General features: G+C 45.8%; 3 protein-coding genes across 10 annotated transcripts; 2 read left to right on the forward strand and 1 right to left on the reverse strand.

Moving 5' to 3' along the window:
- Nucleotides 1-30,221: 30,221 nt before the first annotated feature.
- Nucleotides 30,222-44,208, forward strand: LOC100280711 (complex 1 protein containing protein). Of its 7 annotated transcripts, none has more exons than XR_004857390.1 (7): nt 30,222-30,438; nt 31,211-31,245; nt 31,704-31,999; nt 37,339-37,498; nt 42,028-43,333; nt 43,428-43,546; nt 43,652-44,208. XR_004857390.1 is itself a non-coding variant. In XM_035966450.1 (4 exons), the coding sequence occupies exon 3, from the start codon at nt 31,732-31,734 to the stop codon at nt 31,996-31,998; it is 267 nt and encodes an 88-aa protein (XP_035822343.1). In that variant the 5' UTR covers nt 30,222-30,438; nt 31,211-31,245; nt 31,704-31,731; the 3' UTR covers nt 31,999; nt 36,635-36,971. The 7 variants fall into 7 exon arrangements, 4 of the variants coding, with proteins under 4 accessions (XP_035822343.1, XP_035822344.1, NP_001147102.2 ...); XR_004857391.1 differs by having other exon boundaries at nt 43,195-43,333; XR_004857389.1 differs by having other exon boundaries at nt 37,339-43,333.
- On the reverse strand, nt 39,434-51,203 carry LOC118476021 (uncharacterized). 2 transcript variants are annotated; one of them, XM_035964038.1, is made up of 9 exons: nt 49,735-51,203; nt 44,521-44,881; nt 41,160-41,376; nt 40,872-41,068; nt 40,609-40,782; nt 40,145-40,534; nt 40,033-40,065; nt 39,785-39,952; nt 39,434-39,639 (listed from the first exon to the last, which is right to left on the reverse strand). In XM_035964038.1, exons 4-9 carry the CDS (start codon nt 40,986-40,988, stop codon nt 39,571-39,573), a joined length of 951 nt encoding a protein of 316 aa, XP_035819931.1. In that variant the 5' UTR covers nt 40,989-41,068; nt 41,160-41,376; nt 44,521-44,881; nt 49,735-51,203; the 3' UTR covers nt 39,434-39,570. The 2 variants fall into 2 exon arrangements, with proteins under 2 accessions (XP_035819931.1, XP_035819932.1); XM_035964039.1 differs by having other exon boundaries at nt 39,445-39,639; nt 41,164-41,376.
- Nucleotides 51,204-51,881: 678 nt separating this feature from the next.
- LOC541850 (glutathione S-transferase42) lies at nt 51,882-53,020 on the forward strand. Its single transcript, NM_001319764.2, has 2 exons — nt 51,882-52,287; nt 52,407-53,020. Exons 1-2 carry the CDS (start codon nt 51,964-51,966, stop codon nt 52,797-52,799), a joined length of 717 nt encoding a protein of 238 aa, NP_001306693.1. The 5' UTR covers nt 51,882-51,963; the 3' UTR covers nt 52,800-53,020.
- The last annotated feature ends 18,586 nt before the right edge of the window (nt 53,021-71,606 follow it).

Genomic DNA, 71,606 nt, shown 5'->3' on the forward strand with positions numbered 1-71,606 from the left:
GCTATAGGGATTAAGCCTTGGTCAAATGAAAAAATTGGAGTAAAATGAGCTCAAAGTTGGGCTGTCAGACTTCCCTAAGTCTGAATTCAGACTAACAATGAGATTGGATGAACTTAGGGCTCAATTTTAAGTAAGATTTTGTGACTTTTTGTGGGTGCACAATGTAGCAAAGTTAGAGTTGGTCTATTAGGCTACAACTTTGCTGCAGAGCATTGGTCTAGTTGCCATATAAAATCGGGAGGAAATTCGCCCCAAACATGGTCTGTCAGACTGACTGAAGAAGAATCTGATGGTACAGTGACCAGAAGAATCTATTGGTTCAGTGAACCGGCCGCCGGCGACCCCACGCGTGGATTCACACCGGTGAGGTGATTCGTGCTCACCGGCGCCCGGATAACGTTCCGCGGTGAAAAGATCTTCTCCCCCCCGGATGAGCTTAAGCCACTGTTTGTCCGGCCGCCGTGTCCGCTCTACCCCGATCGCCTTGAATCGACCCTCGCCGGAGTTAGACACCTCACGGTATTGTGCCACGTGCCTCAGCACTTTAACCACACCGTCGTGACTCGTACTGACCTATCCAGAGATCGCTGGTGAGGTTGCCACGGTTGCAGCCACTAATCTCGTGCGCCAGTGACTCCTTTCTTCTCCAACCGCCACCACGCCAAACCAAATTCACTGGCCACCGCTTAGCGCCGCTATAAATTGACAGCACGGTCTGCTGCGTTAGGTCATCACCAAGCCTGAGCACCCGCTCCTGCCTCCGATTAGCCACCACAACTCTCCAATTTCCCATTTCCTCCAATTCTGTTTTCCGCCACCGTGGTAGAGCCCTCGCCGTGGTCAGCATACTCCAGGTCTGTTCATGCTCCCTGTTCTCTTGTTTCAGCATCCTTAGGTTCTCCTGATGCTCCTCGGCCAATTCGATTGAGTTAAGCTGCCTTAGATCGTCGGGAACATGTTGTGCTATCCGTTGTGCCCGTTGTCACCGTGGACAGAGTGAGTTAGAGCTTCGCTAGTAAAATTAGTTGAGGGGAAACTCTCGTAAAGGCTTGAATTTGGTCTCTACCGAAGTAGAATACCGGTCATCGAGTGATCCGGTCGGTATAAGCTCGTCGGAGTTCGGTTCCCCGTTGTTCGCCATCGTGGACTATGGAATGTAAAGAGATGAAAGCGCATGGGTATTTTTGCAAGTGTCAGCGAGACAGAGGAATAGTGGGAAGGACTCTTTATATAAATTTTAAACCATCGGGGTTCCCTGTGCAAAATGAATAGCGCGCGCGGGCGCGCTTTCGCCAGTGAATGGGCCGACTCGGGCCAGATTCAGCCCAATCCTGTAGCAACTTTTCCTTTTTCTTTTTCTTCTGGACTTAGAGAATTCCTAGAAAATTATAGAAAAATGCTAAAAATACCAGACCAATTTTGCTAGGCTCCTAATTTTCTATAGTATTTAATAAAAATAGTTTCATAATTTTTTGTTACAATAGGGAATTTTGGGATATTTAAAATAGCCAAAACCCATGATTCTGGAATTTTAGAAAGTAATTAATAATCCCAAAATTCACCAAACTTTTTAGATAAGCTTTGCATATTATTTAGAAGCCTTGGGTATAATTTGGTATGATTTGAGCCATGTTTGGTACTTAGAACCCAAAACCCTAACCCCTGCCCTATGAACTTCACTATAGACTCCAAAAACCCTAGTTTTCCGGAGACTCGTGAAGGAAAGTTATATTCAAGACATTAGATAATAAACTTTTATTATCTTTGCATTTTCATGAGCATTACATGAGCATTCATGATTATATATGGCTATATCTAGAGAACGAGGAGGAAATAGAAGTTGAAGAAGCGAGGACTACACCACCACCTGAAGAACCTCAGGCAGGAAACTACTTTTACTTTGATATCTGTGGAGCAGAGCCTGATTCACCTATCACACAAGGCAAGCCCCGGTGCATTTGCCACCTCCTTGCTATTTTAAAATCTTTCTCACTTGCTTGATGCATTAGGTGATAGGAGTTGTGTGCTAAACCAGTTGCTGCATTTCCTTCCTTGGATTTGATTACTTCTCATTAAATACCTGTTTTACAAAAAAAAGGTTTTTATTATGCTTAGCTTTGCTCTAGAAAAACAAAATGTTTTGTTTTGACAAAAGATGATGCTTCAAAGTGGGTGGGATGTTTTCAAAAACAAAACTTGATGGTGGATCCATCATGGCCATGATGGGTCCAACATCGGAAAAGATGTACCTCTGCCAGGTACCAAACTTTGGGTTTGAAATGATAAAGTTGAGACCGGGCAGGTGACTTGCACGAGAAGAGAGTCTCGGTGTAGTGTCTCCGTCTGAGTCGATTAAGGACCTTCTCGATGTAGGCTTGCTGATCGAGGACCCTTTAACTGGTCACATGCCTCATCATGGGTAAGCTTTGCCTCGGGCAGACTAATACCAGAATAAGATAACACGCAATGGGAGTGGAGAGATGGCGAGAGTAGCGTGTAGCCTCCGTGGCAAGAGGCTGGACGGTGGTGTATCTATGCTCTCAGTTGGCGTGAATCTGATCTGGTCTTAAGAACCCCGGTGGCGAGTTGACATATGCAAGGGTTAAGTGCTACATATGTCGTGTGATTTGAGATCCTCAGCTGAGTATAATCGATTCGGATCGCCGTAACTTTGCGGACATGAAGACTTGGTCACTGCCCTACACGTAGCATTCCAGTGAATAAGAAGGGTTGATAAGAAATTGGCTAGTATAGGTCATGTGCTTGAACTAGGGTAGAAAGAACTCTAGAACTCAGGTAATGACTTAACTGGTTAATAAAACTGGACTTTTAAGGATCCACTATTAGTAAGCATTTCTGCAAACAGAGTCTTTGATTATTGATAAGCCATACCTTGATTCCTAAAGGCCAGCATATCCTTGAGAGTCTTTTATTTTGACGGGTAAGACTTGCGAAAGTACACTTCGTACTCAGGGCTTTGTCCCATGTTGTTTTAGGTGAAGAAGCAGCAAATTTTTGTTGCTTCTGTTCTAAGGTGGTGCCCAAAGAAGAAAATCAAGACTGAAGCCGCGGGAAGAAGTGTCCTCCTTTAAGAAAAACTTTTTACTGTTTGTCGGGAGGGGTTTTTGCCTCCCAGGTTATGTAATAATACTCAACACTCTTATATTTCGCTCTGGTCTGTAATAATACAACTCTTTCTTATATTAATATAAAGTAAGTTATTGTAATAGCTTCCACATTTTCGTACCTCTGATGTATTGTAATGTCTGCGTGACGGGTGAAACGCTCTTGGGCAAGGTAAGGAATTCAGATACCGAACTTGTCAAGTGATCAGGTGCACCTGCAGCTGCAGGTTGTCTGAGGTCCGATGGACAAGGACAACTGTAGGTGGGCCTAATGACTTGGGAGGTTCTGTCACAGCTAGTATCGGAGCGAAGCCCATCTCTGCAGATGTTATGAGACATTTTCAAAAAGAATTTTCAAAGACTTATCTAGAAAATTTCTTTCGTTCTTATCTAACTACCCTCTGGAATACTTGTAGTAAGACCAGATAGTAGAGTGCAATGTATAGAAGGTTGTGAATCAACTAAGGTTGATTCTGTAATTATGCATGCATCATATTAAAAACTATACTAATAAGGTTTTCCCCCTTATGGAGATATGCCGCCGCGCACAAGGAAAACCGCGCACAAGTCTACCAGACCAATTGGCGTGCCTCACCATCAACTAGCTCCAAGGCATGAGGACAGTAGTAGTGGTAGCAATGATCCTATCGGAGACCTAGAAGCTCAGGTAGAACAACTTCGAATGGAGCTCCGTCACAGGAACACTATGTGGGTCAAGGATGGTCAGCGAATAAACGAGTTAAGAACTGACATCCGACACCTGCAACACCAACTTGCTGAACGAGATTTAGCGCTCGATTGGGCTGTTAACTCACGTTCACTTGCTTGGGCCAAGGAAGCCAAAGCTCGAGCCCATGTGGAGGAGCTTAGCATAGCTGTGGACAACTTGCAGGTGTACTGTAATACACTACATGAGGAAGTTCATGTATTGTATTCACGACTGCACCCTGACGTACCTGTAGATCCTGTCGGAATGGGAGTTGGACCTTCTAGAGCAGCGGGTGAACCCCTTGGTGGGGAACTGGACCTTTTCAGGCCCCCTCCTTCAATGAACCTGGCTGATGAATGGACTCCTACACCCGATAGTGAAGCTACCAAAAGCGATAAAAAACTAGAATAGTATAGTTTAGATATGGTGATGTATAATAGGTAATGTAGTCCTGTTGTAAATTCGAGTATGTATCATTACCTTTTAAGTAATGTAAAATGGATGGTTTGCTTTGGCATATTATATTTTCCAAATGTTCCTTGCCTCAGATGTCGTCCAGGACTCGTGGACGGGATGGTGCGGGAACCTCCCGTGGGAGGGAGACTACTCCTAACCCGCCACTAGTACCCCCAACCTTGGCTGAGGCTATTGCTGCCTTAGTCAATGCAACGGCCGATAACACCCGCTTTCTTCGGGAAATGGCGGGACAGCAAATGCAACAGCAAGGCGAGAGAGCGTATCCGCAAGGACCCCGCGAAACTTCATATTTGGATTTCTCAGAAATGTGTCCCCCGCTATTTGTCAAGGCTGAAGATCCTCTTGAAGCGAATAAATGGATTCGGGTTATCGAGCAAAAGTTTGGGCTTATCCGATGCACGGAGACTCAGAAGCCCTTATTTGCGGCGTAGCAGTTGCGAGGCCCTGCCAGCACCTGGTGGGGAAATTATGTGGCTATCCAGCCTGCTGGTCATCAAATTACCTGGGACGAGTTTAAACTGGCGTTTCGGGAGCACTATATTCCAGAGGGGGTGCTCCACATGAAACAAAAAGAACTTATGAAGCTCAAACAAGGTGGAGATACTGTCACACAGTATCTCAACAAGTTCAACCACTTGTCCCAGTATGCCATCGGTCAGGTCAACACTGATCTGAAGAAGAGAAATTGTTTTATGAGAGGCCTCAATGACCGACTGCAGCGGAAAATGGCCACCTGCCTCGACCTCTCCTATAGCAGGGCTGTCAGCACGGCTCTGGCAGTTGAAGCCAAATATGCAGGCCTAGGAAAATCAAAGGGCTATGGAGGTGACAGGCCCAACTAGGGGCCTGAGAAGAGACAAAGGTTGATGATCCGACCTTTTAATCAGAATTGTTCTTCACCACGTCCACCCTCCTACCCCTTTAAACAACTTGTCTTTATCCGTCCTGCCACTGCCCCCACCTCAACAAATCAGTCGAGTGCCCCTGGTACTTGTTTCCCTGCACTCCTAAGTTCATCTTCTGGTTGCTTTAATTGTGGGAAGTCTGGACATTTTATCAAGGACTGCCCATATCCCAAGCAGAACAGACCAAATAATTAGCAGAGTTCAGGGAGTTCCGCCCAAGGCAGGGGAAATGCGGCAAACAATGCAATGGGAAAAAATATGAAGAAAACTGGGCGAATTTATTATACGCAAGTGGCCACGACACCGGAAGGAGAGCTGGTCATGATGGGTACGTTTCTCGTGGCTAATCACCCTGCAGTTATTCTTTTTGATTCTAGTGCTTCACATACATTCATAAGCAAGAAGTTTGTGGAGCAACATTGCATTCCATACAATGAATCAAGGGAAGGGTTTATAATTCATTCGCCTGGGGGACAAATATTCACTAAAGAATTGGCTTTCCATGTGCCCGTAACATTGGCTGAACGGGACTTTCCCACAAACATGATTGTTCTAAAAGGCCAAGATATAGATGTAATTCTGGGCATGAATTGGTTAGCCCAACACAAAGCAATCCTCAACACTGATCTGAGAACCATCAGGTTGAGCTATGGCCAAGAAGAGGTTCTCTTGTCCATTCCCGTAGCTACTACAGCTAAACCATATGGCAAAGTATATGAAGCCATCATACCGGAGATCCAAGATATTCCGGTAGTATGTGAATTATCGGACGTCTTTCCGGAAGATCTGCCTGGATTGCCTCCAGAAAGAGATGTAGAATTTGTGATTGAGTTGAAGCCCGGTACAGCTCCTGTTTCTAGAAGGTCGTACCGAATGCCTCCGAATGAATTGGCAGAGCTCAAAACCCAATTACAAGATCTACTAGAAAAGGGATTCATCCGACCAAGCTCATCACCTTGGGGTTGTCCAGCCATCTTTGTCAAGAAGAAGGACCAAACACTTCGTATGTGCGTGGATTATAGACCCCTTAATGAGGTCACAATCAAGAATAAGTACCCTCTTCCCCAGATTGACATCCTATTTGATCAGCTTACCGGAGCTCTGGTATTTTCCAAGATTGACCTCAGGTCGGGTTACCATCAGATCTGTATCCGACCCGAAGATATACCCAAGACCGCATTCACTACGCGGTATGGATTATTTGAATATATGGTTATGTCTTTCGGACTAACAAATGCTCCTGCCCACTTCACATATCTTATGAGCTCGGTATTCATGCCTGAGTTGGATAAATTCGTGGTGGTGTTCATTGATGATATCTTGATATATTCCAAGAATGAAGAGGAGCATGCTTGGCATTTGCGGATCGTGTTAACACGCTTAAGGGAGCATCAACTATATGCTAAATTCAGTAAATGCACATTCTGGCTGGAGATCCAATTTCTGGGACATGTATTATCTGCCAAGGGGATTGCGGTGGATCCCAGCGAAGTCAAGGATATTTTGGAGTGGAAACCCCCAACCACTGTACATCAAGTCCAAAGTTTCCTTGGACTGGCTGGTTATTACCGCCGATTTATTCCAGATTTTTCCAAGCTTGTGAAACCAATCACAAGTTTATTGAAGAATGATACCAAATTTAATTGGTCTTCAAGATGTAGTGAAGCCTTTGAGCAGCTGAAAGTATTATTGACCACTGCTCCGGTATTAGCTCAACCGGACATTGAAAAGCCCTTTGATGTGTATTGTGACGCATCAGGCAGTGGTCTAGGCTGTGTTCTAATGCAAGAGGGCCAAGTGATAGCTTATGCTTCAAGGCAGTTGCGCCGGCATGAGGAGCATTATCCGACTCATGACCTGGAATTAGCTGTTGTGGTTCATGCCCTAAAAATATGGCGTCATTATCTGCTGGGGAATATCTGTCATATTTATACAGATCATAAAAGCTTGAAGTACATCTTTACCCAATCAGAATTGAATATGAGGCAGAGGAGATGGCTTGAGCTGATTAAAGATTATGAATTGGAGATTCATTATCACCCAGGCAAGGCCAATGTAGTGGCAGATGTGTTAAGTCGCAAGGCTTTCTGTCATTGTCTTACAATGAAGACTTCTGACATTACGTTATGCCAAGAAATGGAGAGGTTGAACCTGGGAATGATTCAACAAGGAACTTCAAATCACTTGAAGCTTGAGTCAGTCCTCCTATAAAGGATAATTGATGCACAAAGAGAGGATGAGGGTATGAAACACATTCATGAAAAAATAAAGGTCGGTAAAGCCAACTGTTTCAGAAGAGATAATCAAGGCGTTGTATGGTTTAAAAACCGCATAGTTGTGCCCAAGAATGATGAGGTCCGCCAGCAAATTTTAGATGAAGCACATCTTAGTCGCTATTCTATTCATCCTGGAAGCACTAAGATGTATCATGATCTAAAACAACATTATTGGTGGATAAAGATGAAGATTGAAATTGCACGCTATGTGGCGAGATGTGACGCTTACAGACATGTCAAAGCCATACATATGAAAATTGCTGGTCCATTACAATCGTTACCTATACCAACTTGGAAATGGGAGGATATAAGCATGGACTTTATTGTGGGGTTACCCAGGACAACAAAAGGGTATGATTCAATCTGGGTTATCATTGATCGACTCACAAAGATCGCCCACTTCCCTCCAGTCAGGGTAAAGTATACAGTGGCCACATATGCAGAGTTATATATTGCCTGTATTCTCAGTTTACATGGTGTTCCGAAGACCATAGTGTCGGATCGTGGACCGCAATTTGTGTCCAAATTTTGGGAAGAACTTCACAAATCCTTGGATACTAAATTGCTCCACAGTTCGGCCTATCATCCACAAACTAGTGGGCAGACTGAGAGGGTAAATCAGATACTGGAAGACATGTTGCGAGCATGTGTTCTAGAGTTTCCATAGAAATGGGATGACTGTTTACCATTAGCGGAGTTCTCATACATTAATAGCTATCAAGAGAGCATCAAAATGGCACCCTTTGAAGCTTTGTATGGGCGATGGTGTTGTACTCCATTAAACTGGTCTGAACCAGGTGAAAGATGTTTCTTCAGGCCTGATATGGTAAAGGAAATAGAAGAAAAGGTTCAACGAATAATTCATAATTTGAAAGAAGCCCAAGCTCGACAGAAGAGTTATGCAGACAAGCGATGTCAACCCTTGCACTTTCAAGTTGAAGATTATGTCTACCTGAAAGTTTCACCAATGAAGGGTGTATCACGTTTCGGGGTAAAGGGGAAGCTCACACCCCGATACATTGGTCCTTTTCCTATCCTTGAAAGATATGGACCAGTGGCATAATGACTTTAGTTACCCGAAACCTTGTCTGCAGTGCATAATGTGTTCCACGTGTCTCAGTTGAAGAAGTGTCTTCGGGTTCCAGATCGAACCGTTGAGGTGACGGATGTTGCCTTAGAACCAGACCTGACATATTCTGAACATCCTATTCGAGTCTTAGATCAAAAGGATAGGATTACCCGAAGGAACACTCTCAAGTTTTACAAGATACAGTGGAACCAACACACGGAAGATGAAGCTACTTGGGAAACTCAAGACTTTTTAGATAAGAATTTCCCAGGCTTTTTAGCTTCGTGTAAGTTGTAAGATGTGTACATTTGCTGTAATAGAGGAATGAACCCCATACCACCCCTGCCTTGTACCAGGAATAAGGAAATAAAAATATGACATGTTTTCTTTTCCATTACTTGCTCTAGGACTTTTAATCTCAGGACGAGATTCTTTTATGGGGGATCTAAAACTTGAGCATAACATCATAAGCAGTGGCATATCATGTGTTTGTTACACTTAGAATGCATTCACTAGGCAAAAAGTTCAAATAAGTTGTATTGATGTGACATTTCATGGGTGAAACCCTAGGATACAGTACTTAACCCTAGACTGGCCTTAAAAGAGTAACCAAAGTCTAACTAAGAGAAAACTTCAAAACTTAGTTGTAATAATCATAAAATGTCACCATGGGTGGACTTAAGTAGCATCCAAACCCTAGAAGTGCCAAAAACCCTAAATAGACCCCTGGAAAACCCTAGACTGAAACCCTAGGGGGTTATCTGTAAAAGTGTGCACATTTTGGACCTAAGTGCAAAAATCGTGGAAATAGGGTACCTTAAGTCATATGGTTCACATATTTGGAGATTTGCAAATGAAACCATAAGTTTTGGGCTTATTTGCAAAAAGGCCACATTTGTGCTCCGATGGCTAAGTCTGAATTTCATTGAATGGGATCAACTTTGAAGCCCTGTAATTTCAAAACTATGAGGAATTTGCCTAGGGTCAACAAAAGTTTGTAAAGCTACTAAAGGAGAACAACTTTGTTGTAGGGATTAAGCCTTGGTCACATGAAAAATTTGGAGTAAAATGAGCTCAAAGTTGGGCTGTCAGACTGCCCTAAGTCTGAATTCAGACTAACAGTGAGATTGGATGAACTTAGGGCTCAATTTTAAGTAAGATTTTGTGACTTTTTGTGGGTGCACAATGTAGCAAAGTTAGAGTTGGTCTATTAGGCTACAACTTTGCTGCAGAGCATTGGTCTAGTTGCCATATAAAATCGAGAGGAAATTCGCCCCAAACATGGTTTGTCAGACTGACTGAAGAAGAATCTAATGGTACAGTGACCAGAAGAATCTATTGGTTTAGTGAACCGGCCGCCGGCGACCCCGCGCGTGGATTCACGCCGGTGAGGTGATTCGTTCTCACCGGCGCCCGGATAACGTTCTGCGGTGAAAAGATCTTCTCCCCCCGGATGAGCTTAAGGCACTGTTTGTCCGGCCGCCGTGTCCGCTCTACCCCGATCGCCTTGAATCGACCCTCACCGGAGTTAGACACCTCATGGTCTTGTGCCACATGCCTTAGCACTTTAACCACGTCGCCTTGACTCGTACTGACCTATCCAGAGATCGCCGGTGAGGTTGCCACGGTTGCGGTCACTAATCTCGTGCGCCAGTGACTCCTTTCTTCTCCAACCAGCACCACGCCAAACCAAATTCACTAGCCACAACTTAGCACCACTATAAATTGATGGCACGGTCTGCTGCGTTAGGTCATCACCAAGCCTGAGAACCCGCTCCTGTCTCCGATTAGCCACCACAACTCTCCAATTTCCCATTTCCTCCTATTCTGTTTTCCGCCACCGTGGTAGAGCCCTCGCCGTGGTCAGCATACTCCAGGTCTGTTCATGCTCCCTGTTCTCTTGTTTCAGCATCCTTAGGTTCTCCTGATGCTCCTCGGCCAATTCAATTGAGTTAAGCTGCCTTAGATCGCAGGGAACACATTGTGCTATCCGTTGTGCCCACTGTCACCGTGGACAGAGCGAGTTAGAGCTCCGCTAGTAAAATTAGTTGAGGGGAAACTCTCGTTAGGGCTTGAATTTGGTCTCTGCCGAAGTAGAACACCGGTCATCGAGTGATCCGGCCCGTATAAGCTCGTCGGAGTTCGGTTCCCCTCTGTTCGCCGTCGTGGACTGCGGAATGTAAAGAGATGAAAGTGCGGGGGTATTTCTGCAAGTGTCAGCGAGACAGAGGAATAGTGGCAAGGACTCTTTATAGAAATTTTAAACCGTCAGGGTTCCCTGCGCAAAATGGACAGCGTGGGCGCGCTTTCGCCAGTGAATGGGCCGACTCGGGCCAGATTCAGCCCAATCATGTAGCATCTTTTCCTTTTTCTTTTTCTTCTGGATTTAGAGAATTCCTAGAAAATTATACAAAAATGCTAAAAATACCAGACCAATTTTGCTAGGCTCCTAATTTTCTATAGTATTTAATAAAAATAGTTTCATAATTTTTAGTTCCAATAGGAAATTTTGGGATATTTAAAATAGACAAAACCCATGATTCTGGAATTTTAGAGAGTAATTAATAAACCCAAAATTCACCAAACCTTTTAGATAAGCTTTACATATTATTTATAAGCCTTGGGTAAAATTTGGTATGATTTGAGCCATGTTTGGTACTTATAACCCAAAACCCTAACCTGTGCCCTATAAACTTCACTATAGACTCCAAAAACCCTAGTTTTCCGGAGACTCGTGAAGGAAAGTTATATTCAAGACATTAGATAATAAACTTTTATTACTTTGCATTTTCATGAGCATTACATGAGCATTCATGATTATATATGGCTATATCTAGAGAACGAGGAGGAAATAGAAGTTGAAGAAGCGAGGACTACACCACCACCTAAAGAACCTCAGGCAGGAAACTGCTTTTACTTTGATATCTGTGGAGCAGAGCCTGATTCACCTATCACACAAGGCAAGCCCCGGTGCATTTGCCACCTCCTTGCTATTTTAAAATCTTTCTCACTTGCTTGATGCGTTAGGTGATGACTTGGGAGGTTCTGTCACAAACATGTCAATAAGTAAAAACTTTTGGTGCCCCTAGCCCAAACCAGCAAATGGATTGGGCCAGTAATGCAAATTCATCGTCGTACCACCCCACACTTGAGTAGGACAACACATCGACGATGAATAGACTGGAAAGAACCATGACATCTCTAGAGGAGGATGACTAGGCGATCTTGGCTGCTCTACCCTTTGGGCTGGTTTAGTAGGTCTTCGCTTTCTCATAGGTCACCTTTTATTAGTTGGTTGTGTGGAACGACCTTCTTCTTCATATATTTAGCAACCAGCTGATCAAAAGTGGCCCGACTTTGCTAAGTCGGCCTGATGTCATAGAAGTGTTTTTCTTCCTAGTACCTGTTTTAGGATGTTGTGGTCTGATGGTCTGAGGTCGCTGCTGCTTCTGGTTGTTCACATACAGTTCGAACTTCATAACCGTACTGACCGCACCTGTCCCAGATAGCTAGATTATTCGACCTTTGTGCCTGGACCATCTGGCGTACGTAGGACAGGTGATCATGGTCGGATGTCCGATTGTGCTTGCCCCCCGGCACCTTCGGTCTTTCTTTTGTCCGAAGCTGTGATATCCTGGCCCCTAGGATGGTGATGTCCTGGTCCAAGGCTTAATAGAATTAATAGAGTATCTATACCAATAAGGTGTATCTTCTTTTTCGGAAGCCTATCTCAAAAGAACCTCCAAGTTAAGTGTGCTTGGCTTGGAGCAATTTGGGATGGGTGACCAACCGGGAAGTTTTCTCGGGTGTGCATGAGTGAGGACAAAGTGCGCATAAAAGACTCGTGTTGGTCAGTGGGGACGATATATGATCTTAGAGAGCTGTTAGGAGTAAGTACCGCTGGTCCAGGGATTGGACGAGATGTTACAAGTGGTATCAGAGCCGACCCTCGAGGTTTCACGGGCGTGTATGGGCTAGGGGGTTCAGGTATATGGCGCATGGCGTATGTGGGCCCGAAGTGGTCACATGGCATGGCATATGATGACACTAGACACACAGACATGGCTAAGATGGGAGGTTCCTGGATTGGGGTTGACCGACGAGGACATCAGCCTTCTAAAGGGGTGGATTGTGATATCCTGGCCCCTGGGATGGTGATGTCTTGGCCCAAGGCTTAATAGAATTAATAGAGTATCCATACAAACAAGGTGCATCATCATTTTTGGAAACGTATCTCAAAAGAACCTCCAAGTTAAGCGTGCTTGGCTTGGAGCAATTTGGGATGGGTGACCGACCGAGAAGTTTTCTCGGGTGCGCATGAGTGAGGACAAAGTGTGCACAAAAGACTCGTGTTGATCTGTGGGGACGATATATGACCTTAGAGAGCTATCAGAAGTAAGTACATCTGGTCCATGGATTGGACGAGGTGTTACAGAAGCCTTCCGAGTAACCACTCTACGTGATATATTTATCGTGCGAGGGTCATCAATGATAATAATTTTTCCTTTCCCTTTATCAGTTGGACATGGCCAAACCAAGACTTTTCTGCTCGTCAGCTCTAATGTGCTGACATGGACAGATGGTCTATCAATCTTTATTTCTTGAAATCTCAACCGGCCTTCATTTATAGTCGATTGTATTTGTCGATGGAAGACATTACAATCATTGGCGTTATGAAGAAAGGAGCCATGCCATTTACAATACACACACCTTTTCAATTCTTCTATCGGGGAATTGTATGTAATAATTTAATATTACCAATCTTAAGCAACTCATCAGATATTTTATCACACTGAGCAAGATTAAATGTGAATTTAATTTTCCCTTTGTGCTGAGTGCATGTGGGAGCGAGTAGAAGATTTGGCCTCACCAGGCCAAACAAGCTCAGTGACATGTAACTTTATTGGCTCATTCCCTGAGCTACTAATGTCATGATAATCATTATGGGGCTCAGGTGGTCGGTTATATTTATGTTGTCCTTCTGCACTAGGACGGTCATAGGTGACTTCCGGTATTCTAAACGATCCAGCCTATGCAGTTGGACGATCTGCAAAGGGATCGGATGGTCTAGTACTACACCCAGACTGTCCAGTCATGACGGGCATCGCCTATGAGCCTTTTGGTGGGATCTGTGTGACTCTGGCTATCTGGCGTAAGGGAATGGATGATCCAATGGAGGGCTGGACAGTCCAAGATCGTGTGCGGTCCATCTGGCCGTGCTTAGAGTAGATCCACCGCATAGTGAAGATGATGACAGTGGTTACCCCAGATACGAGTTTATTGGCATACCATAATATGGATGGGACTGAGAAAACCCATTTGTTGACGATGTATTTGGCGCAGTTGTTTCATTTTCCAATCCATGTGACAAAAAGTTAGGCATATGAGATTTTTCTAATGCACGCACTATTTTCCTTATATCCTCTGTCATACTTTTATTCCGATTATCAAAAGAAATTTTGATAGATTGAAGATCGTCGAATGATGCGGCGTTACTTACAGTGGGGAGCTGGTCCAGCAAGACTGACAGGTAATCGAAGTTTATTTCCCTCTCCCGAATGACCTTCTGGTGATGATCTATCCTAAAGTGCGAGAGGTACCACTTCTCCATCAACTCGTACTTCTAGGCTTGTTTTTTATGGAATTCCCCGTTCCACTTCTTCATGTAGTCTTTTAATTCCCCACGCTCAGTGGCTGATAAATTAGTCAGCCTTGTGTCGCTGTCTAGAGAAACATCGTTCCATTTTAGAATCGACCATAAAAGCCGATTTTTGTAGATATGCAACCTTCATCCCCAGCGCAGTCACCAAAAAGTACATTAGCGCCGATCCGACACAAAACACTAGGGGTATACCGCGAGGCAGTGTCCTTTACTGCGACGTTGATGGTCTGTGACCTCACTCTAGGAGCGGCTCCTTCTCTGTGTCGCTCTGGATAGTCCGCGCTTTGGGCTAGAAGGTCCACAATGGCGCAGGGTCCTCTTCCTCCTTGCGGGAACCTAGATCTCGCCCCCTAGGAGAGAGATCTTAGGTTGCTCCGGGTCGGCAGACCACCTCAGGCGTCACTAGACGCTATAGAGTCGCCTAGGAATTAAAAAATCAAGTTGAGGACGAGATCTTGAGTGGATAAAGCGGATCTTGCCCCTGGAGGGTAAGATCCTAGGGTCATCTTGGGTTCCAAGATGGATCTAGACGACGTAGAGTTGAATAGGAGTGAAGGTGGATATGTGGGAAGCTACAACTAGAACTACTCCACATCTACTCTAGGACATGATGATAAAGGGAGATAAATGAAGTAGGTTGGTTCGATCGAAATATGTTCGGTGATTCTCAATCGGTCATACCTTTATATTTATACGGGCGGAGCTCTAGACATACTCCTAGGCGAGATCCAACAGATCCCCATGAATATGTTATGATAACAACACATGTGATAAGTAATCTCGCTCGTGTTAATCTTGTCATGAGGGCGCAGATCATAAGGGCCATTGGGCCTGACCAATCGGCCGTGCCCAGATGCCAAATATAATGTTCAACAACGGGTAACATGGACTAGGACAGTTCCTAACCGGTCTTCGCGAACCTGACAAGAACAAATTTTTTCCGTTGCTTTTATTTTGGAGATCAAATTATCTCTATCTTGTTCGGTTAAAAGTGCATTAAAAGAGAATAAATTCTTATCAAATCAAAATTGAATATAAGAGAATTTAATCTCCTCAATCCTTCAATCCACGCGCAAGCTAAACTAACATATATGTTGGCGCCGATCCGGGCACCAATCATTGCGTTGAGAACCTACGGCGGTGCTCTCTGCACCGGCGCGGACGGTCCGCGGCCTGGTGCAGGGCTCGGGTTCCCTACCTGACAGGCCGGACAGTCCACACGTGTGTAGGGGCGGCGGAGTTCACCGGTGGCACCTGAATCTTTCTCCCGGGAGAGACCCCGTCGAGGAGGAGAGATCCTAGGCTTCGTCTAGGGTCGGCAGGCCACCCTAGACACCTCTAATCGATGTAGAGCCGAAGAGAAGCGAATAATTTGGGGTAGGGAAAGGCTAACCTAGAGCTAAACTAGAACTACTCCTAATGCATAAGTAAAACGAGAAATAGACTTGATTTAATCGATTATTGGGGTTTTAATCGGTCGTAGCCCTTCATCTATATAAAGGGGGAGGTCTAGATCCGCTACAAGTTGTTTCCCGAGCTAATCCCGCGGTTTTAGGTAACAAATCCTGTGATAAACTCGAAACCCTAACTGACTATGCGCACGCGCAGACCATCCGCGCTACCACCACGGACCGTCCGGACCGCGGACCGTCCGGCCTCATGGTCGGACCGTCCGCGAGGCCACTTCTGGAGCTCAACATATGCCCCTGCCTTTTGGTGGAGTTTGACGAACCAAAAGCATATGAACTAAGCCTGATGCAAGCCACCAGCTTTTTCAATCCAATATGGTGATCATTCAATAGAGCCCCAATGCATAAAGGACGTTTAGGATTGCATCTTTCTCGGCCGTGACCATTTGATCAGTGGATCAAAAGGAATATAATGGAGGTGCCCCCTAGCCTGAATAGACAAAGGGAGTACGCATGTACCATGGGTTCATTGTCGTACCATTCCATATTTGAATAGTACAATACATCGACGATGAGTAGGTGGGTGGGAAGCATCCTGACATGATAGGATGAACAGGCGATGCTTGTTGCGTCGTCTTTCAGACCGTTTTACTCGGCCATTTTGTTTAAGTGGGTGACCGGGGTTTCTTTGTTGGCCGATTGCATAGAACGGCCTTCTTGCCAGCATATTTGGCTAGCAATTGATCGAAAGTAGGGCCGACTTTTACCAGCTGACCATGTGTGTCATGTTGGCTTTGCCCTTGCGTCTCTTTTCTTGCTTTGTGTGGACACTGATGCCTTTGGCCATAGGCGGACTGTCTGGCTTAGTCAGCTGGACCGTCTGTCTGAATACTAGACCGTCCGCACGTAGGTGTCAGACCGTCCGCGATGCTCGGGTCAGGTTGTCGTGCTTGGTTCCTCAATTGAGTCCCCCCCCAGCGCCTCCGGACTTGCTAGTCTTCTTGTCCGGAGCCTTCCGAGCAATCTCTTCTTGTGATATATTTGACGTGCGAGGATCGCTAATGACAATGTTTTGGCCTTTGCCTTTATCGGCCACTTCGGGCTGAACCAAGACCTATTTGCATGTGGGTTCTATGGCATTGACAGGAAATGGTTGCGTGTCCACTTGCATCTTCCGAAAAGCCAACTGACCCTCATTTATGGTCGATTGTATCTATCGACGAAAAACATTACAATCATTGATGGCATCGAAAAAAAGAATTATGCCACTTACAATAAGCACGTCTCTTTAATTCTTCCATAGGAGGAATAGTATAAGTTAATTTAATGTTGCCATTTTAAGTAGTTCGTCAAATATCCTATCTCATTTGGCAACATTAAATGTAAATTTAATCTCTTCTTGTCGATTCTTTTGAACCGACTGTAAGGAAGAACCTGCAGAAGATTTAGCCTTTGTTGGCCAAACAAACTCAGCGGCATATACATCTGTGGATTCATCATTGGAATTATCACACTCTACTAGATGTATAGTACGAGCGACCGATTTTGATGTCTCTTTAAATTGGCTTTCACAAGCTAAAGCCCGCTGATGTAGCTGAGCTATTGAAAAGAACTGGGTCCCATCTAATTTGTCTCTTAAGTAGGATAGTGAAAGTCTCCTAGAGGGGGGTGAATAGGCAAATCTGAAATTTATAAACTTTAAGCACAACTACGAGCCAGGGTTAGCGTTAGAAATAAAACCGAGTCCGAAAGAGAGGGCGAAAACAAATCAACCAAAGAAAAAGAGCGGTTGACATGGTGACTTCTTTTACCGAGGTTCGGTTCTTGCAAACCTACTCCCCGTTGAGGTGGTCACAAAGACCGAGTCTCTTTCAACCCTTTCTCTCTCTCAAACGGTCACCTAGACCGAGTGAGCTTTTCTCCTCAATCAAATGGGTCACTTAGACCCTGCAAGGACCACCACACAATTGGTGTCTCTTGCTTTGATTACAAATGTCTTGAGAACAAGAATGGGGAAGAAGAAAAGCGATCCAAGCGACAAGAACTCAAATGAACACGAAAATCTCTCTCTCACTAGTCACTAAGTGTTTGGAGTGATTTTGGACTTGGGAGAGGATTTGATCTCTTGTTTGTGTCTTGGAGTGAAGTCTAGAGCTCTTGTATTGAATGTACTATGCTAAAAACTTTGATGCCTTGAATAGAGGTGGTTGGGGGTATTTATAGCCCCAACCACCAAAACAGCCGTTGGGGAGGGCTGCTGTCGATGGGCGCACCGGACAGTCCGGTGCGCTAGCCACGTCACCCAACCGTTAGGGTTCTGATGGTTTCGACCGTTGGAGCTCTGACAGCCTGGGCCACCGGACAGTCTGGTGTCGCACCGGACATTCACTGTTCACTGTCCGGTGCGCCTTCTGGCGCTGCTCTGACTCTGCACGAACTGTCCACGCACTGTTCAGTTGTCAGTCGATCGTTGGAGTCGACCGTTGCGCTGGAGAGCTGTTGCTCCGCTGGCACACCGGACAGTCCGGTGACCCACCGGACAGTCCGGTGAATTATAGCGGAGCGCGGACTCAGAAACCCGAAGGTGAAGAGTTTGAAGTCGATCCACCCTGGTGCACCGGATAGTCCGGTGCGCCAGACCAGGGTTCACTTCGGTTTCTTTTGCTTCTTTCTTTTGAACCCTAACTTTAATCCTTTTAATTGGTTTGTGCTGAACCTTTGGAACCTGTAGAACATATAATCTAGAGCAAACTAGTTAGTCCACTATTTGTGTTGGGCAATTCAACCACCAAAATCATTTAGGAAAAGGTTTGACCCTATTTCCCATTCAATCTCCCCCTTTTTGGTGATTGATGCCAACACAAACCAAAGAAAATATATAAGTGCAGAATTGAACTAGTTTGCCTAAGGTAAGTGCAAAGGTTGCTTGGAATTAAACCAATTTATACTTTTATTAAATATGCATGGATTGCTTTCTTTCTTTTTAATATTTTGGACCACGCTTGCACCACTTGTTTTGTTTTGCAAATTCTTTTGGAAAATCTTTTCAAAGTCCTTTTGCAAATAGTCAAAGGTATATGAGTAAGATTTCAAGAAGCATTTTCAAGATTTAAAATTTTCTCCCCCTGTTTCAAATGCTTTTCCTTTGACTTAAACAAAACTCCCCCTGAATGAAATTCTCCTCTTAGTGCTCAAGAGGGTTTTACCAATTGAAAGAAGATTAACTATTTTAGATATCAATTTGAAATATACTAACCAATTGAAAAATCCTCCTTTAAATATTTCATCATAAGATACCAATTGAAAACTTCATTTTAAACTTTTTGAAATTGGTGGTGGTGCGGTCCTTTTGCTTTGGGCTATATTTCTCTCCCCTTTGGCATTAATCGCCAAAAATGGAGTCTTTAGAGCCCTTTTTACTTTCTCCCCAATGGTACAATTGAATATGAGTGAAGATTATACCAAAGTGGAGAACGGTGCGGAGTGACGGCGAAGGGTAAATAATACCGATAGAGTGGAGTGGAAGCCTTGTCTTCGCCGAAGACTCCATTTCCCTTTCAATCTACGACTTATCATAAGAATACACTTGAAAACATATTAGTCATAGACATAAAAGAGATATGATCAGAGGTACATAAATGAGCTATGTGTGCAAAGTATCAATCAGAGTTCCGAGAATCAAGAATGTTTAGCTCATTCCTAAGTTTGGTACATGTTTTCTCATCTAGTGGTTTGGTAAAGATATCGACTAATTGTTCCTTGGTGCTAACATAAGCAATCTCGATATCCCCCCTTTGTTGGTGATCCCTCAAAAGGTGATACCGAATGGCTATGTGCTTAGTGCAGCTGTGTTCAACGGGATTATCCGCCATGCGGATTGCACTCTCATTATCACATAGGAGAAGAACTTTGCTAAATTTGTAGCCATAGTCCCTGAGGGTTTGCCTCATCCAAAGCAATTGCGCGCAACAATGACCTGCGGCAATATACTCGGCTTTGGCGGTAGAAAGAGCTACTGAATTTTGTTTCTTTGAAGCCCAAGACACCAGGTATCTTCCCAAAAACTGACAAGTCCCTGATGTGCTCTTCCTATCAATTTTACACCCTGCCCAATCAGCATCTGAATAACCTATTAAATCAAAGGTGGATCCCTTGGGGTACCAAAGACCAAACTTAGGTGTATGAACTAAATATCTCAAGATTCTTTTCACGGCCCTAAGATGAACTTCCTTAGGATCGGCTTGGAATCTTGCACACATGCATACAGAAAGCATAATATTCGGTCGAGATGCACATAAATAGAGTAAAGATCCTATCATCGATCGATATACCTTTTGATCTATGGATTTACCTCCCGCGTCGAAGTCGAGATGCCCATTGGTTCCCATGGGTGTCTTGATGGTCTTGGCATCCTTCATTCCAAACTTGGTAAGTATGTCTTGTATATACTTGGTTTGGCTGATGAAGGTGCCCTCTTGGAGTTGCTTGACTTGAAGTCCTAGAAAATACTTCAACTCCCCCATCATAGTCATCTCGAATTTTTAAATCATAATCCTACTAAACTCTTCACAAGTAGATTTGTTAGTAGACCCAAATATGATATCATCAACATAAATTTGGCATACAAACAAATCATTTGCAATAGTTTTAGTAAAGAGAGTAGGATCGACTTTGCCGACTTTGAAGTCATTAGTGATAAGAAAATCTCTTAGGCATTCATACCATGCTCTTGGGGCTTGCTTGAGCCCATAAAGCGCCTTAGAGAGTTTATACACATGGTTAGGGTACTCACTATCTTCAAAGCTGGGAGGTTGCTCAACATAGACCTCTTCCTTGATTGGCCCATTGAGGAAGGCACTTTTCACGTCCATTTGATAAAGCTTAAAGCCATGGTAAGTAGCATAGGCAAGTAATATGTGAATTGACTCAAGCCTAGCTACGGGTGCATAGGTTTCACCGAAATCCAAACCTTCGACTTGTGAATATCCCTTGGCCACAAGTCGGGCTTTGTTCCTTGTCACCACACCATGCTCATCTTGCTTGTTGCGGAATACCCACTTGGTTCCTACAACATTTTGGTTAGGACGTGGAACAAGATGCCATACCTCATTCCTCGTGAAGTTGTTGAGCTCCTCTTGCATTGCCAACACCCAATCCGAATCTCTTAATGCATCTTCCACCCTATATGGCTCAATAGAAGACATAAAAGAGTAATGTTCACAAAAATGTGCGACTCGAGATCGAGTTGTTACCCCCTTATGAATATCGCCGAGGTTGGAGTTCACGGGGTGATCTCGTTGTATCGCTTGGTGGACTCTTGGGTGTGGTGGTCTTTGACCCTATCTTTCTTGATCATCTTCCTTGTCTTGATTATTGTCATCTCCCCCTTGATCATTGTCCTCCTCTTGAGGTGGCTCATCCTCTTGATCTTCATTTTCATCACCTTGAGCTTGATCCTCATCTTGGGTTGGTGGAGATGCTTGGTTGGAAGATGACGGTTGATCTTGTGCTTGTGTGGGTTCTTCGGATTCCTTAGGACACACATCCCCAATGGACATGTTCCTTAGTGTGATGCACGAAGCCTCTTCATCATCTAATTCATCAAGATCAACTTGCTCTACTTGAGAGCCATTAGTCTCATCAAACACAATGTCACAAGAAACCTCAACTAATCCAGTGGATTTGTTGAAGACTCTATATGCCCTTGTGTTTGAGTCATATCCTAATAAAAAGCCTTCTACAGCCTTAGGAGCAAATTTAGATTTTCTTCCTCTTTTAACAAGAATAAAACATTTGCTACCAAAGACTCTAAAATATGAAACATTGGGCTTTTTACCGGTTAGGAGTTCATATGATGTCTTCTTGAGGATTCGGTGAAGATAGAGCCGGTTGATGGAGTAGCAAGTAGTGTTGATTGCTTCTGCCCAAAACCGGTCCGAAGTCTTGTACTCATCAAGCATGGTCCTCGCCATGTCAAGTAGAGTTCTATTCTTCCTCTCCACTACACCATTTTGTTGAGGTGTGTAGGGAGAAGAGAACTCATGCTTGATGCCTTCCTACTCAAGAAAGCCTTCAACTTGAGAGTTCTTGAACTCCGTCCCGTTGTCACTTCTTATCTTCTTAATCCTTAATCCGAACTCATTTTGAGCCCGTCTCAAGAATCCCTTTAAGGTTTCTTGGGTTTGAGATTTTTCCTGCAAAAAGAATACCCAAGTGAAGCGAGAATAATCATCCACAATAACTAGACAGTACTTACTCCCGTCGATGCTTATGTAAGCTATCGGACCGAATAGATCCATGTGGAGTAGCTCAAGCGGCCTATCGGTCATCATGATGTTCTTATGTGGATGATGGGTACTGACTTGCTTCCCTGCTTGACATGCGCTACAAACTCTGTCTTTCTCAAGATGAACATTTGTTAGTCCCAAAATGTGTTCTCCCTTTAGAAGCTTGTGAAGATTCTTCATCCCAACATGGGCTAGTCGGCGATGCTAGAGCCAACCCATATTAGTCTTAGCAATTAAGCAAGCATCGAGTTCAGCTCTATTGAAATCAACTAATTATAGCTGACCCTCTAATACTCCCTTAAATGCTACTGAATCATCACTTCTTCTAAAGACAGTAACACCTATATCCGTAAAAAGACAGTTGTAACCCATTTTGCATAATTGAGAAACTGAAAGCAAGTTATAATATAAAGAATCTACAAGAAAAATATTGGAAATGGAATGGTCAGGTGATATAGCAATTTTACCAAGTCCTTTGACCAAACCTTGATTTCCATCCCCGAATGTGATAGGTCTTTGGGGATCTTCGTTTTTCTCATAGGAGGAGAACATCCTTTTCTCCCCTGTCATGTGGTTTGTGCATCCGCTATCAATTATTCAACTTGAGCCTCCGGATGCATAAACCTACAAAACAAGTTTAGGCCTTGTTCTTAGGTACCCAAACGGTCTTGGGTCCTTTCATATTAGAAACAAGCACCTTGGGTACCCAAACACAAGTCTTGGTGCCCTTGTGTTTGCCCCCAACATATTTGGCAACTACTTTGCTGGATTTGTTAGTCAAAACATAAGATGCATCAAAAGTTTTAAATGAAACATTAGGTTCATTTGATGCAACATGAGATTTCTTTTTAGGCATTTTAACATGGGTAGAGTGCCTAGAACTAGATGTCTCATTCTTATACATAAAAGCGTGATGAGAACCAGAATGAGACTTCCTAGAATGAATTCTCCTAATTTTGTGCTCAGGATAACCAGCAGGATATAAAATGTAACTCTCGTTATCCTGTGCCATGGGAGCCTTGCCCTTAACAAAATTAGACAATTTCTTGGGGGCATTAAGCTTGACATTGTCTCCCTGTTGGAAACCAATGCCATCCTTAATGCAAGGGCGTCTCCCATTATAAAGCATGCTACGAGCAAATTTAAATTTTTCATTTTCTAGTTCTTGCTCGGCAATTTTAGCATCTAGTTTGGCTATATGATCATTTTGTTGTTTAATCATAGCAATGTGATCATGGATAGCATCAACATTAATATCTCTACATCTCATGCAAATAGAAACATGATCAATAGTGGATGTAGAGGGTTTGCAAGATTTTAATTCATCTATCTTAGATTTTAGCATGACATTTTCATCTCTAAGACAGGAAATAGAAACATTGCAAACATTTAAATCCTTAGCCTTAGAAATTAATTTATCATTCTCAATCTTAAGGCTAGAAATTGATTCATTCAATTTGTCAATCTTAGCAATTAAACTAGCATTATCATTTTTAAGATTGACAATTGAATCATCACAAACATTTCTCTTTTCAACCTTAGCAACTAATTTGGCATTCTCAGTTCTAAGGTTAGAGACAGTGTCGTGGCAAATGCTAAGCTCTTTAGACAAGTTTTCATTTTTCTCTACTTCCTGCGCATGAGCATTTTTAACTTTAACATGCTTTTTGTTTTCCTTAATAAGGAATTCCTCTTGGCTATCCAAGAGTTCATCCTTCTCATGAATGGCACCTATCAATTCATTCAATTTTTCTTTTTGTTGCATTTTAAGTTGGCAAAAGAGCAAGCAAATTATCTTTATCATCACTAGAGCTACCCTCATCACTAGATGGCGTATACTTAGTGGAGGCTCTAGATTTTACCTTCTTCTTTTTGCCGTCCTTTGCCATGAGGCACTTGTGGCCGACGTTGGGGAAGAGAAGGCCTTTGGTGACGACGATGTTGGCGACGTCCTCGTCGGAGGAGTCGGTGGAGCTCATGTCAGAGTCCCATTCCTGACACACATGGGCATCCCGCCCTTCTTCTTGTAGTACTTATTCTTTTCCTTCCTCCTTCCCTTCTTGTCGTCACCCCTATCACTAGAAATAGGACATTTTGCTATAAAGTGACCGGGCTTACCATACTTGTAGCATACTTTCTTGGAGTGGGGTTTGTAATCCTTCCCCCTCCTTTGCTTGAGGATTTGGCGGAAGCTCTTGATGATGAGCGCCATTTCCTCGTTGTCAAGCTTGGAGGCGTCGATGGGGAGCCTACTTGATGTAGACTCTTCTTTCTTCTCCTCCGTCGCTTTGAATGTGACGGGTTGCACCTCGGGTGTGGAGGTGTCGCCTTGCTCGACGATTTGTTTGGAGCCTTTGATCATCAATTCAAAGCTCACAAACTTTCCTATCACTTCCTCGGGAGACATTAGCTTATATCTAGGATCACCACAAATTAATTGAACTTGCGTAGGATTACGAAAAACGAGTGATCTTAGAATAACCTTGACCATTTCATGGTCATCCCATTTTGTGCTCCCGAGGTTGCGCACTTGATTCACCAAGGTCTTGAGCCAGTTGTACATGGCGTGTGGCTCCTCTCCTTGGTTGAGGATGAATCGATCGAGCTCCCCCTCGATCGTCTCCTGCTTGGTGATCTTGGTCACCTCATCTCCCTTGTGCGTGATCTTGAGCACGTCCCAAATCTCTTTGGCACTTTTCAACCCTTGCACCTTATTATACTCCTCTCGACATAGAGAGGCGAGGAGTATAGTGGTGGCTTGGGAGTCAAAATGCCGGATTTGGGAAACCTCGTCCGAGTCATATGATCCATCCCCTATGGATGGTACCTGCGCTCCAAACTCAACAATGTCCCAAATGCTAGCGTGGAGTGAGGTTAGATGATGCCTCATTTTATCACTCCACATGCAATAATCTTCACTATCGAAAACCGGTGGTTTGCCTAATGGGACGGAAAGTAAAGGAGTGCATTTGGAAATGCGGGGATAACACAAGGGGATCTTACTAAACTTCTTGCGCTCATGGCGCTTAGAAGTGACGGACGATGCGTCGGAGCCGGAGGTGGATGGCGATGAAGAATCGGTCTCGTAGTAGATCACTTTCTTCATCTTCTTCTTCTTGTCGCCACTCCGGTGTGACTTGATGCGGGGAGGTGATTCCTCCCTTCCTTTGGCGCCGGACTCCTTTGATGGAGCCTTCCCGTGGCTTGTGTCCGTTTCCATCTCCCTCTTGGTGGATCCTCTCGACATCACTTCGAGTTGTTAGACTCTAATGAAGTACCAGGCTCTGATACCAATTGAAAGTCGCCTAGAGGGGGGGTGAAAAGGCATATCTGAAATTTATAAACTTTAAGCACAACTACAAGCCGGGGTTAGCGTTAGAAATAAAACCAAGTCCGAAAGAGAGGGTGAAAACAAATCAACCAAAGAAATAGTGTGGTTGACACGGTGATTTGTTTTACCGAGGTTCAGTTCATGCAAACCTACTCCCCGTTGAGGTGGTCACAAAGACTGGGTCTCTTTCAACCCTTTTCCTCTCTCAAACGGTCACCTAGACCGAGTGAGCTTTTCTCCTCAATCAAATGGGTCACTTAGACCCCGCAAGGACCAACACACAATTGGTGTCTCTTGCTTTGATTACAAATGTCTTGAGAACAAGAATGGAGAAGAAGAAAAGCGATCCAAGCGACGAGAACTCAAATGAACACGAAAATCTCTCTCTCACTAGTCACTAAGTGTTTGGAGTGATTTTGGACTTAGGAGAGGATTTGATCTCTTGTTTGTGTTTTGGAGTGAAGTCTAGAGCTCTTGTATTGAATGCACTATGCTGAAAACTTGGATGCCTTGAATAGAGGTGGTTGGGGGTATTTATAGCCCCAACCACCAAAACAGTCATTGGGGAGGGCTGCTGTCGATGGGCGCACCAGTCACTCCGGTGCGCCACCGGACACTATTCGGTGCGCCAGCCACGTCACCCAACCGTTAGGGTTCTGACGGTTTCGACCGTTGTAGCTCTGATAGCCTGGGCCACCGGACAGTCCGGTGTCGCACCGGACTGTCACTGTTCACTGTCCGGTGCGCCTTCTAGCGCTGCTCTGACTCTGCGCGAACTGTCCGCGCACTATTCAGTTGTCAGTCGACCGTTGGAGTCGACCGTTGCGCTAGCGAGCTGTTGCTCTGCTGCCACACCGGATAGTCCTGTGAATTATAGCGGAGCGGACTCAGAAACCCGAAGGTGAAGAGTTTGAAGTCGATCCACCCTGGCACACTGGACAGTCCGGTGCGCCAGACCAGGGTTCACTTCGGTTTCTTTTGCTCCTTTCTTTTGAACCCTAACTTTAATCCTTTTAATTGGTTTGTGCTGAACCTTTGGAACCTATAGAACATATAATCTAGAGCAAACTAGTTAGTCCAATATTTGTGTTGGGCAATTCAACCACCAAAATCATTTAGGAAAAGGTTTGACCCTATTTCCCTTTCAGATAGCAACCCATTAAAAGCCAGCACTGCTAGCTCTTTGTCTGCGACATGGATCCGAAAGCATCGATTTCTAGTGTCCCGAAACCTCCGGATATAATCGTTAACTGATTCTTCGTGTCCATGTCGGACTAAAACTAAATCAGCTAGACCCAATTCATATTCCCCGAAAAAGAAATGTTCATGCAATTTACTCTCTAAACCATTCCAGAAATTAATGGAATTAGGAGGTAGGGCTGCGTACCATGCAAAAGCGGTACCAATAAGGGATAAAGAAAATAAACGAACACGAAATGCTTCCCCGTCGGCCAATTCGCCTAGATGTGCTAGGAATTGGCCTATATGTTCGTGTGTGCTTCTCCCATTTTCACCAGAAAACTTAGAAAACTCTGGTATACTTGCCCCTCGTGGATATGGGACAGTGTCAAACCGGTGATCATGTGGCTTCTGATATGATTACCCCACTCTAGCTACACTAACGCTGAGCCTATTTCGGAATAGCTCAGCCATTTCTTCCCTAATTTTTTCCATTGCTCCCGGTGGTAGACCACCGGACCCTAGGCTGTGGGTTTCATTCGGTCGGGCATTGTTATGTCGACCTTCTTGTCGTGACCGATCGATAATGTTGATCGGCCTGTGATCGTATGGCGTGTTGTGGTTTAAATATGTAGGGGACGAAACGTACTGCTGTGGTGTGTAATTAGGCCTGCAAACGGGGTGGGTGTAAGCTGGTATTTTAGGTGGGTTTAAAAAATAGGATTATTTTGGTGGGTTGTGATGGGTTTTAATTGTGAATGGGTTGGGTTGGGTGGGTTTATTTTGTATTGTGGGTCAAAATGGTTGATACCCATAGGTGTAGATGGGTTTATATAGGCGCAGGCTTCCATGGGTCTTCACCCATCCATAGACCATTTGACTGTATTCGAGTCGACTCCCAACTTAGTCCCAAATCCCAACATACCCAACTCAACCCTAACTCCCCAAGTCTTCACCCGTGCACCAACGGTCGCATCCTGCTCCCTGCCCCGGTGACCGGAGTCTCCCCTCTCCCCAAGTCTTCGCCTCGACGGACGGAGCTCCCCTGGCTCCTTCTGACGCCCGACGCTAATTAGACATTTTCACACTTAGACACCGACACCCCTGTCCCCTGGCGCTATAGATGGCCAATTGACACTAACACGATGGACCAGTCTAGGCACGACATGAAAAAGCGCGGCCCAGGCACGACCCGGCCCTGCCAGTATAGTGTCATGCGGCCTGGGCCTCCATCTCGACCCATAGTGCTGGCACAGGCACGACACAATTACATTTTCTATTTTAAAGATAATAGTTTACATATATTAAGTATAATAATTCAACATATAACACAATAAAATTGCAACCACATTGGCTAGGTTGGTGTGTTTAAATCTGTCATATACGTGGGTGTGTGTTCAAGCCCCCATAGCTACACATTTTTTGTTAAATTATACAATATACTTAGATGGGCCAGCGTGCTACCGGGCCGACCCGACATGGCTAGCAGGCCAACGGGCCGTGCCTGTATGAAGCGAACACACTGTCGCCCCGAGTCCGTTCACATATGGTTCTTTTCAGTTCCAGGTAGATTTATATGTCGTTCGGTGGGCTTCTGATGCTACCTAGATGTGCCCTTCCACTGTTGCTAGCTTCGAGCTTGATCAGAGACTCTTTTCGCTGCTGCTAGTTTATATTTCTTGCCAAAAAGATAATTATTCATTAAAGATCTTTAACAGATGTTTTTTGTTATTTTCTCGAGACCTAAATGTTCATCGACCAAACTTGTTTTTTTATTAGTGTATAATATTATTGTCACTGTTTTTTATGTCGTGGACTATGTTTTTTGTACGTCATTGAAACTACTTATAAAATTGTCACTGTGTATCAATGTATGTGTATGCAGTTAGTTTACAGTGAGACAATAAATTGAACCCACGGGATTTCCATAGGTTTCCACCCAATTACAGGTTGATTTGGGGTTAATAATATTATTGAATGGGTTGGGTTTAATTTTTTTCTTATATTTTGGGGTGGGTGTGGGATGGATATCAAAGTTATTATATTTGGGTATGGGTGGGAGTGGGTTAGATTTTTTGCCATTAGCAGGCCTATGTGTAATAATTTGGTGCGTAGTGTGCGACAGTAGGTTTTGCATATGCGTATCCGGTCTATCCGGTGGTACATCCGAACTGGTCGGTTGTGTTCGCTTTTATAGGGTGCCACGCAGTAGCCCTGGTGCGGTCCCGGACTGTCCGGCAGGGAAAGCCGGACGGTCTGCGTAAGGGCCGGACTGTCCGGGCAAAAGCTCGGACGGTCCGACCGTGTCTAGGGGCGCCGATCTGCCAAGCACGGACGACGGTGGTGGTATTTGCCTTGGATATGAGTTTTATCGGCATACCATATAATGGCTAGGTTTGTGAATCCCCATTTGTCGCCGATGTATTGGACATAGATATCATGTTACTAGTTTCGTATGATAGAAAACTAGGAGCAACAAACTTCTCCAACGTACACGTTAATTTTCTAATTGATTCTTCTAACCCTCCAATCTGTTGTTTCATTTGATTCTGCTGATGATCTACATACTGTTTAATAGATTGGATGTCGTCGGGTTTACTTACGTTGGTGACTTGAAGCGAAGATAGAAGAGATGTGACGTCGGTCTCTCCATGTTTGACAACTTTCTGGTGGCGATCCACCGTGTATTGTGATATGAATTTCTCCTTCGCTTGACGCATGTAGTCCTCGTATTTTTGTTGCTCATCGACCATTAGACTTTCAACAGCCGGCTTCAGGATATTGTCCGGGGAGATATCGGTGTGATCTTTAGAACCGGCCATTTGAGGGCCTGATTTTTAGTAGACCTAGACACCTGTCCCTAGCGGAGTCGCCAAAAAGTGTATTGGCGCTGATCCGGGCACCAACCACTGCGTTGAGAACCTGCGACGGTGCTCTCTGCACCGGTGCAGAAGGTCCGCGGCCAGGAGCCGGATGGTCCGCGACCTGGCGCAGGTCTCGGGTTCCCTGCCTGGCGGGCCGGACGGTCCGCGCATAGAGCCCGGAAGGTCCGCGCGTGCGAGGGGCGGTGGAGTTCGCCGGCGGCGCCTAAATCTCGCTCCCGGGAGGGACCCCGTCGGGGATGAGAGATCCTAGGTTTCGTCTAGGGTCGACAGGCCACCCTAGACACTTCTAATCAACATAGAGCCGAATAGAAGCGAAGAATTTGGGGTAGAGAAAGACTAACCTAGAGCTAAACTAGAACTACTCCTAATGCATAAGTAAAACGAGAAATATACTTGATTTGATCGATTGTTGGGGTTTTAATCGGCCGTAGCTCTTCATCTATATAAGGGGAGGTCTGGATCCACTATAAGTTGTTTCCCGAGCTAATCCCGCGAGAAACTCGGAACCCTAACTGACTCTGCGCACGCGCGGACCGTCCGCGCTACCACTGCGAACCATCCGGCCTCAGGGCCGGAGCGTCCGCGAGGCCACTTCTGGAGCTCGACAATATCCTAAGAGCTTGTTTGGGAGTAAGTATACTTAGGTCTTGTTCGTTTGTGCCGGATTGGTGGGTCGGAACGATTCCTAACCAGATTATTTCTCTAATTTATATAAATTTTGATTAGCTGGAACGATTCCGAATGTAATCTGACATAAATGAACAAGGCCTTAAGGGGATTGGAGAAGCTAAAATCTACGCCTTAATAGGATTGTAGAAGCTAAAAAAATTAATAAGAAGTAGATTTTTTTACTGTTTAATAAATATCAAGAGGAATAGAGGATTATGATTATCCTTGCTAACAAGCCTTTAAGGAATTCACACTTCCTCTTGTGGCGCCCCATTCTCTCACCAGAGTACGAACTACGAAGACCCGACAGGCCGACACCCGCTCGTCTCCCCTCGCACGTAGGCGGCGCAACCGGACCCCCTCCCCCTCCAGATCGGTGCTCCGCTGGGAGATCTCCTCGTGCAGGCGCCGAATCTCTTCGTCGTCTCTTCCAAGCACGGTTGGCAGCACAATAGGTTAGTTACCTCTCTAATGATGTCCTTGTTCGAGCAGATCTTCGCAGCGGCCGCCGGTGCAAATCCTCGCACTGCCGGCTTCCCATAGGGCCGCCGCGCTGCCGGCTTCGCCTAGGATCGCCGCCGCCCAGCATGCGCCGTACGCTGAAGCAGACGCCTTCTCCTGTCTTCGTCCTCCGCCACCACGGCGGCCGCGGCCGCGCAATCGTGCCTGCAACTGTAGTGATAATTATTGCGCTGCCGCTTTGATCCTTCCATCTCCATTGCTTAACCGCTTAAGCATCTACGATAGGAGTTCTAAACGGAATTATATCTTGAAATATAGTACTATAACACCAAAACCAAAAACCTTGTAGTATTGGGCCTCTCAGGTGTTAGCACTATCCTCGTTTTGTACACTACTTCTAACCTTTTATTTTTTAAATAACATGATCTATTTTATAATAACAATGATGTAGGACTTAATTGTTGAAGCTGCAAATATTTTAGTGGTCCTAAACACTTTAAAATCAAACTCTATTTTAATTTTTAGGACTGACCTCTTGTTGGAGATGCTCTAACTCGTGACATTTGTGTTTTCCAATCCCCCGTGTAAATTCAGTTTTGCGCTTCATTGATCTTGAAAAACTAGTGATGTACTTCCAGTGCAGGAATGTACTGCTAAGTGCTAACACTAATACGTAAACATGCTTCATCCAGTCAATCCTATTCTCCTGAACCTTTTATCTTTTGGTTCTCAAAGGCTCACAATCTTTTATCTTTTGGTTCTCAGATCTGTTTGCAAGCATTCTTTGGTACTACTTCAAGGTACGTGACGTTATGCAAATTCATTTTATGTCAAGTTTACATTGTAATTAGTTTCTAATCTGTCTAGATGGGTGTGAAGATGTATATTGAATATTACAATAATTGCAACCCGTACCGGTGCTTATTTGCATTATCATTGTAATTAAGTCATTCTTCTCCATCGTCCCAAGATCGAAATTAGTCCTTGGTACCCAATTCAGGTGGGACTGTAGGTAGTTTTCCTTTTCTTAAAAAACAAATCAATGACCTATTAGGCTATTACTATTAGGCCGTACATCTCTCTTTGTCTAGTACATCTACTGCTGCCATGGTATTTTTGATGAGCCAAGCTGGTTTTCTAGGAGAGTATGACCATTGCTTCATGCTTGATACATTAAAAATTACGATGGTATCTCCTCCATCACAAAAACGTGTCTACTGTCTGAAAACAGCTCATTTGGTAGTTACATTTGTATCAGGCTTTGATGATTGCTTTACAGCGCCGATATGGCCTCCCGCCCAAAGCTGTCTGGTATTCAGAAGCAGGTTTTGGCGCTGTACAGGGGATTCCTTCGAACAGCACGTCTTAAGGCCCCTGAAGAGCGCCACAGGATCGAGTCCGTTGTCTTGGCAGAGTTCCGTGACAAGGCAAAGAGTGTTGACCGTAGGAACTTTATACATATCGAGTACTTGTTGAGGAGTGGGAAGAAGCAGCTTGAGCAGCTCAAGAATCCTGATATTACTGGACTTGCTACCCTTGTAGTAAAGAAATGAGGTACATAGTTTTCAAAAACACTTACACATTTGACTTCGCATGGTCTTCGATGCATATCTTTGACCACTAGTTTGTTCTAGCATACATTTATTAAAAACTTCCAAATTTAAGACATTGGTTTTTCTTATATCTACACATATAACTACTTGTTCCCAAACTGTTAGCTACTGATGTTTGTAGTTAAGTTTGACCAAATCTTGTCAAAAATAACATTTTTTTGGTAAACAACGGGAGTAAATTTTCCAAGTGTTGTACGTGCTTAAGAATTCTTTAAATATGAGAAGTACCCATGGTTATTAAAGCGGTAAAACGTTATGAACCAACTTTTTAACATTTTAACGTTTAAACGAACGTTGAAACATCTTTTCAGACTTGACATATAATTTCAAATATAGAATAAGTTCATACATAAGTTGAGTTCACAAACCAAATAGCATAAAAAGAAACAGATCAAGTTCAACAACACAAGGTCAACCACACAAGTTACAACTTTTATGCATGATCAATAACCATCATCGAACTCATCAATATTAAGACCATGAGCATCCACGCCTTGATCATCACCATCTTTTCCACTTTTGCTTCCTTCAATTTCATCTTCCACATCAAGATCATCAAGAATATATTCCTCATCCTCGTCATCTTCATTTGCTAGATTAGTCTCCTCTTCCTCAAGGTCTTCATTCCTTCTCACCCAGCCACCAACAGCTCTCCTAGGAAAATTACGACTTCTGAGATGTGCAGATGCACCAATAGCTTCATCAACTTGGTCCCATGATAAATTGAAATCATCTCCAAGAGCATTGCTAACATGAGAAGAATTAGCTAATGGATCAACCCATTCATTGTCCCAATCAAAGTCTTCTAAAATCAAAGGATCAAAGTTTTCCCTTCCTCACATATTTTTTGAAACCTATCAGCCATCTTTCTGTCGTATGAAACATATACCAAGTCATTCAATCTTTTGTGCTCTAACCTATTCCTCTTTTTTGGTATGCATCTACAAGTGCAAATAAAAGTAACCAATGAAGAACTGAGGATAAAAAAGTAGTGGCGAATAGAAATTGAATAATTTGACTAGCTCACTTACAAATTCAAATGTACTCCAATTCTGCTCACAACCGGATGATGAAACACAAAGACTAATAATCCGTCTTGCAAACTTATATAATTCAATAGTACGACCACCATATGCAAGCCACCAATCAACTAAAATGGCAAGAACAAGAAGATTATATGTTACATGCTAAAAATGGAGGGTAGACTATCAATTTTAGAATACTTACATGGATTCCTTGTTTGTGCATTTTTTATAGCCATTGGATTTGCAAATGCCTCTCTTTGGTTCTCATAAAGAACAGCTTGGGCATCAATCCTCTCTCTAAGATCTTCATCTACCACCATTTTGACAAACACATCATTAAAGCAACCCCTTAGCTCTCCAACATAGCCTTCATCATCACCTGCTTTGATGTTGTAGAATTTTCCAGGGTTCAAATATTGTGCTGCTCCATATAATGGGGTATCCATTTGGTTCGCCCAACGTCGATCCACAATGTTCATGATACGTTTCAGACATGCTTTCTTGTTTTGAGAATGGTATGCCACACTCATAGAAAAACTTGGCTATCTCCAAACAAACAAAATTTATTTCTTCCTTAGGCTTCATGGTAGCACTTATGGTAGTTTGAGCAGGTCTCTTTGCATGTCTCTCTGCTACAACCTCTTGAGGAGTTCGTCGAATCATAGATGCAATGGACTTCTTTGGAGCTGCAATTGGATGGGGCTTCAATTGGAAAATTGCTTTGTTTCTTTGGCAGCTGTTCTAGAACTTGGCACAGTACATGAGGAAGCCTTGGATGATGCTGACATTGACCTGCTTCCCATAACTTGGACATCATCATCTTGTCCTGCTTCATCTTCCATTACATCGTCATCTAGGTACAACGGCCTAGCCCGCTTCCCATTATTCAAAGCTTCATTCATCTCTTTAGCAATCTCTCTAGTAGTGTTAGGACACTTGACAATGTCTCCATAGCCACCAGCTAGATGTTGTTTCAACCTCTTGATACCTCCTTTTATTTGTTTGGGGCACAAAGCACATTGAATCAGCTCTCGCTTTCCCGCCTCAACATAGTATGTATATTTCCATCTTGGATCATTTGACTTTGGTCTTCGTGACTGATCTTTGAGTGGGTCATAGGAGTCATTACTTTGACCGACAGACAATGCCTCGCTATTTGTTGCCATTGAAATTCACTGTGAGCAAATAGAGATTGATTCACTGTGAGCAAAATCAACAAATCTGGCTGCTGGTCTTGCGGAGTGGCCGTAGAGGTGAGGCGCAGCGCAGAGGCCGACGGTCTATGACGCAGTGGGAAGTGGCTGGGACCCCTCACTCCTAGCCGTAGAGGTCATTCACTGTGAGGGGCACAAGGGCAGTGGATGGATCTGGGCCGTCGAGGGTAGCAGCAGCAAGTGGATGCAGCGGCGATTGGTTGGACGGGCAGCGCAATGGGCACTGGAGCTTGGGCGGGCAGCGCGGCGCAGTGGGCACTGGGCAGTGGCCTGTGGCACGGCGGTGCACTAGCCTGTGGGCGGACTGGCGGAGGGAAGAGGGAGGAGGGGGGCCGGCGGTGTACCTCAGGGCAGGAGGGCGGTCACAGGCGCGGCTGGGCGGTCGGGAGATCTCCAGCGCTGGCTAAGGATGCGCGGTCTGCGGTCGCAGGCGCCGCTGGGCGGCATCCAGCGCTAGCTGAGGACGCGCTGGCTGGAAGCGAGTACCTAAAGCCCAGGAAGGCCCACTAATGACTAGAACGTCCTCAGAACGTTTAAAACGACTTAAAACATGTTTCAGACGTTTAAACGCCGATTAAATGTCCAAAACGGACGTTCTACGCTAATTTGTTAGAACGTTCGGACGTTTTAGTTCCTAATCACGTTTTATCGCTTAAATGAACAGTGGAAGTACTATCTAGTTCTTTCATAACAATGCTGATAGCTATTATTTTCCACTTATGAATGTTGAAACAGAAAACAACATTTTAGACAACAATTAATCTGAGATCATGGTTCGTTTAGAAAATGTTGGTCTTGTTCGACAGCTATGGAATTTTCTTGGGCTTGTTTTTTCCACATATGGATTGGGTGAATCCAAGTCTTTCATCCAATCCCTTGTAGGATTAAATCACTAAACACAATCAACTAATATTTGTTCGTTTATTCCATATGTATTATATCCCTAAACTCAAACAACTATGTTTGTTCGTTTATTTCATGTGGATTAAATCCCAAACTTAAATACAACAAAAGCCAATAAAATCAACAAAATTTAAGCATAGAATATGTCATCTTCAAAAAACTTAAGTATAGAACATGTCATCTCTCTAGAAATGTAAGCATAGAACATGTTATCTCTCTAGAATTTTGAGCATGTCATACAATTCTTGATACATTTATTTTTTATTTAAATTAAACACATTTTAAAGATTGTCAACTGTTAGAACTTGACTTGACTTGACTTTCGCCTTCTCTAGCGATGCTGATAATATCTTTATCATTGGACCCTGAAACACACGAGACAAATAATATATGAGAGAATTTAAATTTCTATTAATTCCTTATTACTGCTCCTACACTTTTCTGGTCTAATTACTACTAATTCATGCATGGACCATGTATCTGTTTATCCAATCCAATCATGTTGCTCTCTGAATTAGATCAGAAATGTAGCAGCAGCATGGAATTAATAAAATTTAAATTGTCTCTCATATAAATGATTATTCAGCTTGTGTGTTTCAGGGTCCAATTAATAACATCGCTAGAGAAAGCGAAAGTCAAGTCCTCCCAGTTGACACATCTTTAAAACATGTTCAATTTGAACAATAAATAAATAAATGTGTCGAGAATTGTATGACATGCTTAAATTTATGGAGAGATGACATTTTCTATGCTTAAATTTCTATAGAGATGAAATGTTCTATGCTTAAATTTTGTTGATTTTATTGGCTTTTGTTAGTATTTAAGTTTGGGATTTAATCAACATGGAATAAAAACAAAAATAGTTGTTTGGGTTTTGGGATATTAATCCATATGGAATAAACGAACAAACATTAATTGATTGAGTTTTGGGATTTAATCTCACAAGGGATTGGTTGAAAGACTTGGATTCACCCAATCCATAAGTGGAAAAAACTAGCCCAGAAAAATTTCATAGCTGCCGAACAAGGCCTTAGCATTTTCTGAACGAACCATGATCCCAGATTCATTTTTAATTGTTGTCTAGAGGGCTGTTTTCTGTTTTAACATTCATAAGTGAAAAATAATAGCTATTAGCAATGTTATGAAAAGAACTAGATAGTACTTCTCATCTTTTTTAATAATTTCATAGCTGCCAAACAAGGCCTTATTTATTTATTTATTTATTTATTTATTTATTTATTCTGATTAAGACTAGACCATGCGTTTGTAACAGCTATGTCTAGTGCTTTTCTCTTGGTGCATGGTTAAGTGCTTGATTGTGCATTCTACCATCGTGCAAACATCAAAAGTACCTTAATATGGTAGCTGTGTTACTGTGTATTCTGATTATTATCTCAGCAGTTGTTTCTTCTTCCTGGACTTTTTTTTTTACAGAAACAGTTGTTGAAATTTACAGGTCCATTCATTGCCAGAACAAAGCATCATCATGGTACCGGTGTTTCTAGTATGAACATTTGGGACCTGCCACTGATGGTGTCCAAATAAAACAAATATGACCATACATTACAGATTTTGATATCCAGGGACTTTCTGGGGTTTTCTAATTAGCCTATTGGAATCTTAAGATAAATCTTGTAGCCCCTGTCCAGTGACTCAGAGTAATATTGTTTTACTGTCTTTTGGTGTAAGCAGAGGTTAGCATTAACAAAACAATGTGATTGGTCTGAACTTGTGCGATATGAAGCAATGGATTCAGCTCAACTTGACTTCACCGACTTTACCAAGTTCTTAGGAAGAAATGCATTAACATCTATAGATCTAAATAAATGCATTATCAAGACATGTTCTTAATGAAGAATTTTATAAAAAAGCAATATGATATTGTAGACGTTGATTTGTTTTCCTAGAAATTTAGTTTAAACTAGAGAAGTTTAACTTGGGATAAATTGACTGAGGCCCCATTTGGATCTCAAGTGATTCTAAAAAATGTGACTAAAGAAACCAGATTATCATAATTGCAGACAATGGCAGCGTCAAGAAGGTAGGATTAATTTTTGTATATGGAGGTTAACAAACGAAGATTGTTTTTGTTATACCGCAAACAGTCTAATTGATAGGGACTCGGTTGATTCGACTAGGTCTTGGTGGAGTGCACCAAGATGAATGAAGCACTCCAAGATGAATGAAGCAGCAGATTGGATTGAGAAGAACGCCCGGACTCCGGTGAGATCGTTGACGGATCTGATCAACGGAACTGAACCGGGGATTTACCACGGTGACCAAGCAGCTGCATCGCAGGTACAACTTCTTGGATGAATTCCTTAGTACTAACTACGACCTCTTTTATAGCACAGGTGGGCCTTATCTAACAAACTCAGGGGATAAGCCCAATAACTGATACTCCCTTCGTTTCTTTTTAGTTATCGCTGGATAGTTCAATTTTGCACTATCCAGCGACAACTAAAACGAAACGGAGGGAGTATTTAACAAACTCAGGAAATAAGCACCATTAGACCTTGTCTTGTTCGGTTGAATGGGGATCCATGGATTAAATCTCTTTTGAGTAGCAATGGATTTAATCCACTTTAGGCCTTGTTCGTTTCTGTCGGATTGGTGGGTCGGAACGATTCCTAACCAGATTGCTTCTCTAATTTATATAAACTTTGATTAGCTGGAACGATTCCGGATGCAATCCGACGGAAACGAACAAGGCCTCAGTCTACTTTGAACCGAACAAATCTTGACTGATTACTAACAACTTAGAGCAAGTTTAATAATATAATCTATAGTAGGTTTTATGGTGTTGCCATATTATATATAACCAACTAAAAGTTTTTTCATATAATATGTCTTTCATAATACAAGCTGTACATTTAATACTTGGTCTATCTCTTTCTCTTACAAAGAGTCATGAAATCTATGAGCAACCCACTTTCAGCATCATCAGACCTTGTTTGGCTTGTTCATTGCGGTTTGCTGTGACTTTAATCCGACTGTGGTTGCGACTTCTACAATATTTTATCTCTATAAATTGTAACTGCAGCAGTCCGAACAACATTACTAGAGGTGGTAGCCCATAAATGAATCCACAACATTAGTCTAGGATGTTCTTTATTGCCCGCAGTTGTCCGTTCCGGGTGTTGAAGAGCCGCCTCGTCTATTCCAACCCGAATTCTGTGTCGTTTGATGACCCAGGTATGTATGTGTAATCTGCTGTCACGTACGAACGATTGGCGTAGGTCCTGGTGAACAATGTGCCCGTCTTGTCCGACGCCTCTTTTTTTCTCAATCCTCGAGCCATAAGTTTTCGCTGGTACGACTATGTTATCAGTGATTGTATTTGATTTTAGCTTAAGAGCTGATTTGATGATAAAAAAAATTAGAGAGATCTATAGAGGAAGAGGAAATTCCTTGCTATTCAAATTTGAATAGTAGGAGATTTCCTCCCCTATAGAATCCCTCCAATTCTCTTCGCCAAACCAGTCCTAAGGGTTTGTATCCAAACTATTTTAAATACCTTATTTTTCCACTCTCATATTATATAGCTTCATAATTAGTTGAAAATTGGGTGTACATGATAGCCGAGATAACCTGAAACTATCAGAGGGGCAAAAATACTCGGAAATTCTATTTTGGAAATTCTGTATGTTTCAAGTATTCAACTTCTTGCTCCTCGCGTGAGAGAAGAGAAGAAAACTAGAGAACAAGCACTACAGGACTCGTCTTCTTTGCCAAGTGCCACAGACACTAGGCAAAGCCTCTTTTGCACTCGGCAAACGCTTTGCCTAGTGTTGCACTCGGCAAAGAGAAGTCGATAACGAAGGAATCGGCAAAGTGTCTTTGCCGAGTGTCATTTCTCGGGCACTCGGCAAACACTTTGCCTAGTGCCACACGTCACTCGGTGAAGAAAAGTTTTCATGACGGCGGAAGGCACGGTAACGGAAGCTTTGCCTAGTGCAGCACTAGGCAGAGGCGACCCCTTTGCCGAGTGCAGCACTAGGCAGAGGAGGCTCCTATGCCGAGTGTAACACTAGGCAAAGTGTGTTTCCAGGCTACCCTCGCTTCTTACCTTGCCGAGTACTATGGTTGTTGCACTCGGCAAAGACCCTCTTTGCCGAGTGCAACACTAGGCAAAATGACCAGAGCCACCCTTTTTATTTATTTGTATATATTCCATCAAAACAGACAGAAAATACATATCAAACACCACATACATATCATCAACATCACATGTAAAGCAGCAACAACACAAATAAGTTCACATGTCTCATAAATAAGTCCACATGTCTTACAAATAAGTCCACATGTCTCACAAATAAGTTCACAAAGATCACAATATATCACCGACAATACATATCTCACAAATAAGTTCACAAACGACGCACGCAATTAGGCTCAGTTGGTGAAACATGAGGATCATTCGATGCCGCCGATTGATTCTGCAAAAATGAGAAGGCATTACATGTGTGAGACAAGATAAATATATATTATATTTAATGAAAACTTTCATACTCTACTAGGTTTCAATTAGTGCAGTGGTTTGACCCTAAGCATGAACATACAAACTAAAACAGTCATACTCACAGGAGTGGAAAACTGAGATGGAGGTGGATTTGGAGTGAATAGCGAAGGTGGTGGAGCTACACCCGTTGCAGACTGTATGTAATGAAGAATGTCCTCCGTCCTCTGCTGCTCGGACCTCATCCTCGCATCCAACTCCAAACGTTGCCTCCTCTCTTCTTCAAGTTGGGCCTGCAATATTTCACCCACATGTTACAATAATGCATAGAAAAGATATATTATCAATGAACGACGAATATAGCATGAACAACCTGGAGTTCCCTCCTCTCTTCTACCAGTTGGTTCTGCAATATTTCACTCAAATGTTAAAATAATGCATAGAAAAGAAATATTTCAATGAACGATGAATATAGCATGAACAACCTGGAGTGCTTGTATCCGATGCTGTGAAGTGTCCTGCCGAGGTTGTATGGCTGGGCTCGCGCTCGTGCTACTTGCTCGAATCTGAGATAGAGAGGGAGTAGCGGCTGAGTCGATTGCACCGTCGCAAATCCAGTAGCGTCCATGCTTCTTGCCTCCTCCAACCCTCATGACAACTTCTGCGTCAAGCTCCTCGGTGCTCGGATCGTATTCAGACCCATGGACCTCCCTTGCCATCGATGTGTACTCACTGAGGCGACTGTGGATGGTTCCATTGTTGTACACCTCCGGCCCATCCTCTGGGTTATAGTTGACGTCGGACGTCGCCTTGGCCTTGTGGGACATAGCAAATGCCTTGAAGATGGAACAAGTCTGTCCACCATGTGACACCGACTACGAGAAAACCAGCGAGATGATTAGAAATTATGCATAATTGAGTGTTTCAATAAATAAATGAATTCACATACCCATGCTTGTGCGTATCCGTTGAGGCTGCGACTGCCTTGATGGTGTGGTACACCTGGCATCATCAAACGTCGATCCCGACAAGTGTTGTGCACCTCCTCCCACTCGTCTGAGCACCATTGGTCCACCATTCGTTCCCAACACCCGGGATGCGTGGCACACCAATAAGGAATCATCTATAGAAAATCAAGTACATGATATATGAGAAGATGAAATTAAGGCTACCTAATCTCAAAAGTAATCGGTATTAATGTTTTGTATTTACCTCCAAGTACTGGTCCCGAGTCAACTTCATGGTTCTTGCGTCCTTTTTGGAGACCTTCTCTCTAAGGATGGTCCCATGGTATTTTATGATGGCCTGGATGCGCGCCTCGTAGTGCATATCTACGATGAGTTTTTACAACATCTGGTAGCCAACGCATCTGCCCTGCCCTCATATCCCTCCTGACATCTGTAGAAATCCTATATATACAAACACGATGCATCCATTCATTATTTCAAAAATGTCCAACAAATGCAATGTATTGAGCAATATGGGATAAGAAAGATTTACCCACAACTCTTGCTTCACCCGCTCTGCCTTGTTGTTGAATACCCTACTGACTCGATCTTCAGCATCGGGGGCAATGGCGTAGTGGTCGAACGAGTAGGCTGGCACCATCACTCCGTCGTACTCAACCATTCCAGGGAAGTGTTCCTTGCACAGAAGACCGAGTATGCCATTGACTCGGCGTGTGTGAGCACCTCCACTCACCACAGTCGACCAGTTCCTGCCCAAGTGATTAAGAAAATTATTAGTTTCTATTTTGAATTTGAACATATAATATCAAGATTATATGAAGCAAGGTTTAAAATAGCGGGCTATAGCGGCGCTATAGCCTGGCTATAGCGTTTTGGGAGACCAAAAGCTACGATATACCATTTTCACGCGCTATATCCGCTACGGGCGCTATAGCTGAAAATAGCGCCGCTAAATACAATAGCGCTAGCGCCAAATAGCTGACGCTATTTCTATTTTCTAGAGTGGGCCAAAAATAGAGCAATACATTGAATTCTAGAGTGGGCCAAATAGCTTCCTAGCTTCTAGCTGATAACTAGCTGCTTGCCTGCTTGCGTACGTACTAGTACTACTGCTACTTGTTGTGCGGCTGTGGGTTGTTAATTGTCATCTGTCAAAATCGAGCAAGGAAGGATCAAGGAGGAAACAGGCAATAGCAAGTTAGCGACACAAGAAGTCAAGAATTGAAATGAATATGCCCCAATCCCAATAGCAAGGCAAGTTCGATAGTTCTTATTCCTAATTCACGTTCTTAGTTTTTTATCCACTACTAAGTAGTGTCGTAGTGAATAATGTACTAATTACTAGGAATTTTTGGGGCTACAAAAAGTGCGAATAAAAAATAATATACATTTTTGGACAGACAACAGAGAAGCAATGTTGTTGCATGTGAAAAGGTTCCAACTGATGTGAAGGAGGAGATGTATGAATTGCTCACAAGGAAAATTGGAAAAAAGGAAAAGAAAGAAAAGGATAGACAAATGGCTAGAGCTAAAGTTAACTTAAATCACTCACAGGGTGAAGCATCAAGTGAAGATCTCAATTCTATTGTTATTATGAACCCAAGCAGCTCTAAAGGTGGTCCTATAGAGAGGTTCTGTAAGAGGACTCCAGAGGAAGGTATTATTGCAAATAAGGAATCCAACCTTGGCAAGAAGGTACAAACTAAGTTGTCAACTCAAAAAAGGGAAGAGAGGAGAGAAAGAGCTTGTGAGTATATCTGTCAATTTTTTATGAAGCTAGCATTCCACACAATGTAGTAACACTTCCAAGCTTTGCACTCATGCTTGAAGCAGTTGGAGACTTAGGTAGAAATTTGAAAGGACCTAGTGCATATGAGATGAGTGGTCCTTTCTTACAGACTTTGGTAGTAACACTTCCAAGGCTGCTCACTTATGACTGATGCATGGACAGATAAGAAAGGAAGAGGAGTAATGAATCTTGTAGTTCATAATGCATATGGGGTCTGTTTCTTGAATTCGGTAGATTGTTCATCTGTTAAGAAAGATGGTCAGTACATATTTGATCTTGTTGACAAATGCATTGAAGAGATTGGGGAGAAAAATGTTGTTCAAGTGGTCACTGATAATGCTAGCCCTAATTGGGCAGCAGCAGCCCTATTAAAGGCAAAAAGACCTTCAATTTTCTGGACTGGTTGTGCTGCCCACACTATTGATCTAATGCTTGAGGACATAGGAAAGATTAAGAAAGTAGATGAAACAATTGTGAAGGCAAGATCTTTGACTACATTCCTTTGCTACAGCCTATTTGAATTTGAAAAGCATGTTAGACAACAAGAAAGAGTTAGGAAAGTTGTTTAGATCAGATGAACTCAATGAAATGGGTTACTTGAAAAAGGATAAGGGAAAGAACACTAGCAAAATAGTGAGGTCTGATACATTTTGGAAAAATGTTGATTGTGCTGTCAATTTTCTTATATGGATGTTTGTTGGATGCAAAGAATGATATTGCCAAAAGATTTGACAATGTTGAACTTCGTTTCAAAACTGTTTGGGAAATTATTGATAAGAGGTGGGATAATAAGCTGGTTCAAGAGGTTGAAATCCAAGACAAGATAATGGATGAGCTCAACATGTACCAGGATGGGATGGGATCTTTTGGAAAAGAGATTGCCACAAGGTAGAGGAGGAATGAAAATTTTAATCCAGGTGATTGAAAATCTGACTTCTCTTTTTCATTAGCCTAATTTCACATGTATTCATTAAGCCAATCTAAATACTGATACTCTACTTTTTTATGCAGCTAAATGGTGGTTGAACCATGGAAATAGTTCTCCAAATCTTAGAAAGCTAGCAATAAAAATTTTAGGCTTAACATGTAGCTCATCAGCATGTGAAAGGAATTGGAGTGATTTTGAAAAGGTAAGAACAGATTGTGCAATTTTCATAATTGTTTGTTACTAGAGCAGTAGACCTGTCTCTTATGTACTTATCTAAAATGTTTATGGTTTCTATAAAACTTTATAGGTTGACTCAAAGATAAGGAGCAGACTTCTCCATGATAGGATGAGGGACCTTGTGTTTGTCAAATTTAACTCCAAGCTGAAGCAAAAAAAGAGAACAAATCAAGAGACCCAATTGAGAAGCAGGTTCCTGATATCCTAGAAGATAGTGGCAATGAGTGGATCACTAGAGTTGCATCAATTGAAGCCACAAATGCACAAGGTCAGTCATCAAGGACAGCAATAGAAACGGGAAAAAGGAAGAGAGAAGTTCAACCTAAAAGAAAGAAAAGGACAAGGAAGCTCATTGATATTAATGAATGCAATGATGATGAACCTGATATTAAAGAAAAGTTCAACAGTCCCCAAGTTTTCATTCTTCTGATTCGGATAACTATGTGTTTGATGAATAGAATGCACTAGTAGTAGTTCACTTACACTATTGCACTAATAATCATTTTGTTATGTACTGGATGTCTGGATCATGGTATTATGTAGCTAACTTGCTACAATGCTACCTTGGTGAACTAATGAACTACTTGTTTGCTGTTGTAGTAAGTAGTATTTTAGAAGTTGGAACTATTGAACTGTTTGCTGCTAAACTCTTTTGGCCTCTGTGTTGTTTGTTTAAGGCTTTACCACTTTATTAACTTGCTTTCCAGTCTATTGTTGCTCGCTGTTTGGTGTTTGCTAAGGTGTCACAGTGTCAGCTATTGATTGAATGCTGCATTGCTGCATATGCTACTATTGTTGGATGGTTGTACAACTCCAACTTTGATTGTGTTATTGTCAGTCAGTAGCCTCGTAGCCTAAAAAATGTTGCCGCTATTTTGCATAGCCCGCTATTTTAAACCTTGATATGAAGTAGTAGTGATAACATCTAAAGTTACTCACCTTTCCCCCTCGGGTTGAATCACCGGACGTCTCTCAAGAGGTATCAGTCGCTTAGGGAGGCTTGCGGGACCTCGCAAGTAGACGCTCGATGAACCAGAGGCAGTAGAATCTCCTACTGTCGCCCCCTCGACGTCTTGTTGTGTCTCCTCAGCGTCGCCCTGTGCCTCCTCGGCATCGTTCTGCGCCTCCTCAGCCTCCAAGGGCAGTTGCTCTTCCTCACATGACGGGGCGGGAGGCGCTTGCTCTGCGTCCGCCCTGCGAGTGCTCCTCCTCCTCCTCTCTGATGGTAAAACAAACCTCGGCCTTTGGTAAAGCGACACTACTCTCCTCATCCCACCGCCCACCATCTTTATTCAATTATCTGCAATTAAGAACACTAAACTAATAAGCACATATAAACAAGGCGTAATTATAAATAGATGCAAAATAAATAAAAGATAATTACAAAATAACATAATATTACATTGATTAGAAATAATCTTCATGATCAGGATTAGTTGGATCATAAGTATCATCATCACTATCAACCATGTCATAATCAACACTATCTGAAGAATCAATGTTGTCATTGTCATTGTCTAAATGTAATTGCTCAAGAATTTGTAAGTCCTTCACATTTTGCACCTCATCTCCCTCCTCATCCACAACCATTTCAATGTCTACTTCAATTTCGATCGCTCCAGTTAAGTCTATCTCAAACCTCCCTTCTAGCCTCTCTTCTTGAAAGAACTCTCCGTCATATGTGTTTGGGTCTAAGTTATAATCTTCATCATTTGGGACAGGTAGTTTACCATGAGGCAATACCTTGTGCACAACATACCAATCCTTAAGATGCTCTTTGGTTTGGCATGCATATGAGAGATAATAAATTTGTGTTGCCTGTTGGGCCACAATATAGACATCGTCTCCTGGTAATACAGAATCCTGTAGAATTTCGACTAGACCCAGATTAGAATATGTCCATCTCGTTACTTCAGGATCAAACCAATGGCATTTGAATATGACAGGATTAAGAGGTTTGGAACCATAAAACTTGAGTTCGTATATTTCTTCAATTATTCCATAATACTCGACCCCATCAAGGCCAGGCGTAAAAACTCCAGAACTTGTAGTTTTTCTATTAGGTCGACTCTGCTCGTAGCTTGTTGTGCGGAAATGATATCCATTTATGTCATAACCAGAAAATGACCTGACCCTATAGGCAAAACCATCGGCAACCTGTCTCAACTCGGGACTCATAGACACATCTCTTTGGCCCTGTGAGCTCAAGCAAAATATATCGTTATATTATTCGCACATTTCAGAAATGAAATCAATAACTAGATTGGACGGTACCTTCTGTTTAAACCAAGAAATAAAATCGGGCAAACCATTTCCTGCACCCTTTCTAAGAAGGATATTAGATTCCTGCGGTGTAGGATCCCTTGATCCACGCCATAATTTAGAAAGAAATTCTCTGCATCATGCATAATTGAGAACTTACTACATCATGTACTGGTTGAGGCGTACTTAAAAAGGTTCGTTGAAAACTTACTGCAGGTACGGTGTCACTTCGTCAAGGTACCATTCTTGATGATTCAAGGTCTTAGTGGTCGAACCACTTGCGCTTCCGAGTTGCCCACAGAAAAGGCTAAGGTTCGATTCATTTTCGTTAACATTGTAACGAGGGGGTGGATTATGCACACTAGGGAGGTTGTCACCATAGTATGTTGTTGTGAAGTTCGACACCTCCTCTAGAATGTATGCCTCTGCAATGGAAGCCTCAATTTTGCATTTATTTCTATATTTCTTTCGAAGAACCTTTAAACATCTCATATGGGAGGTGCAAAATCAAATGTTGCATCAAATTGAAGAAGTCAGGTGGAAATATCTTCTCTAACTTACACAACAACACCGATGACATCCTTTCCAAGTCTGCAATCACGATCCAAGATAACTCCTTGGCACAAAGCTGGCGGAAGAAATAGCTCAACTCTGCAAGCACTAGCCAGACATGCTCAGGGACATAGCCTCGAACCATCGTCGGAAGAAGCCGCTCAATCCATATGTGGTAGTCATGACTCTTCATCCCTAAGACTCGCATAGTAGATAAGTTCACCCCCAACTCAGGTTAGCCGCATACCCATCAGGGAACATTAATGTCTTGATCCATACTAGTACTTCCCTCCTTTGTGCCTTGCTCAGGACGAAATCGGCCTTAGTCCTTCTCCATGTCTTTCCACTACTATACGGCTTCATCTCTTAGTTTGGTCTATCACATAACACTGCCAGATCCACTCTTGCCTTTACATTATCCTTTGACTTATCAGGAATGTCCATGATTGTTGCCCAAAGTGCCTCGGCGACATTCTTTTCAGTGTGCATCATGTCAATATTGTGTGGAAGGAGAAGGTCATCATAATAGGGGAGCCGAGTCAAGCCCGACTTGTGGGTCCACATATGTTGCTCACCATATCTCATAAAACCACCTTCTGGATTGACCACGAGACCATCTATCTGTTGACGAACTTCAACATCAGTCATCATTGTAGGTGGGTGGTCTGTCACTATGACATCTTTCGTAAAGTTCTTGATGTCTAGTCTGAATGCATGGTTAAGAGGAAGGAACTGTCGATGTTTGTCGAATGATGAATACTTGCCACCCTTCTGTAACCAAAGGAACCTCAAACCTTCCTTGCATATTGGGCATGGGAACTTCCCATGAACACACCAGGCAGAGAATAGCCCATACGCTGGGAAGTCATGCATGGAGTACTGGTACCAAACATGCATTTTGAAGTTTTTCTTTGTAGCTCGATCGTATGTCCACACCCCTTCCTCCCAAGCACGTACCAATTCATCAATCACAGGCTCCATATACACACCCATTTTATTCCCCGGGTGTCCAGGAATTATCAACGACAAGAACATGTTTTGTCGTTGAAAGCATACGCCGGGGGGGGGGAGATTGAGGGGGATAACGAACACAGGCCAACATGTGTATGGGACAACCATTAGTCCATAAGGATTGAACCCATCTGTGGCAAGCGCAACACGTACATTACGAGCCTCTTCGGCTTTCACATGGTGAACGGAATCAAAGTGGGTCCATGCTTCACCATCGGATGCATGTATCATCTTGTCGGGATTGTATCGTTTGCCATTTTTGTGCCATGTCATCTGTTTCGCGGATTCCTCGGTCATGTATAGCCGCTGGATCCTAGGTATGAACGGAAGGTGCCGTAGGATTTTCATGGGGATGTCAAGCTGCCTCTTCTGGCCATCAGTAGAGTCTACCTCCATGAACCTAGAGGATTTACACTTTGGACAGTACTTTGCTTCCTAGTATTCTTTTCTAAATAGGATGCACCCCTTCGAACAAGCATGTATCTGCTCATATGGCATCTTGATTGCACGAAGAAGTTTTTGTGCCTCGTACATGCTCTTTGGTAGAACATGACCCTCTGGAAGCAAGCTACCGATAACTGTCAACATACCATCGAAGCTGTCTCAACTCAGGCTATACTGCAACTTTAACGCCATTATGCGTCCAATGGCATCCAATTGAGAAACATTTGTCTTGTCATGAAGGGGTTTTTATGCCGCAGCAAACATGTCGTAGAACGCCTTTGTGGTTGCCTCTGGCTCCTCCTCCATGCATCCTTCAGCGAACTGTGCCTCGTGATAGTCATTTAACATATCCGCTACCCCAGCGTCATCATCATAATCCTCAACGCGTGGTCTCACCACCTCCTCTCTGATTCGACCGGCTTCACCATGATAGATCCAACGGGAATAGTCTGCTGTAAATCCATTCAACCAAAGATGTTCCCCCATGACCTTCTTTGTTTGTCTTTTCCTGTTTGCACATTTACTGCAGGGACAACAAATTCTACTCGCTCCTTTAGCAGCCTCACCAAATGCTTGTTCCAAGAAAGCATCAGTCTTGTTGATCCATTCATTGGTGACCTGACCCTGACCTGAGCGACCCATGTACATCCACTCACGGTCCTTCATCGCCTAACATATATAGTAGAGAGTAACATAAACAACAATTGCATCTACACAACGTTCCTACTCTCTAAATGCTTGTAAGAGAATATGTAGGGACCAACTAGTAAAAACAATATAAAACAATACTAGTAATATACTCTAGCTCCACTCCAGTAAAAAGAACCAAGTAAAAGAGGCCCCCTCATCTCTCGTGTCTAGAAAAGAGGCCCCTCATCTCTGTTGTGTGGTTACCAGCTGTAGTGGAAGGGTCGGAGGGAGAAGAAAGCTTTAATCCTGCTGGCGACATGAAATCCGGCGACCATGCAACACCGCAACATCATGTTGTTGCTCCTTCCAAGGTATTCGTTTCAGACCACTTAAGTAGTTTAGATGCTTTGTTAAACTTTAAACACTTAGAGGTTGCAGATCCTAATCCTATTTCAACCCTGAGTGCTTTGCAACTAGTAGGTGCAGCAAAGGTGGCAGCACCCCAAACTTATTACATCAGCTGCTGGATGTAGAAACACAAGTGCTCCAAAATTTAGACTTTAATAGTTCCTCTGTCGTCCCATATAGTAACAAAAAATCAGGCATATTACCTCCCCCTCCGTCATGTGACATCCCTGACTCCACAAGCACTAGGACGATTGTTCTGTGAATTGTTCTGTTATTCTCAAATGCATTAAATTGGCTTAAATAACTCTGCATCAAAGCACTTTCAAAAGCTCAAATGCATTAAATTCTAATAACCCTGTGAATTGTTCTGTTATTTTGAATTTTGTAGGATGATTTGATGCTCTCTCTCTGAATTTACATGATCTTTTTATTAGCTGAATGATAACAGTGTCCAGAAAAGAGGCCACCATGAAATTGGCTGCCAGCGTAATATGTTACGGCGGAACAATTATTTGGCTTTGTTTGTTTACCGGCCACAGCGAGGTCCGTAAACTGATAACGACAGCGGAACAATTATTTTGAAGGGAAGAAAATCAACCTACCAAACAACTCCTTCGTCAGTTTACCGTCACTAGCTAGTTTACTATAATCGTTCCTTACCAGCTACCGTCACTAGCTACCAGCACAAGCAACTACCAGATACCGTCACTAGCTAGTTGCCACCTCCGCATGGCTCAGTCTAGCGACCGGCCGGGCAACTCGCATAGGAGCACGTCGGTCGGCCGGAGGAGGAGGAGAAGCCGGGAGAGCAGGAACGACGGGGGAGACTGGAGTGCAGGGACTCACTCGAGTACTATATGGAGGAGAACCGGAGCCACCACCAGAAGCTCGCCGTCGGCCAGCGCCAAGGCCGGATCCGAAGCCGCCGCCGCCGCCGCCACCGCCATGCTAGGGTTGGACCGGTCGCTCACCCAAGTCCAGGCTTCGTGAGTCGTGACCCCACTTGTCACTGATGTGAACTGGAGCTGGTGTGCTTGGCCGACTAGTCTGTGCACATACCCATTTTTACTTTGCCTAGTGTCAGTTCAGGAACTAGGCAAACAGACACTTTGCCTAGTGTCAGTTCAGGACACTAGGCAAAGAGGCATTTTGCCTAGTGTCTTTTTTTGACACTCGGTAAAATATTTTTTTATTTTCTTTTTTGCTTCCAAACTTTTTATGATATGTTTCTATAGCACCTAGAATTACATGTAAAGTTTTGATAATTTTTAAAAATGTTTAGCTATATTTAGTAAATTTATTTCATTTAATTGAATTTCGTCTGATAATTTAAATTTGAACTGCAAGTCATTCGCATAATGGAAAAATAGATGGAAAAATGATATTCATGTTATTTAGTATAATTTGAGGCCTTATCCGGTAACATACCAGAGATTTCGAACATCATGTTCACAAAACTTGACCACAAACGTGTGGTCTAGTTGTTTTTAAATTGCATAAAAAGCAAATGAAGTCGGAAAATCATAAAACTTGTCGAGATGTCATGATACCATATGTGGAGGCTATGATAAAAATTTGACAATATTCCATAAAAGTTTTTATGTACAATGCTTACAAACCAAAGAATTGAGAGAGAAGTTTAATGATTTAATGTAGAGGCCGACTAGGTGGTAACTATCATTCGTGTCAAACTTGTATGAAACCTTGTCAACTTTTTATCACAGCCTCCACATATGATATCATGACATCTCGACAAGTTTAATGATTTTCTGACTTTGTTTGATTTTTATACAATTAAAAAACAACTGGATCGTAAGTTTGTGGTCATGTTTCGTGAACATGATGTTTAAAATTTATAGTCTGTTACTCGATAAGGTCTTAAATTATGATAAATAACATGAATATCATTTTTCCATCATGCAAATGACTTGCAGTTCAAATTTGAATTATCAAAAGAAATTCAATTAAATGAAATAAATTGAGTAAATATAGCAAAAACTTCAAAAAATTTACCAAAGCTTGACATGTAGTTCTAAGTGCTATAGAAACACATCATAAAAAGTTTGGAAGCAGAAAGAAAAGAAAAAAATTATTTTACCGAGTGTCAAAATAAGACACTAGGTAAAGTGCCTCTTTGCCTAGTGTTCTAGTCCGACACTAGGCAAAGAGACATTCTTTGCCGAGTGTCGAAGTCAGATACTCGGCAACGTTAACGGTTGGTGGATGGTGTTAGATGACGACACTAGTTTATCAAGTGGTTTTCTTTGCCTAGTGTCTGGCACTAGGCAAACACCCAATTTGTCGAGTGTTTTTTTTGCCTAGTGTCTGGCACTAGGCAAACATTCGATTTGCCTAGTGTTTTGCTTTGCCTAGTGGCGGATACTCGGCAAACGACTGATTTGTCTAGTATCTTGTTTTGCCGAGCGTAACACTTGCCTAGTGCCTGTGAATTCATACTCGGTAAAATATTTAGCGTTAGGCAAAGTTTGTCTCTCCCGTAGTGAAGAAGTGGAGGTAGAAGGAGAATAGTTCTCAAGGTTGAGATCCACGTCATCGGCACCTCTAATCTGAGTTATACCATTATTTATGGAGGGTTTTTATACTCTCTAATAACAACTCCAAATATTTTTTGTTGATCTCGAAGATTCGTAAATCTTGATTTATGGTTCCCTCTATTGCTATCTAGAGGTAACCCCACAAGCAAGAAATACGTCGATAATGTTTCGTTGACGATGGAACCAATGTCAAATTTCTCACTTGTCAGCCGTCAGAAGTATTGCCAGCTGACAAAAAAATAAAATTGGTTGCCGCCCTGCCGGCATGTGATGTTGCCGATTTCTTGGATCCTCGTGCAAGCAATAAAAGCCCTCTAGATTGTTCCAACAGTCTGTAAAAAAATAAGCGTTCGAGCTACATGCTAGAAGTCAATCAAAGCAAGCAAAAGAGGTGGCATCTCAGCAGCTGCAGAGGATGCTCTGCGTTTTTTTTTTCATATATAAGAAGATAGACTCCCCGGCACATCCCTCCGCAGAGAATTAAGCCAACGGAAAAAAAAAGAAGAGAGCTACTACAGCAATGGCCGGAGGAGATGACCTGAAGCTGCTGGGCCTGTGGGCGAGCCCGTACGTGCTGCGGGTGAAGCTCGCGCTCAGCCTCAAGGGCCTGAGCTACGAGAACGTGGAGGAGGATCTGAGGGACAAGAGCGAGCTCCTGCTCAAGTCCAACCCCGTGCACCAGAAGGTCCCCGTGCTGATCCACGGCGGCAAGCCCATCTGCGAGTCGCAGGTCATCCTGCAGTACATCGACGAGGCCTTCGCCGGCACCGGCCCGTCCCTCCTCCCCGCCGACCCCTACGAGCGCGCCGTCGCTCGCTTCTGGGCCGCCTACATCGACGACAAGGTACGTACGCACGCATGGCCTCAGGTCCTTCTCCAATCGATTGCGTGAGGCGCGCAGCGCGCAGGCTCGGGCTCTTGTATAATTGACCGACCGTGTATATACACACGCGTTGCGCGCAGATGCTGCCCGCCTGGAACCAGTCGACGATGGGCAAGACGGAGGAGGAGAGGGCCGAGGGGAAGAAGCAGTCGGTCGTGACGGTGGAGACGCTGGAGGGCGCGCTGAGGGACTGCGGCGGCCAAGGGAAGCCCTTCTTCGGTGGGGACAGCGTCGGGTACGTCGACGTCGTGCTCGGCGGCCTGCTCGGGTGGGTGCGCGCGTCGGAGGAGCTGCACGGCGTCAGGCCCTTCGACCCCGAGCGGACTCCGCTGCTGGCGGCGTGGTCGGAGCGCTTCGGCGCGCTGGATGCCGTCCAGACGGTGATGCCCGACGTCGGCAGGCTGCTCGAGTTCGGCAAGGCGTTGATGGCACGTCTGGCGGCTGCGGCCGCCGCCGGTGCAAGCAATAACTGAAAAGGGCATGGTGTATCCGTCATGTGTTTCAGGTTTTCGTATAGTGACAAAAAAAAAGGAAAAAATAATGCTAGCTACGCATCGGAACGCGGCTTTGTGCTTTGCCGTCTCGCCGTTAGTTCAGCTTATGTGATGTGAGTGTTGCCGTGCATGTGTGTGTTACTTCAGATGTATCCTGTTCGGTTCAGTGATTATATGGAACATTTTATTTTGGTTGGATAGCTGAGCTCGTCAGAAGTACACGTTCAGTACAGGCACATTACTTGCTTGGATAACATGGAACGATACAGCAGAGGGTGCAGCAGCTCACATATCACAATTCACAACTATGGCTTCAAACAAAACGTTGAGAACTGGTCAAACCTGTTTAATAAATTGCGCATGTAGGTAGTATGAGAGCGAAATAATGAAGTTCAGTTAGCAAGCGAAATAAAACGATTGTTGTGCAACATGTCAGGTTTAGATATATATAAGCCGGCAAACGAGCCTTCTAATTTTTTTAGATCGTGATCTAATCGTAGTTGCATACTAATTTAACATTTAAACTCCACTGCCAACTCTATAAAAAACCTCCTGATAGGATTTAAGTGCTAATACGATTAAATTATGGTTTAAAGATCTAGGAAGCTCTCTTGTAGAATGCTTGCTGTCGGAGAGGAAAATCTTCGACCGGGTGGCGGAACGTACCCGCACTAAATCCTATGATGAGAAGGGGCCTAAGCGTTTTACTTGCCTGCTAGATGGTCGATGAACACGAGGGGACACGAGGATTTAGAGTGGTTCAGACCGCCGGAGCGTAATACCCTACTCCACTGTCTGTGTGTTGTATTGAGTCTGTGAGCTTGAGAGAGCTTGTGAGTCTGTCTGAGGGTCCGTCTTGTAACGTTGTGTGCATTCTCTTTTATAGCTCAAGGGAGGCACATACAAGGATGCTGAGCCCCGACATGTGGGCCCAGGAGCATAACAGAATGAATACATTGTAGGAGTAACTAATGCAAGTAACGCCTAAGCAATCTCCTGGCGCCATGATGTCCGCAGCCCACACAGTATTGATATGCGGCGGCTGCTTCCTTGGTACCGTGCAAGTAATGATGAGCGTAGTGTACGCGGCAGTATGGGCATGTCGCCTGCCAGTGGAATGGACAGGCACGCCGCCTGTCGCCTGTGGAATGGACAGGTCTCAATAAATGCTGAGGCGGCACACCACCTGCCAGTGGAATGGACAAGTCTCAATAAATGAGACGGCACACCGCCTGCCAGTGGAATGGTCAGGCGGCGCGCCTTATCCTCAATAAATGCAGAGGCCGCGTAGCCCAGAGGCCTTATGTCAGGCTCCGCCCGTTGGCTTACGTCACGTGTAGTAGGCCACGCTGCAGCATCGGATCTCCGCCTGCGCGGGGAGCAGAAGCGTATACGATAAGGTCCGGACACGCGTCGGCTCCGGACCCCCGCCTGGCCTTGATTAAGGCCTAGGTATTCTCTGTCCCAGAATCCTGGGACCCTCATGTGAGCGGCCCGGACCCCCACACAGAGGGGTCCGGATCCCATCCTAGGGGTCCGGTTTGCGCCCGTGGAGGTCCTGGACCTTACCCGGAGGCCTGGTATGTATATACAGGGATCCGACACTTTCCAATGGGTGTCCAGACTCACTGTTGATACCTTGGAGTATATCATCTTCTCTGGCCACGTGGCGGTCCCGGAGCCGTCCACGTGGTGGGGTCGGGTGCTGTTGCTGGCCCAGAGTAGTCACTCGAAGCTGGGGTGAGTCACGGCCTGGCCCCACGCACAGCTCCATCACCACGCGACCAAAGATAGCCGCGTGGGTACTGCGTCTTCATACAATAGTAAGGGGTACCCCTGTTTTAGGGTACTGACAGTGGCCCCCGGACCCACCTCGGGGGAGGATGCGAGCCTGCAGATGGGGCCAAAGCTTGTACTTCGCCTCAACATGGCTTGTTTGGTGATTGGCGCCCCGTTTCAGTGCGTGCTGACGCACTTACCGTCAATCCGCCTTCGGTCATGCCAACTGCCATATCTGTCCCCGCGGCTGACTGACCTGTGGCCCCCACGCCTGGTGGTTTCGTCGGGTCACGCGCGGGGCGCCTCGATACCGCTGCATTGGTTTCAAAAATTTCCTTCTGCCTTCTGTCGTGGCCCCGAGGAGGCGCACTACCGGTGCGGGCGGCGGTTCACTCTTTCTGCACCCGGGATCCGGCACCCAAGGAGTATGACCCGTGGGCCTGGGCCCCCGTGTCATAGACTGGGCTGTTGTCTCTTGCGGCGGAGATGAAGAGGCGCGCTACCGCGTGCGGCGATTCGCTCCACAGGAGCGCGCGGCGGTTCGCTTTTCCCGCACCCAAAGTTCAGCGCACAATCCGTATGACTTGTGGACCCGGGCCCCCACGTCATAGACTGGGTTGTTTTGGTGCACGTCGGGCGAGATTTTTTGCGGCGAGTGAGGGGCGCGCGAAAGGGTTTCCCTAACAAGGACTCTGGTTTCCTTGAAAAAGGAATTCACCCCGCGAGCAGCAATTGCCTTTTCTCATTCTCTTCCAATCGCTTGCGCCTCTCGCCTTCGTGCTCCTCTGCGCCCCTTTGCCTTCGTGTTCCTCTGCTCTGCGCTCGCGCCGCCACACAAGCCATGACTTCGCTTGGCCATCCCGAGTGTTTCCAGTCTGAGGGGGTGCTCAACCTGGTGCACAACCTGCTCGGATGGAGCGTGCCGGTGCTCGCCGGAAGGATCCGCGCCGGTGCCGCTCTCCTCGGCGACCTCGCCGCCGGGGAGTTCGTGTTGTTCGTCTCCTACCTCTCCTGCGGGTTGGCGCTACCGATCTCGCCTTTCTTCCTGCTGTTGTTGGAGGAGTTCGGGCTCCAGCTTCAGCACCTTACGCCCCACTCCATCCTCCAAGCGGCCATCTTCGTCCACCTCTGCGAGATGTTCGTAGGGGTGGCCCCCTGCACTTCCCTCTTTCGCCATTTCTTCATGCTGGTCAAGTCTGGGAAGGCTAGGGACCATCTTGGTGCCTACTACTTCCAGACGAGGCCGGATTCGGCCGTAGCCTACATTTCCACCTTTGGCGGCGCAAGGTGGGAGAACTGGCGCGCCGACTGGGTGATCGCTAGCGCCGAAGCCAACGACTGCATCGTCCTGCCGTCCGATGGGCCGGCTCTCGACCGCAAGCAGTGGAGGACCAAGCCGTCCCTGGCGCTAGAGTTCCTGCCCGTACTGGACAGGATCAAGAGCTTGGCTACAGGTGGCCTGACGTCGATGCACGTGGTCGGCGACTTCCTGAAGCGCCGAATCGCGCCGCTGCAGCAGAGGGCGCGCCTATGTTGCTGGTTCACCGACCCAAACGATATCGGCCGGATCCAGCACGGGCCGGGGACCGACCTGTCCTGGGACGAGCTGGAAGTCCAGGTGAAGGGGATTACTGGTGAGTCCTTCGTCCCCAAGTTCTTATTCCTCCCCCAGGGCATCCCTGCGCTCTGCGACGACCCAGGGTTGAGGACGACAATCTTGGCCACGCTGCCGACCCTCGACGAGAGCGGCGTGGCGGTTCGCCAGATCGGCGGCCGGGACCCCCACCGCGGGATCTAGATCTCCGATGCACCGGCTGGAGGCCCCCAGCCTGCCGGCGTGGCTCCCAGTGCCCCCGTCGTGGCTCCCAGCGCCCCCGCCACGGCCCCCCGCCCCTTGGACAAGGGCAAAGGGGCTGCAAGCAGTTCCTCCATCAGAGGACTGCTGGTGGGGCCGAGGAGGCCGGCTCTCAGGCCCAGGGCGCGTGGAGGCGCGTCAGTCCTCCGCCACCACCACCATCGGGTCCGCCGCCACCACAACCACCACCACCATCGGTCCCGCCGCCGCCACCACCACCTAGGGGTGATCTCCCCCAGGGGAACCACCACCAGCAGCAACAACAGCAGCAGCAATAGCAGCAGTAGCAACAGCAGCGGTCGCCCTGCTTCCAGGGTCGCTGGAAAGTCCAGGGCCCTAAGTGAGCGTAACCCCTTTTTCCATTAGTCTATTTATCATGCCGACGGGTCTTAACCCATCCTTTGCTTGTCAGGGCTTCCTCGCCCTCTGCTCCCAAGGTCGCGCCTCCTCCGCCAGACACCATGTCTGGCAGGTCTAGCTCTCATCAGCAGGTATATGCTGGGAGTGGTGCCGGCGATCCGCCCCCGGCTGCTGCAACTGCACCGACGGCTACCGCAGCCTCAACTACGGTGATGCCGTCGAGTACACCGTCGGCAGCGGCGGAGGAGGTCCCAACTGCGCCCACCCCCGCCATCGAGGGTGACGCGGGGGGCGTGTCCAGCTCCATCCCGCCGCCCACTCTGGAGGAGACGGAGGTGGTTTTTGGGCAGCGGCTCCGGTCCGGCGCCGAGCCAGAAGCAGCACCAGTTCCCCTCCCCCGGGTGTTGTCTCGTGCCCATCAGGCTCTTCATGAGACTGAAGCGGTGATCCTGCGGGAGTGGGAGGCGCTTGAGGCCGAGGACCAGCGCCTCAGCGACTGGCGCACTCAGCTGGAGGAGCGCACCAAGGCGGCGTCCCGCCAGTTCACCTCCGAGCGGTCCGAGCTCGAGCAGGACCGCAAGGATTACAAAAAGGGACCTCCAGAAGGTGTTCGCCAGGGAGCTAGAGGCGTCTTGTCGGGAGAAGAGGCTGGCCAAGAGGAAGGAGGCCCTGAGCGAGAGGGAGGCCCTCACAACAGAGCTCCGGGCCAAACTGAAGGCCCTGGACCAGACCCTGGAGGCCCAGCGGGTCCAACAAGTGGAGGCCATAGAGAAGATCAAAAAATGGGAGCGAGTGCTGGAGGACAAGGCCAACAACATTGCCCTCACCGAGGAGAACCTCAAGGAGAAGGATGCGTTCCTGGATAGGCGGGAGACGGATCTCGCCTGGCGGGAGAAGGATCTCGCCTTTAGGGAGGAAATGTTTGAAAGGCGGGAGACGTTGCTGGCCGAGCATGAGCTCGAGGCGGAGGAGAAGGAGCGAAAGCTGGAGGAGCAGGTCCGCCAGTTCGAAGCGGCGCAGGCGGCGCCGGGTCCCCAGACGGCGGAGGCCACCAAGAAGGCCCTGGAAGATCTCCAGGCAGAACACCGCGCTGGGGTCCAGCGGATAGCTGAGTGGGCTGGCGAGGCGAGCACGACGCTGGTGCCACTGGGGATAAGTCCCATCCTAGTGTCGGGGCCACCAGCGTCGATCTCCGACGCCCTCCCGGTGCTGGACTCCGCCGCTGAACGCCTCTATCGCCTAGACCAGATCCTCGACGCCCGCCTGGAGGCAGAGGGCAGCAGGCTCTGCCGGGCGGTGGTGGATTACATGCTAACGTGCTTTCGGAGCCACGACCCGGCCATGTCCTTGGCACCGGTGCTCGACGGTCCGGTGGCCGCCACAGAAGACGCCGCCCGGGAGAGCGTCCAAGACGCCATGGAGACGGTGGCCGCACGCTTCCACCGCGACCCTGCCGATGCCGAGTAGTTCATACCCGCAGAAATGAGGCTAGCGCTCCGCTTGAAGGCGGATGTAATAACTTTTGGTATTGTACAATACTTTTGAGAACTATTAATTAAACATCACTTATCTGTATGCTATTTGTCCTCGCTGTGTGTAGCGTTACCAACTTCTCCCTGGTACTTGGCCTCCCTGGGATGTAGGCTCGATGTGTCGAGGCTGGATACACCTAAGGGAAAATTAGTTGGTGGCCCGGCCCCCAGGATGCAGTCTGGACTGGGACCTGGACCTGTACACACCTTCGGCTAGGAAGTGTTAGTAGCACACCCATAGGACCCATCATCTGGTATCTGCCATCCTTTGATTCATGCAACAGGACCTGCTGGATTTAGTCTGGGAAGCCAAGTCGTATGCCCGGATCCCTTGGATCACAGTTCCAAATACTAGGACGCCCGTCGCAGAGTGGTGGTGCGTGCAGGCTTAGGGTACGGGACCATGCTAAGCGGCTACACATCTCCGGACCACCCCAGGAGACGTGTGTCCATTCTCTAGAACCAGACCCTAGGTTCTCGGACCCACAGCACTATAGTTCCAAATACTAGGGTGCCCGTCCCAGAGCGGTGGAGCGAGCAGGCTTAGGGTACGGGACCTAGTGTAGCATCCCAAAAATTCAAATCCTGAAATTTTCTCAAACTCGCCCTAAATTCAAAATGAATTTCAAATTTCATTTCAAAATGTTTGTTTGCGAGTTGATATCAACAAATAAAATATAGTGGTCTATATTCTCTCCAAAATCCTCCTCAAAATATCCTACAAATATTTCCCCAGAGATCCCCTCTGATTCTTTTCAGAAATACTACCCAAATATTCCACCGATATATCTCCAAGTATTTTCTTCCTAAGAAATACCTTCAGAATCATTTTTCAAGCCCCCACAAATATTTTCTTCATAACTTCTTCATGCTCATACGTATACGTATGCCTCCGGTGTCATACGGTGAGCTCTACAAGCTAATTACACTCACATAAGACAAATCCATGCTAATCTCCCACTAATCCTCTCATCCTCCCACTAATCCTCTCATCCCTCCCCCTAATCCCCCCCACCATGGCTATAAATAGAGGGGCAAGGGCCTCCTCTCATCCCACCCCAAGCCATTTCATGGCAACTCTCTCCCCCCCCACACACACCCACTCCATGTTCCACACAAGCACACACTAGCACAAGGATCGTTCGGTCGTTCTTCGATCGTTCGTCCCCCTGTTCTTAGTTGTTCGTTCGTCCGATCGTTCGATCGTTCGTCCGATCGTTCATGGTTCGTTCGTCCATTCGTCCGATCGTTCGATCGTTCGTTCGTCCAAATAATCTTTTTCCTGCCGTTATGCTGCCGAAATTCCGATCATTCGTTCGTCCGATCGTTCATGGTTCGTTCATCCGTTCGTCCGATCGTTCGATCGTTCGTCCAAATAATCTTTTTCCTGTCGTTATGCTGCCGAAATTCCGATCGTTCGTTCGTCCGATCGTTTGACCGTTCGTCTGATCGTTCATGGTTCGTTCGTTCGTTCGTCCGATCGTTCGATCGTTCGTCCGTTCGTTCATCCAAATAATCTTTTTCCTGCCGTTATGCTGCCAAAATTCCGATCGTCCGTTCGTTCGATCATTCGATCGTTCATCGTTCGTTCAGAGTTCCTATTCATCGTTCATCGTTCGTTCATACGAACTATTCACCATCACTATTTTACCGTTACTATTTACCGTTACTTTTTACCGTTACTATTTACCGTTACTTTTTACCGTTACTATTTACCGTTACTATTTACCGTTACTATTTACCGTTACTATTTTACCGTCACTACTTACCGTTACTATTTACCGTCACTATTTTACCGTTACTATTTACCGTTACTATTTACCGTTACTATTCCCCGTTACTATTCATCGATCATCCGATCACCCCAAATTTCAACTACTCATCCATCATGCTGTCCAGTCCACCTAAGACCAGCCAGACCCATATTCCAGTTATACAAACTCCGGTGACTGTGATTTTCCTTCCAGTAGGAACTTCCCATCTGGCCACCCATCCTAGGTTTCTCCAAGTTGAACACGCTTAACTTGAGATTCCTTCGAACCAGGCTTCCAAACTCAGATTCCAATAATTCTCGTTTCTAAATTCTTATCAAACTATTCCTTATCCAACCATGTCATCCCTTAAGCATGGTTCATATTCTAGAAAACTCCCAAAATACTCTCGTCCCATATTCTGCCTATAACTCTCCTGTTCATACTAAGTCAGACGATTCATTCGTCACTATTTTCACCAACAGTGAACTTCACTGTGCTACACCACATACACCCAGCTATAAATACACCCAGCTACCCTCTCCCTCTCCACACACACTCAACACCCTCAGCCAAGGAAAACACCCCACCCACTCAGTTACTCCGCTCTGCCGACTACACGCATAGTGTCGCTTTGCCTCCAGTCCACCCTCCTGTTATCGGAGCGTTCGTGCCGTCTCGTGGAGGCCAGATCTGCAAGTCTACGCCAGGCGGTGGATCCAGAAGCCAGTTCCGCGAGCTCTCCTTCCCCCTTCGCCGGATAAGCACGACAAGCTCACTGGATCCCTTTGATGCATAAATTACCTATGTTTTTCAACCATAACCCCCAGCCTGTTATTTTATGCATGATATGATTTTGAGACAAGTTATTATGGCCACCCAAGCCGCTTGCCACAATCAATACTTGATATACTTGTTACAAATGATTTGAGAAAAGGTGTGAGTTTTCAAAAGAAAATGCTTTTCAAAATGTGTATGATGAAGGGTTTTCATCCTTATCTCCTTTGAGTAGGGATAATCAAGGACTCCCTGGTTTAGGGGAGGGCCTAAGGTGATGGCTCAGCTGGTTTAGGCGTGAGCAGAAGGATTGTCCCCTCGTATAAGGACCGGTTTGTCATCTTTCACTACCTGTACTCATGATAAGTACAACCACTCGAGACTGTGTGGGCAGTCACTCAATCTGAACTCGTACGGTCCAACCCTAGGGTTATGAAGGCTGGGGAGCACCGGGAGGATAAGGAGGGGGAATGTTTTGTTCGGTTTGGACATGGCGGTGGCCTGACTCCTTCCGGTATAACCGTTAAGGTTAGGACGTGCGAGGAAAGAAAGAGATTCGGCATTCGGGTCTCACGACGGTGAGATCATAGAAACCGGACTAGTGGGTAAAGTGTACACCTCTGCGCAAAGTTTGAAAACCTATTCGAATAGTCTGTGTCCACATGAATGGACGAGTCTGGTATGGTATGGCAATTAATGTTTTGTTTTCAAAAAGGGTGCGTTTGAGAAAAGTGGTTTTTAAAAGGTTCGGCGGTTGAGCCATGAGCTATGGTGGACGGGAAGTCCAGTAGCGGTTTTTGAAAAGGAAAACCAGTGGGAAACTGCTGAGATACCTAGATGGTTTAGTCCAGGGGATTTTATTATAATACTGAAAAACTTCCTGCTCCTTTTGGAGAGGATGCGCTTTGCAAAATACAAAATGTTTTTCAAAACAACCCTGCATAAAATATTGCTGTTTCTGCAAAATATCCTGGGCTCCACATATTCCATGCATTATATCTGATTTCCCCATTCCACGGGTGAAGGTGGGCTGCTGAGTACGTTTGTACTCACCCTTGCTTATTTGTTGTTTTTCAGAAAAAGGAGATCGGGTAAGAGTTACGACTGTTCCCAACCTTGCCTGTGGCTGTTGGACCGCTGATTTGCTTCGCTGCGTATATCGGGCTGCTTCAGCCCCATTCTGATGATATGTCCCGAGTTGTGGACCAACTCTTAAAGTTGTTCGCCACCTTTATAGGTTTGTCGTTTAAGCAGATCTGTAATCATCTGATGTATAAATGTGTTTACTAGCCTCTTGGGACTAGTAATTATATCACATTTGAGTCCCAGAGGATTGGAACGCTTCAGGTGGTATCAGAGCTGTTAGGTTGGCCGCAGGACGTAACCCTTAGCCTGATCAAAAGTTTTTGAGTCCAAACTATTTTCTTAAAAAAATCTTGCTCTCATCCCTTCATTTCAAAAATGCTTTCCCCTTTCCTTCTCTCAGAAGTCAGATGGAGGTCCGCTGCCAAACCAACTTGTGCCAGAATGAAGATGGTTTCCCCAAGTTGCTGAGAGCATGCACAGTTCGCCTCGGAATCAGGAGCCAACCAGAGTATGATGGTCGTGAATTCGTCGAGCACGACACAGAGAAATGTGTCGTGACTGTGTACATTGGATCCAGTCCGCACCATGTGGAATGGAGTGTCACTGCTGCTGGGCACAGATTCAAAGACACCTGCCAAGTCGTCGCTCGCAAGGCATTGAGGGCCCTGTGTCAGATCTATGAAGAAGAAGTGGCCGATACCCCACTCAGATTCTTTTCGCCCTTTCAGAGAAACCGCCCCGTTTGGATGGCCAGGATGCGTGCGTTGGAAGAGCAGCAGCTGCTTGAGGATGACGCCACAGTCGTGTACCTCACTGCATACCTGCTCACCCTGGATACGCAGTATGATTTCTTGGCTCGGCACCACCGTCAGATGATTGCCCGAGCAGAAGATGCAGAGAAGCGCAACCGTAAGCTCCATGTGGACCTCACCACAGCTCAAGCCCATGTAGCTGCCTTGGAAAGTCGTGAAGTCATTGCTGTTGAAGCCCTGAAGCAAGCCAAGGATGAGCATGTCCAGAAGCTGATGAAGGCCTACTTGGTAACCCATAACCAACGTAGAGCCCTGCGGATCCAAGAGCCCGCTCCATCCAACCCAGTTCAACCAAGGAGAGCTGAAGACCCCCAAATTCTTGAAGGTCACCCGGTCTCTATCAGAGGAGAGAAGAAGGCTTGGCAACTTCCGGAAGGAGCCATAGTCTTCGAAGGAATTCCAGTCTCCCCTAAGGCTACGGATAAGCAAGGGCACCCCGAGTCCTCCCAAGATCCCCTGCCAGAGTTGTTTGAGCCCCTCACCATGAAGAAGATTCCAGCACCGACCATGAGAATCAAAGCACTGCCCCTGAGTCAAAGTAAACAGGAAAAGAGGACAGAAGAAGTTATTACCATACAGAGAGGCAAAGATTCTTGGAACCAGAGACCACAAACATCAGGGTCATTGACCCCACCACTCACTCGTGCTCCCCGCACGCGTGCCCTGCCTCCATGTGCACTATCACCACCCCATGCCCCCTTTCCAGCGCACCCACCGCCATTACCACCAGCAACACCATCCCCCCCTTCATCGCACCTGTTGCCTCGTGTCACTTGCTCCATCACCGCCACTCAGCACCCGAGCACCCCCGCTCGCCTATAAAATCTCCCACTAGCTCCCTCAACTCCCATCTCGCTCAAAGCAAAGCACACACCTGATAAAACCCCTCTGCCAAATTGCAAGCAACTCCATTTTCCACTCCCTCGCCCCTAAGATCACAATGCTTGGTGATTCTTGGGTTGAAGACTGTTGTACATGGTTCAACATCTTCGGTTTCCTCCTCTGTATGATGGTAATAATCTTTGATAGAATCCTCCAGTGGAAAGAGCAAAGAGAAAGAAAGGGTCAGTGAAAAGAAGATAGTGAAGAGAAGATAAGAAGAAGGTTCTCCCAGAATCAACCCTATGTCAGTCATCTCTCTGCAGCCTTCTCAAGCAACAACAGCAGAAGAAGGCCCCATAACACCCTTGTTATGAGGTACTTCAATGAGTTCAAATCCCCAAGATTCAAGAGTTCTAGCCTCATTTATTTTAAGTGGGGTAGTGTTCCAGTAAGGTTCCTGTTGTGGAGAAAAAGAAGAAGGCATGTGAATGTATCAAGCTTGTGGAGGACCAGATCATCAAAGCATATAAGTTTCCAGATGAGAAGTGGTCACCCAAGTTCCGTTGATGAAGCACCAGAAGACCAATCAAGGAAGGAATCCATGTGTGAGTTCACAAGAAGAAGGTTTGTGTGTTGGCATCAATGCTTCTTCAATAAGCTAGCTGCCAAGCAAAAGCTAGAAGCCTGAAGATGATCTTTGAGTAGCCAGAATCAACGTTTGCACTCAGCAACCGGATGCTCCTGAAAGGCCAGATTTTGTTGAAGTTCCATCTCCTCGAAGAGTCTGCAAAGTGAAGATATGTAGCTGAAGTAAAGCTATACCCATAACCCTTCTGAGCCGAATCTCGAGGACGAGATTCCTTTTAAGTGGGGTAGATTTGTAGCATCCCAAAGATTCAAATCCTGAAATTTTCTCAAACTCGCCCTAAATTCAAAATGTTTGTTTGCGAGTTGATATCAACAAATAAAATATAGTGGTCTATATTCTCTCTAAAATCCTCCTCAAAATATCCTACAAATATTTCCCCAGAGATCCCCTCTGATTCTTTTCAGAAATACTACCCAAATATTCCACCGATATATCTCCAAGTATTTTCTTCCTAAGAAATAGCTTCAGAATCATTTTTCAAGCCCCCACAAATATTTTCTTCATAACTTCTTCATGCTCATACGTATTCGTATGCCTCCGGTGTCATACGGTGAGCTCTACAAGCTAATTACACTCACATAAGACAAATCCATGCTAATCTCCCACTAATCCTCTCATCCCTCCCCCTAATCCCCCCACCATGGCTATAAATAGAGGGGCAAGGGCCTCCTCTCATCCCACCCCAAGCCATTTCATGGCAACTCTCTCCCCCCCACACACACCCACTCCATGTTCCACACAAGCACACACTAGCACAAGGATCGTTCGGTCGTTCTTCGATCGTTCGTCCCCCTGTTCTTAGTTGTTCGTTCGTCCGATCGTTCGATCGTTCGTCCGATCGTTCATGGTTCGTTCGTCCGTTCGTCCGATCGTTCGATCGTTCGTCCGTTCGTTCGTCCAAATAATCTTTTTCCTGCCGTTATGCTGCCGAAATTCCGATCGTTCGTTCGTCCGATCGTTTGATGGTTCGTCCGATCGTTCATGGTTCGTTCATCCGTTCGTCCGATCGTTCGATCGTTCGTCCGTTCGTTCGTCCAAATAATCTTTTTCCTGTCGTTATGCTGCCGAAATTCCGATCGTTCGTTCGTCCGATCGTTTGATCGTTCGTCCGATCGTTCATGGTTCGTTCGTCCGATCGTTCGATCGTTCGTCCGTTCGTTCGTCCAAATAATCTTTTTCCTGCCGTTATGCTGCAAAAATTCCGATCGTCCGTTCGTTCGATCATTCGATCGTTCATCGTTCGTTCAGAGTTCCTATTCATCGTTCATCGTTCGTTCATACGAACTATTCACCATCACTATTTTACCGTTACTATTTAACATTATTTTTTACCGTTACTATTTACCGTTACTTTTTACCGTTACTATTTACCGTTACTATTTACCGTTACTTTTTACCGTTACTTTTTACCGTTACTATTTACCGTTACTATTTACCGTTACTATTTTACCGTCACTACTTACCGTCACTATTTTACCGTTACTATTTACCGTTACTTTTTACCGTCACTATTTTACCGTTACTATTTACCGTCACTATTTACCGTTACTATTTACCGTTACTATTCACCGTTACTATTCATCGATCATCCGATCACCCCAAATTTCAACTACTCATCCATTATGCTGTCCAGTCCACCTAAGACCAGCCAGACCCATATTCCAGTTATACAAACTCCGGTGACTGTGATTTTCCTTCCAGTAGGAACTTCCCATCTGGTCACCCATCCTAGGTTTCTCCAAGTTGAGCACGCTTAACTTGAGATTCCTTCGAACCAGGCTTCCAAACTCAGATTCCAATAATTCTCGTTTCTAAATTCTTATCAAACTATTCCCTATCCAACCATGTCATCCCTTAAGCATGGTTCATATTCTAGAAAACTCCCAAAATACTCTCGTCCCATATTCTGCCTATAACTCTCCTGTTCATACTAAGTCAGACGATTCATTCGTCACTATTCTCACCAACAGTGAACTTCACTGTGCTACACCACATACACCCAGCTATAAATACACCCAGCTACCCTCTCCCTCTCCACACACACTCAACACCCTCAGCCAAGGAAAACACCCCACCCACTCAGTTACTCCGCTCTGCCGGCTACACGCATAATGTCGCTTTGCCTCCAGTCCACCCTCCTGTTATCGGAGCGTTCGTGCCGTCTCGTGGAGGCCAGATCTGCAAGTCTACGCCAGGCGGTGGATCCAGAAGCCAGTTCCGCGAGCTCTCCTTCCCCCTTCGCCGGATAAGCACGGCAAGCTCACTGGATCCCTTTGATGCATAAATTACCTATGTTTTTCAACCACAACCCTCAGCCTGTTATTTTATGCATGATATGATTTTGAGACAAGTTATTATGGCCACCCAAGCCGCTTGCCGCAATCAATACTTGATATACTTGTTACAAATGATTTGAGAAAAGGTGTGAGTTTTCAAAAGAAAATGCTTTTCAAAATGTGTATGATGAAGGGTTTTCACCCTTATCACCTTTGAGTAGGGATAATCAAGGACTCCCGTGTTTAGGGGAGGGCCTAAGGTGATGGCTCAGCTGGTTTAGGCGTGAGCAGAATGATTGTCCCCTCGTATAAGGACCGGTTTGTCATCTTTCACTACCTGTACTCATGATAAGTACAACCACTCGAGACTGTGTGGGCAGTCACTCAATCTGAACTCGTACGGTCCAACCCTAGGGTTATGAAGGCTGGGGAGCACCGGGAGGATAAGGAGGGGGAATGTTTTGTCCGGTTTGGACATGGCGGTGGCCTGACTCCTTCCGGTATAACCGTTAAGGTTAGGACGTGCGAGGAAAGAAAGAGATTCGGCATTCGGGTCTCACGACGGTGAGATCACAGAAACCGGACTAGTGGGTAAAGTGTACACCTCTGCGCAGAGTTTGAAAACCTATTCGAATAGTCTGTGTCCACAGGAATGGACGAGTCTGGTATGGTATGGCAATTAATGTTTTGTTTTCAAAAAGGGTGCGTTTGAGAAAAGTGGTTTTTAAAAGGTTCGGCGGTTGAGCCGTGAGCTATGGTGGACGGGAAGTCCAGTAGCTGTTTTTGAAAAGGAAAACCAGTGGGAAACTGCTGAGATACCTGGATGGTTTAGTCCAGGGGATTTTATTATAATACTGAAAAACTTCCTGCTCCTTTTGGAGAGGATGCGCTTTGCAAAATACAAAATGTTTTTCAAAACAACCCTGCATAAAATATTGCTGTTTCTGCAAAATATCCTGGGCTCCACATATTCCATGCATTATATCTGATTTCCCCATTCCGCGGGTGAAGGTGGGCTGCTGTGGGGGATAGATATCCCCTGGGTCCACTAAAGAAGTAAAAGGCTTCACGAAAGGCCCAAGGGCCCAATAATTCGTAAGGTCATTCTTTCGTGGGCCTAGGGAAAGACCACCAACAAAGAAGAGAAGACGTGAGACCCGGACGGCCCACAACGTCGAACGAATGAATCACAACAAAGACCCGACTTTCCCGCGCTGAAGCCCCCATGCAGCGGAGCCATGCGAGGATAAGTCGGCAAGGGTTACGTAGGGATAAACTCAAGAGGTTCACTATCTTTTAGCTACTTGTTGCTATCATATCACATGTACTGCCCCACGGTCGAGTATATAAGGCCTAGGGGGCACCCCTTCAGATCGATCGACCCTATTCTACTTAGCCACCCACAAAAACTCTCTGCGCCATCTACCCAGAGAATCCTCTTGTAACCACGCTCATATACTCACCAGGACGTAGGGTGTTACGCACTTCTAAGCGGCCCGAACCTGTAAATCTTGTCCATTGTTCCTCGTGCGATCGGCACGAACCATTTTGCTACAGTCGTCGACACCGCCCTACTCCTAAAAACACCTTGAGGGGTAACCCCGGGTGTGCGGTCGGACCCAAAACACCGACAGCTGGCGCGCCAGGTAGGGGGTGTGTCGACGATCCAAGCTAGCTCAATGGCCGTCACCTTCCACAGCAGGATCACCATGCGTCCCGGATCCATATTCTGCTTCGGGACAATCTCATCCGTGGCGGACGAAGAAGGAATCCTACACCGCCTCGCGGATCTTCCGGAACAGAAGTCTCCTCCAACAAACTCCGAAAATGCTGGAAAGACGCTACCTCCGGCTCTTCGGAACAAGATCGTCTCCGGGGAGGCTGGAGCTAGAAGCTCGCTGACCCGGAAAAATCCGCTGTCTACTTCCCCGACGAAAGAATGGACACAGATCATGAGAAGGAAGGAGATCAGGGAGAGGCCGGTCGTTCTTCCCGTTCCTCCGACCCCAAAGGAGAACGGAAAGAAAGTCGCCGCGGCAGCAATACCGTTCTACCCCGACGTCCTCTTCATCGGGAGGGCAGAGTCGCCCGCCGTCTCCGACGATGAACCGACCGCGCCCAGAGAAGAACCGCCTCAACGAGAATCCCGCCGACGAAGGAACCGACGCAGGAATGTTCGACGACATCACGCAGCTGGAGAACGGGATCCGGAGCAGCCTGTCTCGCGAGACGAGGTCTCAGAGATAGGAGAAACTCCGGAAGAACGCGTCTTCAGGGAACGAAGGAACTCCCGACGACGAGATCGCCGTCGGACTCAGGAGCAAGCCGAGCAAGATGCAAGGCAACGACGCGAGAACCCGCTCTTCGGGCGCAACCTGAACCCCGACTTCGCCCGAGCTATGAATACGCCGAGCGAAGTCGGAGGCGTTCTGGCCCGGATAGCTGACGGACTTCCTCGGACCCCCGATGCCGAGGGATACCGGCGCCTGTTCACTCAGGCAGCCAACCATCTTCTACCGCTCGCCCACCCGCCGAACGATCTGCGACACGCCATCAACAGTCGCCGAGACGCGCGAAGCTCTATCAATGCTTCGCGCGAACGGCGGCACGAGAACGAAATTCGCCGTCGGGAGGAGTATGACCGAGATCATGGCTTCCCGACTCAAAGCCAGGCCACCCGAACTGAGTCGGCAACAGCTTCAACTGGTGGAACCACCCGGGGACGGTCGAGGAACCACCACCGCCACTCCCCTCCCCGGGACAGACGACATCCTCGACGACAGGAGGACACGTGCGGAGTATCTGCTCTTACTCCGCGCCTTAGGGCCATCCAATGGCCTCCAAACTTCAAGGTATCCAATGTCGACAAATATGAACCTAAGCAGGACCCAGGGGGCTGGTTGGCCGTCTACACCACCGCCGCTCGGGCTGCCGGGGCATCCGAGGACGTCATGACTGCGTATCTGCCCATCGTCCTCGGGCAAGACGCGCTGCAGTGGCTACGACATCTACCCCGACACTGCATCGACGACTGGGGAGACTTCAGTCGACGTTTCACCGCCAACTTCCAGTCTCTCTCCGACAAGCCAGCACAACCATGGGACCTCAAATCCATCAAGCGCCGGGGGGATGAGACTCTCAGGTCGTACCTTAAAAGGTTCCAGACCATGAGAAACCGCATCCCCGAGGTCACGGAGGCGGCCGTGATCGAGGACTTCTACAGAGGATCTAACGACTCGGCTTTCGTCCGAGCCATACTGCAAAAGGCGCCGACTACCTCCGAGGAGCTGTTCCGAGAGGCCGACCTCTACATCACCGCTGACGAGCGGGCCCAGGACCTCATCGGAGGAGCTAAGCCCGCACCAGCAGCACCACGACGCGACGCGAACCAGCCGCCCGACAAGCGCTGGGAGAAGAGGCCTCGCGAAGAAGTACACGCCGCCGGACCACCCGCCTCTCGCGCTCGAGGAGGACCTCGTGGAGGCGAACGCACGCTGGACGACATCCTCGACGCCCAGTGCCCGTACCACAAGGATATGCGCCACACTCTCCGCAACTGCCGGGATTTCAAGCACTCCGTCGGGCATGGCCGACCTTTCCAACCTCTACCACCTCCTCCGCCGAGGGGAGGACCAGATGAACCACGACAGCCCCATCAGCCGGAGGAGGGGGGAGGAGGAGCGTTCCCGCGCGTTGACAGGGAGGTCAACGTCATCTTCGGTGGACATGGGTCGCAGGAGAACAAGAGACAACAAAAGCTCAACGATCGCCAGATACTGGTGGCGACCACCGGCCCTCCCGCCCCGTACCGGTGGTCGGAGCACCCAATCACGTTCACTCGGGAGGATCAATGGCTCAACTTCGACCACCCGGGCAAATATCCGCTCCTCGTCGATCCGGTGATCCGAGAGAGCCGGGTGAAGAAGGTGCTAGTGGACGGGGGGAGCAGCATCAACGTCACCTTCCCCCGTACGCTACAAGGCTTGGGAGTTCACCTCAAAGAGCTCCACGAGTCAGACACTCCTTTCTTTGGCATCGTGCCGACGGAAGGGGAATACCCGCTGGGCCACATCTACATGCAGGTCACCTTCGGGACTCCGGATAACTACAGAACCGAGTTCCTGAGGTTCGAGGTGGCGAACTTCGACTGCGGGTACAACGCCATCATCGGGAGGCCAGGGCTGGCCAAGTTCATGGCCATCCCACACTATACGTACATGATACTGAAGATGCCCGGACCACAAGGAATCATAACTGTGCGCGCCGACTTCCAAGGCGCCGCGGAATGTTTCCGAGTGGCCATCCAAGCAGCCCTCACCACCAAGCCGTCAACGGTTCCTTCTACACCGGCGAACTCTAAGCCTGAAGAAGACCTCGCCGTGCCAGCAAACGAAGCTCAGGCCGCGACCTCTATGCGGCCGACTGAAGACACCAAGCGGATCAACCTGGGGTTTGCTGATGAGCGCAAGACAGCCATCATCAGCTCCAGTCTAAACGACAAATAGGAAAGCGCGCTCGTCCAGTTCCTGCAAGATAACCGAGACGTATTCGCATGGCAACCTGCGGATATGCCGGGAGTCCCGAGGGAACTGGCCGAGCACAAATTGAAAGTCTATCCTCAGGCGAGGCCAATCCGGCAAAAGCTGCGTCGTTTCACGCCCGACAAGAGAGAGGCCATTCGTGCCGAGTTAGCTCGCTTGGTCGCGGCCGGATTTATTAGAGAAGTATTACACCCCGAGTGGCTAGCCAACCCTGTTCTTGTACTCAAAAAGAATAAAGTGGATTGGCGCATGTGCGTCGACTATACTGATCTCAACAAACACTGTCCGAAGGATCCCTTCGGGCTCCCAAGGATAGATCAGGTGGTGGATTCCACCGCTGGATGTTCGATGCTGTCTTTCTTAGATTGCTATTCCGGGTATCATCAGATTAGTTTGGCAAAAGAAGACGAGGAAAAAACGGCGTTCATCACCCCGTTTGGTGCTTTCTGTTATACCTCCATGCCGTTTGGCCTCAAAAACGCTGGAGCGACTTATCAGAGAGCTATTCAAACATGCTTAGCCGATCACTGGGGCAAGCGTGTGGAG

Source organism: Zea mays, chromosome 1 (genome assembly GCF_902167145.1).
Source record: "Zea mays cultivar B73 chromosome 1, Zm-B73-REFERENCE-NAM-5.0, whole genome shotgun sequence".
Classification (NCBI taxonomy): domain Eukaryota; kingdom Viridiplantae; phylum Streptophyta; class Magnoliopsida; order Poales; family Poaceae; genus Zea; species Zea mays.

Excerpts from the sequence above, each read along its gene's own strand:
- LOC541850 (NM_001319764.2), top strand. The coding sequence starts at position 51,964 with ATGGCCGGAGGAGATGACCTGAAGCTGCTGGGCCTGTGGGCGAGCCCG. Across the intron at positions 52,288-52,406 it reads CCGCCTACATCGACGACAAG|ATGCTGCCCGCCTGGAACCA; the intron begins GTACGTACGCAC and ends CGTTGCGCGCAG.
- LOC118476021 (XM_035964038.1), bottom strand. The coding sequence starts at position 40,988 with ATGCACTACGAGGCGCGCATCCAGGCCATCATAAAATACCATGGGACC. Across the intron at positions 40,535-40,608 it reads ACGGATACGCACAAGCATGG|TCGGTGTCACATGGTGGACA; the intron begins GTATGTGAATTC and ends GTTTTCTCGTAG. Across the intron at positions 40,066-40,144 it reads ATCGGATACAAGCACTCCAG|AACCAACTGGTAGAAGAGAG; the intron begins GTTGTTCATGCT and ends GAAATATTGCAG.
- LOC100280711 (XM_035966450.1), top strand. The coding sequence starts at position 31,732 with ATGGCCTCCCGCCCAAAGCTGTCTGGTATTCAGAAGCAGGTTTTGGCG.